Genomic DNA, 72089 nt, shown 5'->3' with positions numbered 1-72089 from the left:
AATCGTGATGGAACGAACACATGCGCAGTGGAAGGAAAAACATATCTAGAAGAAATACAACCTTTGTCGACTCAAGTCTTCTCCAAATCAACTCCAATCTCCTCACGAACAGTTCGTAAACCACCATGAGAGTCTTCCCGACTATTCTTCAGCCTTAGAACGGGATAGTGGGATCCAGTGAGTGATTAATTTGGAGAAGAAAAAGTTAAGGATTTGAGAGAAAATCATTATGAGATTATCAAATAATCTTATAAAAATCCACTTTGGCTAAGAAGATTAAAATTTATTAAACTCTTCTTTTTAAGGACCATTTCATGCAAAACATGCAACTTTGAGTTTGATGAGAATTTGACATTAAAAAATTCACTAACTCAAAGTGGGAGTAATGGGACAAGTGTCTTTGATTGAACACAACACTTACCAATGCAAATGTTGACTTTTCCCACTCACAATTGTTGGAACTTTCCACTAATTTGGTCAAAGGTCAAAATTTGACTCTCAACGTCCAAAATCAACAATTTTGACTTTTTGAATTTCAAAGTCAAAAGTCAACATTGAGATTAACGGGCCACTCCACTAAATTCCAATAGTTGCACTCCTCTCATTTGGATGTGATACCGGCTCATTCATGTACCCCTCTCGAACTCGGGTCATTACATGTCTGATGGTCCTGGCATTCCCCTGCGTCCCCTGTGACCTGGCCATGTCATCCTCACTTGCCTCGAATGCTTTTAGAAGTGAAATTTGTCCCCACAAACCAACGTGGGTCCTTTCAACATGCTTTGTCCTCACTTACATGCATCCTAGGAAAATTTCCAGGAGGTCGCCCTCACATAGGATTGCTCCAAGCTAAGCACGCTTAACTTTGGATTTCTTATGATTGAACCACCGAAAAGGAAGATGCACCTTGTTGGTATAGGTAGTAACTTTCAATTCTTTTAAGCCTTTCTTAACCATACTTTCATGTCCTCAGGATCCATCTCATTCGAATGTGATACCGTTTCATTCATGTACCCCTCTTGAACTCGGGTCGTTACATGAACGAATCAGGATCACTTCGTTTGTAGCACTTTACAATAAATTGTAACAACTACATAGTGGGTTGTATTCAATAGTGTTACTTGAATAAAGTACCCAACCTTATTCGTATACTATAGACCGTTTTGGCTATTTACTAAACTTGATCCACTCTTATGTCTCCACATAAAGTTTAAGTATTCATATAATAGCCATGGATCTTTAGTTTATTGGATTTAGGTTCTTTCTAAAACGAAATGAGCAATTCATACATTCAATAATAATTTTATTGAATGAAGCCTCAATAACATCTTTATTGATAACATAATAAGTTTATTGTTTACAAACTACGCGTTTTATAACATAAAACCCAACAGATCGTGCGTCGTCTAACGCTGTTCTTTTGGGGTTTTTGTTAGAATTTTGGTTTAGGTATGGTTGACTATTTTGGGTGGGTTTCTTTGGTTTTCTTGAAGATCTTGGTTGTCTCTTGTAAGTTTCGGCTTTGTGATTGTTTTATTTTTAATTTAAGAGATTGAATTTGAGATTTGGGACATTCAAGCAGGTTGTCCAACACTTGTAAGGGTGTTTTTGGTAAGATTTGGGTAAGTTATTTGGGATCGTTGGAATGAGTTCTTGTTTGTTTTGAAATTGGCCCCAAAAGTTGAAATTGAATGTTGTGTTTTACATTAGGGACCTTGGTCCCAAATTTCTAAGCCAACAAGGGATTATTCCATCTATTATTTGAGCTTAAGCCTTGAGGTAAGCGACACTATTACTGGTGCCTTCGTGTCAGGCGGCCTAATTTAGACTTATCAAGTTATTTAATGGATTTTAGAAGCATGGTTTGGAATTTGTGATACTCTTTAGGTTGCATTAATGTTACGAGAAGTTTGAGCATGTTTGAATCTTTATGATATATTATGAATTGTATTGTGGGTTTACTCATGAAACTCATGTATGTGATGCATGATTTGACTAGTAGGAATGATTTAACGTCTCGCCTCGACGCATATTTTATTTCATAGGACCGATTGGTCCAATTTTATGTTCCGATAATGGGATCAGTTACTGAGTATTTTATACTCATCATTTATGTTACATATTTTTCAGGTAAGGGCAATGATACTTGAGCAACTGACAAAAGGAATTCGTTATAGCACTAATGGGTTAGAAAACTCTTTCGCATTTGGGTTCATGTCTTCTTTTTTTTTCTTCCATGTTTACAGTTTTCTTTTCATGAACTTGTTTTTAAAAGATTTTAGGTGTTAGGAATTTTCACTTTTGGTTAATTTTTCCTATTTTAAAATTTACGTTTTAGGGGTATCCGAATTAAACGGTATGGAATTTTGGGGTGAAATTTTGTTTAAATACTTTATTTGATAAAATAATCCAATTTTTCTTATTTTCGATGTAAATATTTATGCATGCATGTAATAATGATCCTATAAAATGTCTTAGAAAGTCAGGTCATTATATTATATATGTTAATATTTTAAACTTCTATATTTATGACTACCTCTTAATTTCAACAATAGTTTATTTTATTTTATTTTACTTTTTTAGTAAATTATAATCTAGGTTCGCTCTTCTTTAAGGTTGAAAAATTCATTATTTTCCTTCTTTTACTCAAATTTGAAAATTCTATTCAATATGGTAACATAATGAAACACTTCCAAACAAACTAACTAAAAAGTACCCTACATTTACCCTACATTTATTCTAAAATTACTAGGGAATAAAATATAATGAAATTAAAAGTTTTTTTTAAAAAAAAAAAAAAAAAATTAAAAAGTGTGTGAGAGAGAGGAAGGGCAAAGAAGGAAGAGTTGTTAGCAATGAAAAATGAGGGCATAAAGAGTGTCGACACTCTCGCCCTCATTCTGAAGCAAAAAGTCATAACTGTTTAGTTTATTCCTCTGTTTCTTCCTTTCATTTCCTTCCATTATGTCGACACTCTTCTTCTTCCCTTCCCACTTCCCCACTTTCATCTTCTTCCTTCTCTTTCTCTTTCTCTTTCTCTTTTTCTCTTTTTTTTCTTCTTCCTTCATCCATCCCTCTCTGTTCCAACTCTTTTTTAAAAACCCAAAACAACCCATCTTCTCTCCAAACGCCCCATCAATCTACTCCTTCTCTTCCTCTTTGCCTGATTCCGTTTCTGGCGCTTTCCCTGTTCGAAGATTCCAGATTTGGGTTCTTCGAATTTCTAATCGGGTTTTAATTCCCCACTCTACCTTCCCTCTTCTCTCATGTTTTTCTTTGAGGTTAGTTCCAACCCCTCCTCTCTTCTTTCCCCCAATTTCATTTTGCTCATCGTTCTTCTGGTTCTTTTCTGTTTCAGGATTTGTTGCAGATGATCTGTATTCGAGGTTTCCAGGATAAAACTCGGCTTCTCTCTGGTAATTTCCATCTGTGTCTAAGCTGCTTTGAATTGAACTGGGTCAATGTTGGAATTTTCTGGGTTCTTACTTAATTCTTGTAATTGGTTGATTGATTGATTTGTGATTTCTGGGTTTTAATTTTATTAGGTTTATTTGGGAAATTCTGTGAATGGATGAGATTTCTATTCTGGGGGTTTCTTTTTCATTTTTTTTTTTCAATTCCTGATCGAAACAGAATCTTTCATACGGACCGTATCCGAATCCATGGCCAATTCATCTTGTGGGGTCTCAGAAGTAGAGCTCTGTAGAAACGATACGGCTGCGCTCCGTTACAAATTAATCGCCATCGCTTCGATTCTAACATCGGGAGTCATCGGAATCGCCCTTCCATTGTTGGGTAGACAGTGTCGGTTCCTCAAAACAGACGGCAACCTGTTCGTGGCAGCGAAGGCGTTTGCCGCCGGTGTGATTCTAGCCACCGCCTTCGTCCATATGCTTCCGGATGGATCCGACGCCCTCTCCGATCCGTGCTTGCCGGAATTTCCATGGTCCAAATTCCCATTCTCTGGATTCTTCGCTATGATGGCGTCGCTGTTGACGCTTCTCGTCGATTTCGTTGGAACTCAGTATTACGAGCGGAAACAGGGGATGATTCGGTCGAAAGAGGAGGCGAATAGGGTCGGCTCGGTGGAGGATTCCGGATTAGAATCCGGCATTGTTCCAGCCGGAGATTTGAACGTGAAACTATTTGGGGAAGAAGACGGCGGCGCGATGCACATCGTCGGAATGCATGCCCACGCCGCGCAGCACCGGCACAGTCATCCGCAAGGGAAGGAGGCATGTGATGGGCACGTGACGGTTCATGATCATGGGCATGGGCATGCCCATGGACATGGTCATTCTCATGGGCTGGACGGCGATGATGACGAAAGCGGTGTACGACATGTCGTTGTTTCCCAGGTAACTTTTTTTTTTCTTCGAGTTTTCGCCCTCCACGTGTCAATGTCGCTTAAATTACTGACTAACGTTTTTTCCCTCTTGCCTTCTGGGGAACGTAATTTTGTTTGTCAAAGTCAACCATCCGAATTTGGTTCTTTTTTCATTTTGAAGAAAAAATTGTTTCAGTATATATATATCATTTAAAAAAAAAAAAAATTAAGCTCATGAGTAGTTAAATTATTAATTTTAAGGTTGATAATTATTTTATTTTGATCTCTAAACTTTCAATATCTATTATTTCTAATAGATATTAAATTAGTTAGATGATGAATTTAATATAATTTAAATTTAAATATTTATTAGACATCAAATTGAAAGTAAATTTATTATACACTTTTTTATTGCATTATTTTTTTTACAACCAATTGTTATTGTTCATGGATCTTTTAAAGTTCAGTAATTAGTAATTTATTACATAGTTAATTTTTTTTTTTTTTAAAAAAAAAAAAAGTCATGATCCATTAGAAACAAAATAAAAAAAATTTATGATTTCATCACACACACTAAAGTAAATTTTTTGTCTATAGTTTAATTAGTTTATTAAATTTATTAGACACCTTTAAAAATTAAGTACTTATTGAGTACATTTATTAAACACTTTTTGTAATTTCAATTTTGTTTTGAAAGTTTAAAGATAAAAATATATTAAATAATTATTTCATCTGAACCTATTAGATAATATACTTTAGGCACCTTTTTTCCCCCTTTTTTTAGAATGATACTTTAGGGACCTGTATTAGACATTTTCAAACTTATAAGACCCTTTTTGAGAATGTTTTTCTTTTAATTATTCAATATACTTTTGAAATTTTAAATTAGAAACAATGGCCTATTAGGTACAATCCTCAAACTTAGTGAATTTTTCAGATTACAAAGTTAGTTTACTTGGTGGGTAAGGTTTTAAACACAAAATTCAAGTGAGGTTTTGAAAATTAAATTTAGAATTTTTTTTTTAAAAACAAAATAGGTATCAAATACTATTTTAATGAATTGTTAAAATCTCTCAAAACCACATCTCTTTAGTTGTTGTATACTTTTATTGTTGTTGTTTTAAACTTGATGAAATTGTAAAAGGAAGATGTTGAGAGTTGAATTATGATTTTTTTTTTTTAAATTAGTGATGTTTTCTATATTTGAATAATAATTTTGAAATTCTAGTCAAATCTCAAAAAGATAATAAAAGTAGGGTCCATTTGATGATCTAATATATGATTTACTGAAAAAAGGACAAATTTTGAGAACAAACAACCAGAACATACAACAAGACGACAACAAAACACAATACTTCATATAAATGACAATGTATTATTGTAATATAAAGAATCCAATATTTATCTAAATGTTCAAAAATATATTTTCTTGAGCAGATATTGGAGCTTGGAATAGTGTCACATTCAGTGATAATTGGGCTGTCTCTGGGAGTGTCCCACAGCCCATGCACCATTAGACCTTTAATTGCAGCCCTGTCCTTCCATCAGTTCTTTGAAGGCTTTGCCCTTGGTGGCTGCATTTCTCAGGCTCAGTTCAACACCCTCTCCACCTCCCTCATGGCTGTCTTCTTTGCCATCACCACCCCCCTCGGGATCGCCGTAGGCGCTGCAGTTGCCTCTACCTACAACCCCAACAGCACCGGGGCGTTGGTTGCTGAAGGCATTTTGGACTCTCTATCGGCCGGAATTCTCGTGTACATGGCTCTTGTTGATTTGATTGCGGCCGACTTTCTTAACAAGAGAATGAGCTGCAATTTTAGGCTCCAAATTGTTTCGTATTGTACTCTCTTCCTCGGCGCGGGATTGATGTCTTCGCTCGCGCTTTGGGCTTGACCTCAAATTCAATTACATTACACAACTGTTTTTTTTTTTTTTTCTTTTCTAAAATTGGGATGAAATTGTTTCTTAAAAGCAAGAGGTAGATGATGTTAGGGAATTAATGCTTTTCACTTTTCAGAAGGGTTTGGAAGAACCCAACGCATTAGATTAGATTATGTATACTTATACTTAAAAATCTCTTCTGTAGCTTTACGTACCCCCCAAGAAAAAGAAAACAAGTTTGATGATGATATTGATTTTAGTTTTCCTTTTAATAACAATATTGTTCTGTAATTATATATATATTTATAAGTCACTCAATTTGAATTGCATCATTTTGGTACTAGAGTAATCCCAAAATGGCCCTGACATAGTATGACGAAGAAGTGGACTCTGAAGAGGTAAGTTGTATGCTGGCTGACGTTTATGGAGACGACTTGATGACGTGATATAACTTGCCAAGTTAGAGTAAAAATAAACCATTTTCCCTTAAAAAAATTAAAAATTAAGTCTTACTCTTATCATCAAACGAAAACAAGGTAATATCAACAAAAAAATAAATAATAATAACATTAATTTAGGGTGTGTTTTTGGTAGGTGATTTGAAAGAATTGATTGGTAAAAACAGAAAGTTGTATGTATGGAGTACGTGAATATAACCTCTAATTATTGATCATTTGATGTTTTTTCTCAAATAGTAAATTTTTTTTTTGAGAATTTTACAATTTGTTCTAATGTTGATTTATTTTCGGGACTTTAATGACTTGTTCTTGAATGTTAATTTTTTCCCAATGCTATATAGTTCTTGAGTTTTTGGAAGTTGTCTGATCTTTGAATTGTTTATGGTATTCAATGACGTGTTTGATTCTTAAGAGTTTGAAGAGTGCTCTACTTTCTAAATTCTCTCCATAATTTCAAGAGGTCATTTATGGAGTTTTTTACTTCATGAGCTTTAGATAGTCTTCTAATCTTCTAAGGATCTTTTAAATTCTAGTCTTTAAATCTTTATAGTTATGAGAGTTGTGTTCTTCAAATATTCAATCTGTCTTCAAAGTTTTAGTTTTTTTTTTTTTTCTCTATTTATAGATTTTTGGATAGTTGGACAAATGACCAAAATAAAATGTACAAATTTACATATTATTTAAAATTTAACAATGAACAAAAATAGCTAAAATAGCTCTACTCTCAAATCTTTATAAATATCGAGTATTTCAAACAATTCTAACAACCTAGAGTAACAAGATTTAATAAACTAAACTACCTATATCAAATCTATCTTTAATTCTTAAACAAGAATAACATCACTAAAACAAAAATAGAAAAGTTATAACTTTATGGTTTAAATACCTCAGCCATCAAATGAAGTTCGCAGAGTTTCGCTTGAAGAATTGAAGGAAATGAAACAGTGCCACCACACACACCACTGAACCCACATTGGTCTATCTCCTCACTCCCTCCAAAACATGGGTACTCCTTGTGGTCCAAACTCAAAGCCCAAGGTTGGAGTACAAAAATGAGGCTTCCAATTCAAAATTCTCCAATGTGGGATTCTCCACCCAAAGGTTGATTCCCTCTTATTTTTGAAAAATAAATTTTCACCCAACAATCCTCCACTTAAAAAAATTAAACAAAAGAGAGAGAGAAAAAAAAGTTTTTCATCGAGCAGTTTCAATCTATACAACACTGTGCATAAGCAAAGGTGTCTTACGACTTGAACCTTTACGTAGTGTAGATGATTCAAAATATACTAGAGTAACCCTTGGTTTTGAACTCTATCTCTAACAGCATCTCACACAGAGTGTCATTAGGGTGTAGTTCGAAAGTCCGTGCTTTAAGGCCTAACACGTGTATCCTGGTTTAGTGAACACTCTAAAGAGTTTGCCTAAAAACTCCATAGGAAGCGGCCCTCACTTCCACATTCACACGGGTGAGTCTATTAAGAGTACTCCTATAGTTAGGTACCCTACTTGTCATCAAGTATAGCTCTCATTAAGAACTGAGTTCAACCTTTCTTACGCTTCAAGATATCATGCTCAAACTCTAAGTCATCGGAATGGAACTCCATGTTTGGTTTAACATGATTCACTATATATCACTTGTGATCAGTTATTACCCGTTAAGCCTGTTTCTTGGGATCTCCAGTCTACAGGTTGGATTTTCCTCACCGTGATTCATCTTTCTATAGGCATGAGTCCCATCCTTTCTGAGGTTCTGAAAATCTTCTCTCTGGCCAGTCCTTTCATCAAAGGATATACCAAATTTTCATCAGTCCGTATATGATCCACTCTAACTATACCAGTAGTGAGAAACTCTCTAATGGTATTGTATTTACGACGTATTTATCATCTCTTTCTGTTGTAGTAACGGTTCTTTATTTTTGCGATTGTTGCAGTATTATCGCAATGGATCAATATGGATGGTAACGACTTTTCCCATAAGGGAATCTCTGATAGCAGACTTCTAAGCCAGCCTGCTTCTTCACTAGCTGTCGCTAATGCTATCATTTCTGACTTCATCGTAGATTGCGCTAAAATAGTATGTTTCTTGAACTTCCAAAAGATAGCTCCGCTTGTTATATTAAAGATATAGCCACTTGTAGCCTTTGAATCATCTGAAAGAGAGTTCTAATTAGAATCGTTGAACCCTTTCAAGACAGCGGGAAACTTTTGATAATATAATCCTAGGTTTTGGGTTTTCTTCAAGTACCTTATTACCTTTTCTATAGCATTCCAATGCTCTTTACTAGGTCTGTTTGTAAACCTGTAAAGTAATCCTATAGCATAAGCTATGTCAGACCTAGTGCAGTCAACAGCGTATCTAAGACTACCTATGATGCTGGCATACTCAAATTGATTAACACTGTCACCAGTGTTCTTGAACAACTTAATATTAGGGTCATAAGGAATACAAGCTGGTCTACATTCAAAGTAATTATATTTCTTTAGAATCTTTTCTATATAGTGAGATTGATACAAAGAAATTCCCTTTTCAAACCTATTCACTTTTATACCTAAGATTACACTAGCTTCTTCTAAGTCTTTCATGTCGAAGTTTGCACTTAATATTTATTTCACATCATTTATGACGTGCAAGTTCGACCCAAAGATCAACAAATCATCTACATATAGACACAAGATAGTACATAAATTATTTTCAAACTTATAGTAGATGCATTTGTCACTTTCATTAACCTTGAAACCTTTAGATAGGATAAGGTCATCAAATTTTTCATGTCATTCCTTAGGAGCTTGTTTTAGTCCATAGAGAGATTTGTCTAATTTACACACCTTATTTTCTTGACCATGGACTACAAAACCCTCAGGTTGTTCCATGTAAATCTCTTCTTCAAGTTCACCATTTAGGAAAGCGTTCTTTACATCCATTTGATGTACTACGAGATTATAAAGAGTAGCCAGAGAAAACAGGACATGGATTGAGGTAATTCTAGTGACAAGGGAGAATGTATCAAAGAAATCTACTTTTTCTCTTCGTCTAAAGCCTTTGCCACTGACCTAGCTTTAAATCTGTTAATAGTTCCATCAGGTCTAAGTTTCCTCCTTAAGATCCATTTGCACCTTATTGCCTTGCAACCTGGGGGTAGATCTACTAAGTGCCAAGTCCTACTTGACTCAAGTGAGTCCATCTCATCCTTTATGGCTTCTTGCCATAGGTTGGAATCTACTGAGGACATGACAGCTTTTAGATCTTTAAGATCTTCTTCTACATTATAGGTCATGAAGTCATTCCCGAAATCTTTGGCGGTTCTAGCTCTTTTGCTTCTTCTATGTTCTGGGTCGGTTTCCTCTCTAGGGTTAGGATTTCTAATTGGGGTTAGACCACTTAATCCCAAGCCTCCACTATTCCTTGATTTAAAAGGAAATCTTTCTTCAAAGAAGTCAGTATCATTTAACTCAATGATCACTTGGTTCACTAGATCATAAAACCTACAGGTTTTATTATTTAAGGCATAACCTATAAAGACGTACTCATAAGCTCTACTAGCCAGCTTCCTCCTTTTTAGGTCTGGAATCCTTACAAAGGCTACACAATCCCATGTTCTAAAATAAGACAAGTTCGATTTCTTATTCTTGAGAATTTCGTAAGGTGAAGTTTTGTTTCTAGACTTTGGGATTCTATTTAGGACATAACACACGGTAAGGATGATTTCACCCACCAATAAGACGCGGCTCTTGAACTAAGTATAATAGCAACTACTAGCTCAGCTAAAGTTCTATTTTTTCTTTCGGCTTTTCCGTTCATTTCAGGAGAATAAGGTACGATTTTTTTGTGTATTATTTCATGTGAGTTAAAGAACTCAATAAAACTGTCCGAGTCGTACTCAGTTCCCCTATCACTACGAAGTCTTTTAACCTTTCTATTAAACGATTCTTTACTTCAGAAACAAATAATTCGAATGCATCAAAAACATCACTTTTGTTTTCCAGCAAATATACAAAAGTAAAATTAGAGCAATCGTCAATAAAAATAATGAAATATCTTTTACTGTTCCTAGTCAAGATGCCATCAAATTCACATAAATTAGAATGAATTAAATCTAGAGACTTAGAAATTCTAAGTACAGATTTATGCAAAGTTTTAGTAATTTTAACCTGACTACAATACTTGCATTTATCAAATTCATTCGTGGATAACTTAGGTATCATTTCCAGCCTAATCATGTTACTAATTAAATTCTTATTCACATGATAGAGTCTAGCATACCAAACATTCATAGAACACAACATATACATAGAAGATTTCATTTTATTAAGGTCTAAATTTAATTTGAACATTCCCTCAATTGCATACCCTTTTTCTACGAATACATTATTTTTGGTAAGGGTATATAGGTCTGTCCCTATAGTTTGAGTAAACCCGACTTTGTTGAGGAGATAGCCCGAGACCAGATTCTTTCTTATCTCCAGAGTGTGCAGGACGTCCTTCAACGTAAGGGTCTTCCCAGAGGTAAACTTCAGTTCCACCTCGCCAATTCCAATGACTTTCGTGGGGTAGTGATCCCCCAACAGAATGTTCTTATCCTTAGTTTCAATATAAGTTTTAAAGAGACTAAGGTCGTGACGGACATGCGTAGCACCAATGTCTATCCACCACCCTTCACAACCACCAATCACATTTACTTCTGTGATCATGGCGACTAACAGTTCTTCTGTTAGGTGGACTATCTTCTGGAGTTCATGGGATTGGGCCTCCACGGATTTGTCATCTGGAACTTGATCATTATTTTTGGTAACAATAAAAATAATATTTTTATTAAAATTAATAATCACCCTTGCCGACCAGACGTCCACCAAACCCACATTGGTTTATCTCCTCACTCCCTCCAAAACATGATTATCCCTTAGAACCCAAACCCAAAACTCAAGATTAGAGTACATAAACCAAACTTCCAACACCAAAATTTCTAATGCGGGATTCTCCAACCAAATGGTTGGTTCTCTCTTGTTTTGAAAGTTAAATTTTCACGAACAATATATATTGGTAGAAAACCCATAAACATGAAGAAAGATTCTCAATTGCAACAATATCAAAATTCAAACCGAACCATCATGGTCGTACTACCTGGCCCAGCTCACTTGAGCTCGTGTTTTCTAAGGAGGATTTAGCAAATTTATGTCATTTTGAAAAACAATGTTGATAAAATAATAATAATAATAATAATAACAAAAAGTCTAAATCGCAAAACCTCAAATCCCAAAAAATATTTGCAGAAGAAACAAAAACGAAGAAAGATAAAGATCTAATCTTTTGCTTTTATAATTCTACTTTTAATTTATTTTAAGTAGTTTGAATCTTTAAATTAGACCAAATTTTTTTATATTGAATCAATAATTACAGATTATGTTATTCAGTTGGTGTTCGATTTGATTAAAGCGTAAAGATGGAAAAAAAATAAAGAAAGAAAGAATGAAAGAGAGATCTTTTTAATTGGCAAAACTTTTTTTTTTTTTTTTTTTTTTTGACTCTTTATCAAGATAAAGAAAAATACGACCATTCTATACATTTCCTCTAGATTTTTTAAGTGTTTTAGTTGGGCTTGGGCCTAATTAGTTTTTGAGCCAACAATTGAACTTGAACTTAGGCTAGGCCCAATTTAAATTGGAGTGAGCTATTGACCCGAGCATTAATTACTCAAACTTGATTCAATTTATGATTTGAGGCTCAATCGTGTCACTAGCCAAATTTATTAATCTTGAAATATATGGATCGAATTGAAACAAAACTCAACCCATGAATAAAATTGTTGTTCCTAATGTTTCAAATTATAAGAGTCTAATTTATTTATTTTTTTTTTTTTAAAAAAAGAATACATTTTTAGTCATTGAATTTCGAAGAATATATGCGTTTAGTCTATAATATTTTAAATTGGTCATTTTAGTCCATGAATTTTCAATAATAGGTTAAAAAAAAGGTCCCTCTTCAAATAAAACATTTAAATTTAATATAAAAAAATTGATAGAGGCTGATGTGGCCAAATGACATGGAAAAAATATATTTTTTAATATTTCTCTTTCTTTCTCCATCATCTCTCATATTCTCTCTCCTCCCCTTCATCTTCTCTCTCGTTGTACTCTCCTTGATCTCCATTACCGCAACAATATAACAAGTTGCAGAAAATTAAACAAATATGATCAGATCTAATCCTTAATACTAAATTCCAGAGAAGAATAAAAAGAAAGAAGAACCCACAAATTCTATTATACTGCAAACTTATCTTCATCCAATCGAACGGATTATGAACATTATAAATTTTCCATACCCAAGTTCTTTGTATTGGCTCATCAAATCCCCATTTATTCCAACAAGATTCACCGGCAAAGCATCACACAAAATTTTCTCAATAAATTCAGAGTCTCTATTACGATTCATTCGATCCTCACTCAGTTTTTTGAGAAATTGTCGGATTTAACACATTTAAGTTTTCAACATCATTTTAAAAAAAATCGTTCAAATAGTTTTTTTTACATCTCGGACTAGATCGACCATTTAATTTTTTAAAAAATATCCTTTTATAATTTATCTGTTTTTTTGGCCCTTTTAGTACATATATGTAGATTTAATATCGGGATTCTCCTCATTTTTTCAAATATTATGGATCTACCTAAAACTTATACCAAATCTTGTATATTTCCAATTTTATCCAAATTCGTTTATCTTTACTAAATATTATATTCAATTTTTACATATTTTTTAGCCAATTTATATCTCCACAATTATAAAAATTTATATTTTCCAAGTGAATTTATCAATTAAATTTTCTTCGGATGGATTATTTCCTTTTGATTTTAAAATTTTGGGAAGATCAAATTTTACAAAAAAATATTAGGTAACATGTCGAAAATATATAAAATTTTAGTATTAATCTGTCGATATTAATATCAAAATTTTATATATTTTCCAAAGCTTTTTTTTAAAAAAATTAATATTTCCTAAAATTTAAAAATAAAAATCAATCACTTGAGATCCATTTAAAAAAATTCATTTGGAATAATTGGTAAATTGATTTGGAAATTATAAATTAGGTTAAAGATTTAAATAATTATTTAATATTTTGATATAATATTAAGTAAAGATAACAAAATTTCGAAAAAAAAATGAAAATATATTAGATTTGATATAAGATTTGGGTATATTATATAATATTTAGAAAAATTATTAGAATCTATATCTTTAGTCTACGAGATGTATCGAGAAAGGCCCAAAAGGACCAAACGTTACAAAAAAGATTTTGATCTCGACCGAGATGGACCCAAAAAAACTATTTGAACAAGTTTTAAAAAAAGTGATAGTTTTGTAAGATGAAAAGTAAAAGATGTTATTTCCGACAAGAAAAAAAAGGGAAAGATTAAAAAATATATTTTTTTCCCATGTCATCTAGCCACATCGGCTTCTATCAATTTATTTAATATTAAATTTGAAGGTTTTATTTAGAGGGAGATCTTTTAAACCATTCTTCAAAACTTAGGACAAAAAATTATTGGAAATGACTTTTTGGGCTTAAGCCCATAGGAAAAGTAAAAGAGAGTGTGAAGTTTTGTCCCACATGAATAGTTTTAGAATTGCCTAGAGGATATAAATACCAAGACATTCTACATAAGAATCCAAAGTAAGTTGATGGTGGAAGTATAGCCTTTTCACCATATGTGCATTGCCATTGTCCATCTAGTCAAATGGGTGGGTTTGAGTAATTGTGTTTGCATAAAAAAGAATTAAATTTTTATTACTTATCTTTTTATTTTTGTTTAATATTGTTGACTTTTGACCGTTGGAATTCTATCCGTTATTGGTCCGTTGATTTATGTCCATTAACTGACTATTGAGGATTTTGTCTGTTATCAAACCTTTGAGGTTCTAACCGTTGGTTTTCATCCGTTAACGGACCTTTTCGTTTCCACCCATTCCGTTCCATCTGCTGGTGTCCTCACCTCCTCCCCTATATAATCTTGTTCAGATTTGTGAAGAAGACACACAACACTTTTATTCTTCCTTCTCCACTTTGTTTCTATTGTTCTGTGCAACCTTCTTTCCAATTCTAGTCCTTTTTCCGGTGAGTGCACGCCTGAATTTGGAGGATGCGTTAACCTTAGAGAGCAACTGACTTAAGCTATTAACACCAAGGTTGCATCGTATTTGCTTTCAGGACAGTAGTTCTTCCACAGTGCAACAACATTCGTGCCATCTGATTTAACAATCTGAAAGCAAATATCACATATGTAAATCAAGAATGGTAAGGTTCTCCTTAATCTGTCCAAGCTTGAACCACTTGACGGAGCAAATTATCACCGATGGTCTCAGAAATTATTGATCTTCTTTGAGCAGCTGGAGATTGATTACATCATCATTACAGAAGTGCCTACTGAAAAAGTGAGCACTGTCTCTAATCCAGAATCCTCCGTTCAACCTATTGATGTTTCTGATCAATCAAAGCAGTCGCAATTGATCTTGATAAGTATCAGAAAGACGACAAAACAGTTCGCGGCCATCTACTAAATCATATGACAGATTCAATGTTCGATTTGTTTGTAGTCTAAAAATCAGCAAAGGTAATTTGGAGTACATTGGAGTCCCGATATAGAGAAGATGGTGTTGGTCGTAAAAAGTACGTTGTTGGTAAATGGCTTCAATTTCAAATGATGGACAAGAAACCAGTAGTGGAGCAGATACATATGTATGAAAATTTAGTGCCAAACGTTCTGGCCGAGAGCATGAAAATGTGTGAGATTCTACAAGCTAATGTGCTGCTTGAGAAATTTTCCCTCATCTTGGAGCGACTACAAAAGCCATCTAAAACACAAAAAGAAGGATTTGACACTCCAGGAGCTAATCAGTCACATGCGCACAGAAGAAGCCAACAGGCTAAAAGGTAAGCTAATCTCTGGAAATCTAAATTCAGTTAATGCTACCTTGGTTGAATCTTCTATTGTTAATAAAGACAGGTTCAAAAATCATAAGAGGCAATCTGAAAAAAAATAATTCTTTCTAGAAGAATGGACATCGCAAAACTATTGGTGGGAAGATTGAAAAGAAAAAACTGATCTGCTATGTTTATGAGAAACCTGACACAAATCCTACCAATGCAGTCAAAGGAAAGGAAGACCAAATCAACAACCCACACCACAAGCTAATCTTGCTAAACAAGGTGACGTAATTACGGTTGTTGTGGAAGTAGATTGGTGGAAAACAAAATTGATTGGGTACTTGACACCAGAGCTTCATGACATTTTTGTTCAAACCGAGAGCTCTTCCATGATTACGAGAACACTGCCGACAGAGAATGTGTGTTCATGAGTAACTCGGCCACAATAGAAGTACTTGGAAAAGAGAAGGTTCTTTTAAAATTAACCTCTGGAAAAAAATTATCCTTAAGTAATGTATTGTATGTACCTTCCTTACGTAGGAACTTGGTATCTTGGAGTCTGTTGAATCGGGTTGGGCTTAAGATTGTCCTAGAAGCTGACAAAGTTGTCCTCACAAAAAATGGAGACTTTGTTGGTAAGGGATATCTTGTCGATGATCTTTTTGTACTGAATACTGTCTCTGTTTCAAATATGATGAATGCAAGTACTTCTAATTCTATTTACATAATTGAGTCTCTTGATATGTGGCATGGTAGACTAGGTCATGTGAATATTGCATCAGTTAAGAAACTTAAGGATTTGAAATTGATTAATGCATCTGAAACACATGAAACTAGTAAATGTCCTGTTTGTGTAGAATCAAAGTTTATCAAGAAACCTTTTAAGCCTGTCATCTAGAAGTACAGAATTACTAGAATTGATTCACTCTGATTTAGCTGATTTAAAAACCACCACAAGTAGAGGTGAAAAAAATTCTTCATTTCTTTTGTTGATGATTTTTCTAGATATACTAGAATTTATCTTTTAACGATGAAAGATGAAGTTGGTAGTATGTTTCTGAAATACAAAACAGAAGTAGAGAATCAATTAGATAAAAGGAATAAAAGGTTAAGATCAGATAGAGGTGGTGAATATAGTGATAATACACTGAAAGAATTTTGTGAATCAAATGATATTATTCATGAATTTACTGCTCCTTATTTACCACAACAAAAATGGTATAGCAGAACGTAAAAACAAAACTTTTAAGGAAATGATGAATGTTATGTTGTTAAGTTTTAGATTGTTTGATGTAGGGGGAAGTTGTGCTTTCTGCCTGTTTTATTCTTAACAGAGTACCTCACAAAAAACTGGGTAAGACGCTTTATGAACTCTGGAAGGGATATGCACCTAATCTCTCTTATCTAAGGGTATGGGGATGTTTGGCTTGTTCGAGTTGATGTCCTAAATCTCGTTCGGTCCTATGGTTTGTAAACACATGTATGAACAAACTCTTTGTGATTTATAATATGAGATATTTTATTCACTTCAGTCTATGAAATATGAGATATAATTGATTTTTCTCTTGTTAATTTAAACACTTCAAACTAACCCAAAATTTGATTCTCAACTTGAACCCATTGAACTACCAAGGGTTATGGACCTGTAGCTTGAAGTTCCAACCGTACGTGAATAACTGACTAAATTCTTTAGTCACGAGATCCATCATCCGTTAACTGTAGGGCACTCCACTAAAGACCGACAGCTGCACTCTTCTCACTATGATATATTTCTGTGTCCATACAACCAATCAATAGTGTGATAACCCTTCACAAATCGCTCGTAAGTACAAGGGGCCAATTTATCGTTTTGTCCCTATAGTTACATCTAACTTCTTAAGTACCACTAATTCCTCTAATGAATAATAAGTTATATTCTTACTATGACTAAGTCCTCTCTTCCAAAGAGAGGGTGTGGCCACTATGTTCAAGACCCAGAATCAACCCTTAAGGGAGCAATTTATCTACTTACCCCTGCTTCAGGAAAGAAGTGAATTCCGTTTTGTGTAACTGAGTTCCCAGCTCCCCAATCAAACGAATCCTCAAAAAGGTAGGCTTGTTGAGTTGGCAATTTGGCCACTCTCACCCATACTAATCAAAAGACCGCCCTCATAGGCAAGAGTTCCCAAAACACTCAGGATTAAGGTCATGTCACCTATGATCATTTTAGTGAAATGTAAGTCTTAATTATCAATGACGTTATATAAAGAGACAAATATTTTCGTGGTCCGGTCTTATACAAACTCTTTATATAAGACACCCCCGCTCGCATGTCTCTACATGAATGGTCAGAATCAGACCATCTGTAGTAGTTTACAACACTTGTAAACATCTACAAAGCGGGTCGTATCCGTAGTGTCACTAGGATAAGGTATCCCTCCTTTATCCTTATACTACAGACTATTTAGGTTATTACTTAAGTCATGATCCATTTGTATGTCTCACATACATGCTTAAGTTTACATGAAATAACCACGGATCTTAGTTTATTGGATATAAGTAGATGCAAATAAAATATCATTTATTTTATTAATAACAATGACTACAAACTGTTTACAAAATATGAGACTCCGGGAGAATTAGGAAACCAATCCCAACATCTCTTGGCCCAAGAAGGGTTTAGTCATAGTGGGACTATGATCTATTATTCATTAGAGGAATCAGTGGTACCTAAGAAGTAAGATGTAACAATAGGGGTAAAGTGGTAAATTGGCCTAGTTGTACTTACGAGCGATTTGTGAAGGGTCATCGTACTGTTGATTGGTTATATCCGATGGACACATAAATACTGTAGTGTGAAGAGTGCAGTTGTCAGTCTTTAGTGGAGTGACCAACAGTTAGCAGATGGTGGATCTCATGACTAAAGATTTTAATCAGTTATTCACATACCGTTGGAGCTTCAAGCTACAGGTCCATGAGGTCCCCTTGGTTGCTCAATGGGTTCAAGTTGAGAATTAGATTTTGGGTTAGTTTGAAGGTTCAAATTAACAAGAGGAAGTTTAATTATATATGATATAATTAAATTAATTCAATTATATATGATATAATTGATATGATGTATTAGATACATTAATTGGAAGAATTAATATAATATGATTTATATTAAATGCTATAAAGGAGAAAAAGAACTACGGTTTATATGTTGCATATGATGTAATGTTAAAACTATAGTTATATATATAATATGATAAATTAGTTATTATATTTATTTATAATATATTAATTATGAGATAATTAATAATTCATTTTATCCAATAACCAACTTAGTGAGTGGTTTTAGACAGTGTATGGCTAACTGGTTGGATAAAAGATGAAAATAGTTTTCATTTTCAAATCTCACACAAAAAGGATCAAGTAATCAGATTACTTGTTGAGAGAGTAAACGATAAGAGTGTCGAGTTTTCTATGCGATAGTTACTCGCTTACTACACAATCGAGTACCAAGTCTATTCGATAGACTTCTTCCTTCTGTTGCATACTTGATCATCTAGTTCCTCCATCCCCCTACCCAATTTCATACAGAGCCCACACCTCTTAGATTCTCACCCCGAGAATACCAAGACAATCGAGTGGTTGTGTCTAGTTCTGATCGAGGATCGAGTTATACTTGATGGTGATCGAGGATCTTCCTGTTCATGTTATTTGCTGAGTTTGCTAGTTTCGTTCGTGTTGATCAATGCGTTCGAGTTTGATCGAGGGAATACGTGAAGAAAAGGGTTCTTCAAAGGCACTGTACTCGATCCTTTGTGTTTATTCTTTAAAGCATGTTGTAATTTAGTCTTTGATGTATAACTGTTCTGTTTGATTGTAAATGTGTATGTTCTTTCACAATGGAGTTTGGAACGATTTGCTTTCGCTCACTGGTTCTCTAGATTTAGAGTTCCTTCAGTTCGACCTTTAGAACAAAGTCCACACCTTCTTCCTTTGGCACCAAAAAGTAAAAAAGAAGAAGGGAGGTCAGGCGAAAGCTAACTTCGCTACTAGGGCAAGAAGGCCAAGGCTGCAAAGGGAATCTGTTTCTATTGCAACCATGAAGGACACTAAAAGAGGAATTATCTCGAACATTTGGCAGAAAAGAAGAAGGTCAGACAAGGTAAATGTTATTTACTTGTGTTGGACACTTGTTTAGTGGAGAATGGTATTTTTCCTGGATAATTGATTCAGATGCTACTAACCATGTTTGTTCTTCATTTCAGGGAATTAGTTCCTGGCAGTAGCTGAAGACTGGTGAGATGACGATTCGGGTGGAACTGGGCATGTCGTCTCAGCTGTGACAGTGGAAAGACTCATTCTTTGTTTACATAAATCTTTTCTTTTATTAGAAAATATTTATGTAGTTTCTTATTTAAAAAGGAACTTGATTTCTGTAAAGTGCTTATTAAAATAATTGTACACTTTGAGTTTTAATGTGAATAAAACATTTATTTATAAAAATGGTGTCGAGATTTGTTCTACAAAGTTAGAGAGTAACCTTTATGTGCTAAAGTCGTTATCTATCATGAGAAGGCGGGGCCCCGATTGTTCAAGACCTGGAATCAGTACTTACGAGAAAAACCTATCTGCTAACCCTAAATAGTGTATGAGTGAATTCTATCTTGTAAGACTATGTCCCCAGCTATTCATTTGGTCTTATCCCCAAAATGGTAAGCTTATTGAGCAGTGCTGTTGGACTACTCTCACCGTTTGCATATCAAAGGATAATCCCGAACAAACAAGAATTCATAGATAGCTCAGGATTAAGATCAAGTTAACCTAGGTTACATATTAAATGAAATAGTCAGTTTTAACAGTAAACAGTCGTTATAAAGAAAAGTGACTATTTTCGTGGTCTAATCTATATGCAAACTCATTGCATAGGATGCCCACACTCTCATGTCTCAACATGAACGATTTGTAGATCACATCGTTTGTAGCACCTTACAACATCTTGTAACAACTACAGAGTGGGTTGCATCCAATAGTGTTACCAGGATGAGATATCCAATATCATCCATATACTTATTAGACCATTTAGGTTATATACTATCAACTTGATCCTGTTTATGCCATTACATAAAGTTACAGCATTCAGACTATAGCCAAGGATGCGTTTATTGGATTTTCATAATAAGATGTAAAATCAACAAGTCATTGCTATTGATAAAATAGAATGTTTAACACGAACTGCGATTTCTAGGACATTCTCAATAATCTCCCACTTGGACTAAAACTTCAGTGAGAACAAATATATACAATATAATGTTGAGATACATAATAGAAAAATACAATAAACTAGGGCATCTATAATACCATAGACATTCTCCTACTTACCCTAGATTACACTACTCATAGTCCTAGTCCAACTAGGTGGCCCTTAAAAACTTTAGCCGAAAGGGCCTTGGTGAATGGATCAGCAAGGTTGTCTTCAGAGGCTATCTTTGTGATGAGCACATCTCCTCTGTGTACGATCTCCCAGATGAGATGGTAATTTCTTTCAATGTGTTTTCCATGCTTGTGACTCCTGGGTTCCTTTGAGTTAGCAACTGCACCATTGTTGTCATAATACAGTGTGATAGGTAGATGCATATTTGGTACGACTTCCGAATCAGCTAAGAATCTGCGTAGCCATACTGCTTCCTTAGCAGCTTCGCATGCAACCACGTATTCCGCTTCTATGGTGGAGTCAGCGATACAACATTACTTGACGCTTCTCTAAACTATAGCTCCTTCGTTAAGAGTGAAAACTGATCCTGAGGTGGATTTCCTGGAATCTACGTCAGTCTGAAAACCAGAATCAGTGTATCCCGTAAGGATCAAATCCTTAGGTTCATACACAAGCATATAGTCCCTCGTTATCCTTAGATACTTGAGAATATTTTTGACAGTGGTCCAATGACCGTGTCCAATATTAGATTGGAACCTGCTGATGATTCTAATTGCAAAACATATGTCAGGACGTGTACACAACATAACATATATCAAACTCCCAACTGCAGAAACATATGGAATTCTATTCATCTCCTCAACCTCTTGAGGTGTCTTAGGACATTGTTCCTTCGATAAATGAATTCCATGCCTAAAAGGTAATAAACCTTTCTTGGAATTTTGCATATTATACCTTGACAACATCTTGTCAATATAAGATGCCTGAGAAAGTGCTAATATTTTATTCTTTCGGTCTCGAAAGATCTGTATTCCTAGAACATACTGAGCATCACCCAATCTTTCATTTGGGACTGTGATGCTAACCATCTCTTTACGTCAGTAAGAAAACTTGTCTCATTCCCAATGAGCAAGATATCATCAACGTATAGAACTAAGAATGCTACAGTTTTGTTGACTATCTTCTTGTATACACAAGGTTCGTCAACATTCTGTTTAAAGCCATAAGATTTGATCGCAGTGTCAAATCTTATATTCCAGGATCTGAATGCATGTTTCAATCCATAAATGGATCAATTAAGCTTACAGATTTTCTGTTCCTGTCCTTGTTCGACAAACCCCTCTGGTTGAGATATAAAAATATTTTCATCAAGATAGCCATTCAGAAAAGCTGTCTTGGCATCCATTTGCCATATTTCATAGTCATAATATGTGGCAATGATAAGAATTATTCTTATTGATTTAATCATGACAACAGGAGAAAAAGTTTCTTTATAATCAACTCTTTCTCTTTGGGTAAAATCCTTTGCCACGAGTATGGCTTTATAGGTCTGTACCTTGCCAGTTTGGTCTCGTTTTCTCTTGTAGATCCACTTACAACCTATAGGTGTAACACCTTGTGGTTTATCTACAAGTTCCCAGACTGAGTTGAAGTACATGGATTCCATTTCATTGTCCATGGCTTTTATCCATTGTTCTCTGTCAACATCTTCCATTGCCTTCTTAAAGGTTAATGGATCCTCTAAACCATCATCTTGTATGATGTTTTGAGTTTCTGTTAAACTCATGTAGTGTTCAAGTTGTTGAATAACCCTCCCACTACGACGAGGCATTCCCAACTCTTGGGAAGGATGTGACGGGACAACAACCGTTGTTGATGGACCAGCTTGATCAACAACTTTTATTGATCTTTCTATAGTATCTTTAGACAGTTCTTTCAATATTAGTTTACTGCAAGGTAGATGATTTTGAATATGATCCTCTTCCAAGAATGTTGCATTTGTCGATACAAACACTTTATCTTCTTGAGGATCATAAAAGTATCCTCATTTTGTTTCCATGGGATATCCTATAAATAGGCATAATTTTGAACGTGTTTCCTATTTCTTAGGATTCTATACCAACACGTGAGTTGGACAACCCCAGATACGGAAATGACGTAAGCTCGCTTTGCGTCCTTTCCACAATTGATATGGTGTTTCCGAAACACTTTTGGACGGAACAATGTTCAGAATATAGACTGTAGTCTGTACTGCATGTCCTCAAAAGGATTGAGGTAATTGAGCATAACTCATCATAGACCGAACCATGTTTAACAAAGTTCGATTTCTCCTTTCTGCAACACCGTTTTGTTGTGGTGTTCCAGGTGCTGTGAGTTGGGATTGAATTCCATGATCTACTAGATAGTTCTGAAATTGCAAATCCATATACTCACCACCTCGATCAGATCGAAGTGTTTTAATTGTTTTACTTAACTGATTTTTAGTCTCAGCCTTAAATTCTTTGAACTTTTCAAGAGTTTCAAAGCTATGGATCTCAAAATGAAGTCTATGTACTTTAATTCAGTCTAGGATCTTGTAGATCCACCTGATGGGGGAACACCTATAGGTTGCAAATGGATCTAGTAGAGAAAAAAGGGTGCAAATAGTAAGGTGTAAACCTTTAAGACTACACTAGTGGTAAATGATTATTCCCAGGTTGAGGGAGTTGACTATGAGGAGACTTTCTAATTGTTGCCATGTTAAAGTCTATCCGAATACTTCTGTCCATTACCACATTTTATGACTATGAAATTTAACAAATGAACGTCAAAACTGCCTTTTTGAATGGCAATGTTGAGAAGGCATCAACCTGTATGGGACCCTACGAGATTTAAGGCAACAACCCCAACAGAATCTACCTCTATGGTCATCGGGTTCTGGTCATTCATCGAGTCAACGTGATTCACATAACCAGCATTAACATCCGCCTCAGATATCCATATCCTCCACATTAATGTTGACATCAGAATCCGTTGACATGTCCACATTATATACAAACTCATCGTTAACAGCAGCCTCATATATATCCATAAGCCTTCGGCATTGTCTCCAATTCTAACGAACATGCATTGTTGTTCAATAGGCTTAATGATCGCACCTCATTTGAACCCATATTGTATTTGGGAATAAACTCAAGGTGAGATGTGAATGAGGGAACATTTTGGGTCATTTGAATATGAAATAACATTACCGTACTCCCAGATTTATGGACTGCTACTAGTAACTTCTATAGCAGAAAAGCCATTTGAGATACATCGTCACCGGTTAAGAAAAAAATGAAGATCTTCTTGATTACTGATAAAAAAGGTAAATACATTTGGCTTGTATAGACACTTTATAACCAAATCAAACTACCACTATATATATTTATCGTAAAAACTCATACTTTATTCTGACGTCGACAATCAACCCTTTCACCTGTCCTCCTATATATTCTTTCTCATTCTTCTTCCATTCACCCTGAAACAAACAAATATACGAGGCATCTTGAAAAAATTCATACACATGTACCAAAAGAATTAATAAAATCATTCAAAATCTCGAGGAGAATACGTAATCTTGGTGCAAAAATATCAACATATTGCTCGAAATTTCAAACCACACCAAACCTCAGTGTAAATATAATCAAACTCGGTTAAGATATTGAATTTCCACAAAGATTAAGTAAATGATCACATAAACATAAATTATTGGGTTCAACAACATGTAAATAACAACAAAAATACATTTACAAAAGACAAAAGCGATATATATATATACCTTGTTTTTCTTGATTTTTTTTGCAAAAAGATGGGATGTGAGGGTTCTAGGACTTCCAAACACTTGGAAAAATTTTTGGGAACTTGTTTTAGAATCTTGTTGAGCAAATCAATTGTTAGGTTTCTCAAAAATGATATTCTAATAATATAATATTTTTATTATTGGGGGCATATTTGTAAAATTCTTTTTCTATCAATGATTACGTATACGTGGACGAATTGTTTACCATCAAAATACTAACTCAATCTTGGTGACGATCTAGGTCGAAAAGATCCGAGAAAAACCATTCGAATGAATTTTCCAAAAGAGTACTACTTTTGTAATGTGAAAACTTAATGGGTTATTTTGAAGAATTTTCCATCATACTACCCACATCTAATCATTACCCTTATATAAATTATTATAAAATCTCCCTAGTGTATAAAATTTTTAGTTTCTTTTTGTTTCTTGATGTAGGGCACGTGATGTCCAGTGATGCTATTTTAATGGCTCATGATTGATTCTCTTTTAATTTATTTTTTATGTTCTTTCAACTCCTACTTTTAGTATATAAATATTATAAATAAAAATTAGAGCTACCTAACACAGATGGAATCTCTAAATATTTAATTTTTTTAGACACTTTAAATATTTAATTCGTTTGTATATATATATACCGATAATTTTAATGGAATAAAGAAGTAAATATATCAGATGAATCTTCAACAATTTCTCTCCTTACCAAATAAAGGATTATATAGATACTTTTAAAATTGTTTGGCTGATATGTGGATTTGAATCTTACGTCTTTAAATAATTTTATTGGATTCATTTCTCAAATTATTTTTTTTTAAAAAATTAATTATTTTTAATACAACAATTATAGAGAAGGTCGAGATCAGAAATAACTTCCGTAAAAAAAGAAAGAAAAATATTATATTAATCTTAACTATACATGGATGAAAATGAAAAGATGGATACTTTACTTACAACCTGATTAAAAAAACGTTTTAATCATTTTTAGGTAAAGGAATTTGAATTCTAACCTAAAAATTTTTAACTCATTGAAAAAGTAATTCTTATTAAGAATACATGGTTTGAACGGATTGTTTTTAAATAAAAAAAATAAACTAATTTATTTATAAATATAACAAAATATGACTATCTATTAATGATAAATCACGACTAATAGATGCCTATCGCAGTCTATCACTAATAGACAATAATATTTTTGCTATATTTTAAAATATTTTCAGCAATTTTACTAACTAAAACAATTATCCTTGTTTGAACTCCAAGGTGGATATACTAAAAAAATAGATCCTATAAGATGGAATAAATGTTTAATGGTGTGTTTGGAATACATTTTCGAGTGTTTCATTTAAAAAAAAAAAGTCATTTTGAAAGAAATTTGAATATTTGGCAATCACTCAAAATAACTTTTCAAGTGTATTTTTATCCGTTTTTATCAAGTGTATAGATAATTGAGTCTTTTGCAAAACATTTTTTTTTCTCAAGTCAATTCAAATGGGTCATAAATTTATGAGTTTAGTACTTGAACGTTTAGATTTGTGTTTATTTGATCTCTAAACTTCAAAAAATTGTTTAAGATGACTTTTAAATTTTCAATTTTTTATTCAATAGATCCCTACATCTCAAATTTTGTTTCTAATAAGTAATTGATTTATCTGACATTTTTATATGAATTAATTTTTAAAGTTTTGTATATGTTAGAAATTTATTAGACATAAATTTTATTAAACATACAATTGGAAGTTTTTGTAATTTATTAGATATTTTTAAATTTTAGATTCATATTTAACACAAAATTAAAACTGGGAGAACTGAATTGGTAATTTTACCAAGATTTTATTACATAATTTATCACAACAAATGATATTTTCTTTTAAAAAAATCTAGAATATAAGAATCTATATTTTGATAATTACATAAATGAGTAATAAATAATAGTTCCAAGGATTTTTATTTGCTTTGTCTCCTTTGTTTAACTCCTTAAAAGAAATACAAGGCTTGTTATTGAGGTGTTCGTGGGTTGGATTGGGTCGAGTCCATTTGAAACATTTTTTTAAATCCAACCCAATTGCTTAGGTTGTAAATTTATTAACCTAACCCAATCCAACCATGAAACATTTAGGTTGAGTTGGTTCGGGTTAGTCAGGACTTTTATTTAAATATTTGTTTTAAAAATAAGCAATATATTAATATGTAAAAATTCCATTTAATTATTTTCATATATATTGAATTAAAATTAATAACTCAGTTTCAATTTATATTATAAAAAAAAATCTAAAATATTTAAAAGCTTATTTTTAGGAGTAATTGGAGAATAAATTAACCACAATCATAAGATAAAATAAATAAAATAAGCATAGGTAAAGATAATTGTATCATATATAAAAATAATATACTTGATTGGTTTTGGTTATTTTAGGTGAACTGTGAACCGATCCAATTCATAAAATTTTTATTTATTTAAATACACCCAACCCAAATGAATTGATAAACTAACCAAAACCGTCTAGATTGGATTGGATTGATCCAATTTTTCGAACTATCAGATTTTTTTTAACATCTCTAGCTTGTTCATACATATGATCTCATGGAAGATAAGGTTTTGCAAATAGTGGCTAAAAAGGAATATCTCATCTTATTTTGGACTCATACAATATTTTTACTTTTTTTTTTTTTGTTTTAAAAAAATGGTACTATTTTCAAACCCAAACTTTCCCACCATTTATTATTTTTTTTTTTCTAAAAAAAAATCACAACTTGAAGATAAAGTCCCCATACCCTCTTGCTTCAATCCTACATTCACTTCAAACCATTCAAAGTTATTATCTTCTTCCTTCAATTAATAAACCTTTGATTTTTCATGTATCGATGACAATGAAATTGTAGGGTGAGATTTAGTTCAACCATACTTTATTGTTTTGGAGAAATAATAACATTTTAAAACCAACGGAAGAACAAATAAATTATAAAAAACGAGTCTAATTTGTATATATAATGTATGTCTCAACGATCAAGAGATATGAGAGATTTGAATCTCTTTAACCTATTTGAGAAGAAATTTTGTTACTTTAAGACCTACTTAAAATGAACGATTATCAGTGATCATAGGATTTGTAACTAAAAGATGTATTTTATAAAGATTATTTAGAGATATTTTAAATATTATTATTTGAAAGAAGGAAGAAAATCATGATTTAATGGTTCCCACATCTGAGCAAAGATTATTGGTATGAAGAAGAACCAAAAACATCTGAGTCAGCTCCTTCATGGATTTGCACACAATATTTTGTTTGTATTTCCATGAGGTGGGATTTGTAGATGAGCCAATTGAGAAGGAGATTCTGCCAACATTATGAAGCTTTTATTTTATTTTTTTTTAAAAAAAGAAAAAAAAAACATTTTTTTACATCCACTTTGAGAAACATTTGAGGTCATCTTTTAATTATTTATCTTTTGAATTTCATTTTTGAAAATTAAGTCTAATAAATATTATTTTTATTTATTTATTTTTATATTTCGTTTGATATGTTATATAAATATATTTAAAATTAAAGTCAAATTTACCAAAGGTTCAAATGTCTATATAGAAAATATGAAAACTATGGATAAAAAACGGTGAGAAAACAAATCTAATTTTCAAAGACTAAAAATTAAAAATAAAATAGTGTCTTGGATTTTAGGTTTTAGATTTTTAAAATTTATGTTTTTTCACTATATTTGTACAACGATTTCAAAAAAAGAAAAAAAAAGGACAAGTTTTTAAGTCTGTTCAATAATCATTAAATTTTTTGTTTTATTACTATTTTTTGGGAATGTTTTTAGAATTTAAGTTAAAAAAAGAGTAGTTTTTATAAACTTATTTTTTATTTAAATTTGCTATAAATTCAAATGTTTATTAATGAAGAAAGTTAAAACCATAATAGGTTAGCAATTGATGCCTAAATAACTTTAATTGTCTTGGTTTTTAACATTAAATTTATAAACACTACCTCCAAACCTATCCACTAGCTACCAACATTTTTAAAAATTGGGTCAAGTCAGGAAAATTTTAAAAAAAAATCTTTTAAAACATAGTTTTATATTTGAAATTTGACTAAAAGTTCAAACATTTCTTAATAAGTAAATTGATAAAATAAACAAATATAACTCTAAAAAAACATAAAATTAAAAGTGAAATCCCACCCAAACGATACTTTAGTTTTCAAAATCCAACGTATTCGACATAGACATTAAAAACATAATTAAAGATAACCAGAAGAGAAACCGAGATAGTATTTATCAACTTAACTTTTATAATCGATCTTAATTAATTTTCTCCATCTGAAATTATTAAAAAAAAAGAAAATATTTGTTAGCATTTTTATGTTGTTCCATTAAAAAATGTGGATCCATTGAAACATGATCTCTTCTTCAAATCATTTGCTTCCATTCATTCATGAGCAAGATCTTGTTTGGGAGTTGGTTGGCTGTGGTTCCTTCTAATAAAAAATGGCCTTGTCCTTTTCAAACCTAGGTGCGCCGTCACCAACCACTTACCATCTCCACCATATCTCATCCTCTCATATTTTCCTCTGTTTTTTATTCTTTTTTCTTCACTTTGTTTTTTCCCCTTTTTTTTTTATTTAATTAAAATAAAATAACCATAAAAAATAGCTTCCTCTTGCAACAAAAGGACCCAATTTTGTATTAATATCAATATATATATATATATATATATATATATTTTTTTTTTTTTCTTTTTTCTTGTTTCTGGAAAAGAGTGAACTTTCGCTATATTATCCTCCCATGGTGTAATCCTACAGCCACAGCCATTAAAAATTTAAGCTTTTAAGCAAAAGGGCAATCCCCCATTTTCATTTTCAACAAATCCCCATTTGGGTTCTCTCTTTCTCTTCCTTTTTTTCTCATTATGGAACGGGCACGGCGGTTGGCGGCGAACAAGGCGGCGTTGAGGCGCCTTGTTTCTGCGTCGAGCCACCACCGTCAAATCGATCCTCCGTTCTTCAATTCCTCCCCTGTTTCCTTTACGCCTTCCAGGTACGTCTCTTCATGTTCTTCTAATTCCTTCTTGTCTAGAGGCGCAAGATCGGATTCATTTCTTCATCGGAATGGAATCGGAATCGGGTCTCGTTCGATTTCCGTCGAGGCTTTGAAACCTAGCGACACTTTCCCCCGTCGCCATAACTCTGCTACCCCCGAGGAACAGAGCAAAATGGCAGAGGTTTGTGGATTTGATAGCCTCGATTCGCTTGTCGATGCCACTGTTCCTAAATCGATTAGGCTTCAATCGATGAAATTCTCTAAGTTTGATGAAGGGTTAACGGAGAGCCAAATGATTGAACATATGCAGAATTTGGCTGCTAAGAACAAGATTTTTAAGTCTTATATTGGGATGGGGTATTATAACACCTTTGTTCCTCCTGTAATTTTGAGGAATATAATGGAGAATCCTGCTTGGTATACTCAATACACGCCATATCAAGCTGAGATTTCACAAGGTCGTCTTGAATCTTTGCTTAATTATCAAACTTTAATCACAGATCTCACTGGTCTTCCCATGTCCAATGCTTCATTGCTTGATGAAGGGACTGCTGCTGCTGAAGCTATGGCAATGTGTAATAATATCCTCAAGGGGAAGAAGAAAACGTTTGTTATTTCGAATAATTGCCACCCGCAAACGATTGATATTTGCATTACTCGTGCAGCGGGTTTTGATCTTAAAGTAGTGACTGCTGATCTTAAGGATATTGATTATAAATCAGGTGATGTTTGTGGTGTTCTTGTTCAATATCCTGGCACTGAAGGGGAGGTGTTGGACTATGGGGAATTTATTAAGAACGCCCATGCTAATGGAGTTAAGGTTGTGATGGCGACTGATCTTTTGGCATTGACGGTGTTAAAGCCACCAGGTGAATTGGGGGCTGATATTGTGGTTGGATCTGCACAAAGGTTTGGTGTTCCAATGGGGTACGGAGGTCCTCATGCTGCTTTTTTGGCCACCTCTCAAGAATATAAGAGGATGATGCCAGGAAGAATCATCGGTGTTAGTGTCGATTCATCGGGTAAACCTGCCTTGCGTATGGCGATGCAGACGAGAGAACAACATATCAGGAGGGACAAGGCTACAAGCAACATTTGTACTGCTCAGGTATGAAGATTATAATTCATAGGACGATTTTCTGATGCATAGTTTAGTAAATATTTATATTATATTGAGTTGGCTTTGCTTCGAATATGTGTTCCTTTATTTAGGCATTGCTGGCGAACATGGCTGCGATGTATGCCGTGTACCATGGACCGAAAGGCCTCAAGGCGATTGCGGATAGAGTTCATGGCCTTGCTGGTGCCTTTGCTGTTGGATTGAAGAAACTAGGCACAGCAGAAGTGCAAGGTCTTCCCTTTTTTGACACTGTAAAGGTTAAGGTTGGTGATGCAAATGTAATTGCAGATGCTGCTTACAAGAGCAGTATTAATCTGCGAATCGTCGACAAGAACACGGTAACCAAAATTCTATGGTTTGCAATGAATATTTAACGAAAATATTCTACATCGTGTGATTAGCTGTCAATGGATTGCAGATCACTGTTGCTTTCGATGAAACCACAACCTTGGAAGATGTTGATGATCTTTTTTCAGTTTTCTCTGGTGGAAAGCCAGTAAGTATTCGAATTGTATATAGATATGTTGATATCATTTTTCATGTGTGACAATATTTTCTTGTTGTATAGGTTCCATTTACCGCCGCATCTCTTGCTCCCGAGGTCGAGAGTGTGATTCCTTCGGGGCTAGTGAGGGAGAGCCCGTACCTAACTCACCCGATCTTCAACACGTATGCATCATAAACTCCTGTAGTAAAAGAAAGCAATAGGAAGTTTAAGTCCATGACTAAAATTTTCTGCTTTGCATCAGGTACCATACAGAGCATGAATTGCTGAGGTACCTCCAGAGGCTGCAATCGAAGGACCTTTCACTTTGCCACAGTATGATTCCGTTGGGGTCTTGCACGATGAAGCTGAATGCAACGACAGAAATGATGCCCGTAACATGGCCCGGTTTCACCAACCTTCACCCTTTTGCTCCTATTGAGCAGTCTCAGGGGTACCAGGTAAGTTGGCCCTTATGTTTTTGTTCGGGTGTGAGTACATGATTGCTCGAAAGGGACGAAAGGAACACCTTGTTCGTGTCGAAAAACAAATTGATGTGTTGTTTGGAATTGGATTGTGCAGGAAATGTTCAATGATTTGGGAGACTTATTATGTTCAATAACTGGGTTTGATTCATTCTCATTGCAACCAAATGCTGGTGCGGCTGGAGAATATGCTGGCCTCATGGTTATCCGTGCTTACCATATGGTACCTTCTTTGCTACTTATTTTTGGATTTTTTTTTATTTACAAAAAATTTATAAATATATATATAATCTTCAAGTTTTTTTTTTTACTCCACTTTTAATCTTAATATAGGCAGCTAACGTAACTAATCTAATTGAAAACTTAAAGTCATAAATTTTTTTAATTATGTTTTAGTAAGAAATATGTGCATTATATTATTAACCATAAAGTTAAACTTTGTATAACTTAATTAATAAAAAAATGGATGGATGATGGGATGTTAAGAAAATTTTAAAGATATTCGTTGTAAAAAATAAAAATAAAGGAAGGTAAAGAAAGTAAGAGAACTTTAAAGTCCCATTAATATATTATAGGTTTTTTTTTCGAGAAAAGCTACCGTAATGATTAATTTATATTATAATTTAGAAAATATGTCCGAAAATAAATTAATTTAAGCCAAGTTTCTGTTGCTATTACAAAATTCAAGAATTAATTAAATATTTGATTAAAGTATAATTATAATCTAAAAGAAATAGATAATATCGGCTTTTCTCAAAAAAAAAAAAAAAAGAAAAAAGAAAAAAGAAAAAGAAAAAAAGAGATAATATTGGCTACTAAAGAAACAGGGAAAAAATATCGGTATAAATATTCTATAAAATAAGCAAGGCCTTCGAAAACTGTGGGTCTCTTGCCCATATCGTAAGTCAACCTTGGGTCAACTAACAGTCTGATGAGCTCAAATACTGTTTTTGCAATATTTTCCTAAAGGCCATGCACTAAAATTGATCATTAACGAAATTCATCTCTCTAAAAATAAAATAAATCTAATCATAGTATACGAAGTTAATCATACAATTCAATAATTAATTTTCTTTCGATGTTGGATGTTCAACTTCATCCCCACATTTGTAGTACTCAAAAGTGAAAAAATTAATGTTTTATTTGGTAACAATTTCATTTTTTTTTAATTAAGTTTATTTTCTTCTTATTTCTTACAATAATTTACATCTTTTCTTAAGCATAATGGTTTAATTTTTAGTCAAAATTTTAAAATAAAAACAACTTTTTAAAAGTTACTTTTTTTCCTTCAAAATTTGTCTTGATTTTTTAAACTATTAAATAAAAAGAGATATCAAATGAAGAAATTTGGAGGTGTAAGTAGTGTTTATAAGTTTAATTTTAAAAACAAAAGACAAAATGATTACTAAACGAGATTTAGTAAATTTGGAGAGAAATTTTGTGATTTTGAGAAGATAAAAGGTTGAGAATTACAGGAAAGTTGGAGATGAGGGTGTAAACATGAGTGGCCTACGTGGGGGTGAATGTAAGGGAGAATTTTCTAATTTGTATTTTTTTCAATATATATATAATATAGATATATCTTTTCCGAAAATTAAAAACAAAAAATCTAATTAGTTAAGATAACCATCATGTTAAGTATTGAAAAAATAAATATAGTTTTCAAAAATTTGTTTTTGTTTGTAAAATTTGATTTTCTTGAAAATAGGTAAAACTATAATAAAGTAATTGAGGGGAAACAAAATTAAATCATTACCAAACATAAAAAGTGATTCCTAAATTCCCTTAAAATTCACTCTAGCATATTTTACAAAGGTTATTGGCAAATGATCAACTAACTCAAAATTTTGCAGGCAAGGGGAGACCACCACCGCAACGTGTGCATCATTCCGCTCTCAGCACACGGGACGAACCCTGCAAGTGCAGCCATGTGTGGAATGAAGATCGTATCTGTTGGAACCGATTCAAAGGGAAACATCAACATTGCAGAGCTGAAGAAGGCTGCAGAAGCCAACAAGGACAATCTCTCTGCACTCATGGTTAGACCGGATATAGCCTTATTTGATACTTGGAGAGAACTAGAACTAGAGGAGCTAAAAGTTGACTGTAATGTGAATTTATTTGCTTGAAATGATGCTAGGTTACATATCCTTCCACTCATGGAGTGTATGAAGAAGGCATTGATGAGATTTGTAAGATCATTCATGAGAATGGAGGTCAAGTCTACATGGACGGAGCCAACATGAATGCCCAGGTATGTATGATGTCTTTTCTCAATCTTTAAAACTCAAAGATGCAGTTGTACAATCTATAAAACAAATCATGTTTGAGTAAAGTTGTACGCACGTTCATTTTGGTAGTATATGAACTCAACATTCACAGTAGATTTTTGATGTCTTCAGGTGGGTTTAACAAGCCCAGGTTGGATTGGAGCTGATGTTTGCCATCTCAATCTCCACAAAACATTTTGCATTCCACATGGAGGAGGTGGCCCTGGCATGGGCCCTATTGGTGTCAAGAAGCACTTAGCACCATTTTTGCCTTCACATCCTGTGGTAAAAATAGATCTTACTTGAATAGGATTGCTATATTTATTCCAAAAGACAACTATGGCATTAGTTTTAATCCGGTATTTGTCAATTTGAATTCTTAAGGTACCTACGGGAGGAATTCCTGCTCCTGACAAAGCACAGCCTCTTGGTACCATTGCTGCTGCACCATGGGGGTCTGCTCTTATTCTGCCAATATCATACACTTACATAGCCATGATGGGGTCCGAGGGTCTAACCAATGCATCTAAAATCGCCATTCTGAACGCGAACTACATGGCCAAACGTTTAGAGGTTCCTGATTCTTATGCTTGCTCCTTTCACCCCTTGGATATTCGTTGTATACGGTTCAGAATAGATGCCTGATTCTGCACTTTTCTTCTTTCTAGCTCTCATTCTCGTGGATCTTTATATTTGCTTTGAAAACTGCAGAACCATTACCCTGTTCTCTTCCGTGGTGTCAATGGAACGGTTGCCCATGAATTCATCATTGACTTGAGAGGCTTCAAGGTAATTTCTTGCTTTAAAAGTTTATGATGTTATTTCCAACTGTTGGTGCTCATTTTTGTACATCGTGGCAGCAAACTGCTGGAATAGAACCTGAAGATGTTGCTAAACGTCTAATGGATTATGGTTTCCATGCACCCACCATGTCATGGCCTGTCCCGGGCACACTCATGATCGAACCCACAGAAAGTGAAAGCAAGGTACCCCTCCTTTTCACATATGCTCTAGCTCGACCCTAACATCTTTTTTCTTCACACTTCCTGCCAAGTAAATACAAACACATTTTGCAGGCGGAGTTGGATAGGTTCTGTGACGCCCTTATTTCAATCAGAGAAGAAATCGCCCAGATTGAGAAAGGAAAAGCTGATATCAACAACAATGTCCTAAAGGTGAGGTCCTCTTCACCAGAGTTTAATAACTTCACCATTTTTCATCTAATAGACCTTCACAAGGATTATCTTTGCCTACACACTAATGCAGGGTGCACCTCATCCACCATCTTTGCTGATGGGAGACGCATGGACAAAGCCATACACTAGGGAATATGCAGCTTTTCCAGCTTCCTGGCTCAGGGCTTCCAAGTTCTGGCCATCGACAGGTACATACGAGCAAGTTCTAATTTCACTGCCTGATTTATGTTGACATTAACTCTCCTAATGAAATTTTGGGGTGGTTTCAGGACGTGTTGACAATGTGTATGGTGATCGCAACCTGATTTGCACCCTACAGCCAGTGAACCAGGTTGTCGAGGAAGCAGAAGCAGCCACTGCTTAGTTTCCTATTCACTTCACCTTCCTGCAAAATTCTCAATGATATTATCTTCTCTCTGTTTCACCCCTCTAGTTTCACTGTACATACATTACCAATATTCATATTTGTCATTTTCACTTTCCTGATATGTTGAAAATTACAAGTTGCTGCAATATAACACTTGTTGCTGATTGCAACTTCATTGTAGTAATTGTTGTCTTAGCTCCCTCTTTTTTTTCTCTTCCTGTTCCCCTTTCTTTAATAGATGAATCTTTCATCTTGAAAAGCAAAATGCATTTGCAATAATTTCCAAATTGAAACTGAAGTTCATTACAATGCAATTCTTATAAACAGAAGCCGATCTACAAAAATTGCAGCGCTCAAAGATTTGCTTTTCTCAAGCATCAAATTATAAGCTCGAGTATTTAGAATACTTAAAAGTTACTTAAAAGTGCTTCTGGCAATGTACTCCCCCAAGCAACACTTGTGCTTATAGTCTTGAGGGGTTGTCCATCTCAAGCTCCATACTTGGGGGCCTTCCAAAGCTTAAATGCCACCTCATGTATAAATCTGTCGGCTGGTATTACTAGGTTGCAACCTTGCTGAAAAAGAAAGGATTCACTAATAAATGTCTGAAACCGTCATATCAAAGATTCACCCACTCAAGCACAGGCCAGGAAAGCCAGATTTGAAGAGTACAAGCTTTACAATAACATCATGACATGAAGAACTCGGGGAAAGGAAAAAAAAAAAAGAAATACAGGACATGAGCAATCATAAAAGTTCTTATTAATTAAGAGAATAAACATATGCAAGCAACATAATAGCGATGTAAGATGATTGAATCTCCATGTAATTCCAGCATTTAGGATGATAATACAACATAAACATTTGTAATCATGTTAGAAGTAGAACTTATCAAGAATAAGACCATCCTATTTGCCTACGGGAGCAAAGCTTCAGTATTTTGAAGACCAACCAAAATGACACAAATTTCCACGGATGGATGCATGAGACAATGGAAGGCGTGGAAGCAATAGGATAAAAAAATTGAACTTTACCTCTTTAAACTCCTTGAAAGAAAATGATTCTGCTTTATCTTTGCGGGTTACTCCGTATTGCCACTGAGCAGCTAACATGGGTGAATGGTGCCTTGTCCATGACAAGATATTAGATAATACAAGGGATATCAGACAGTGAAATTTTGAAAAAACATCAATCCAAAGAAAAACCATAGATTTTGGCTCACCGAACATCAGTCCGCAGGACCTCCCCCATCATCGTGTAACTTTGACGAGGAAAGAGCACTGACAAATCAGAATTTTGCACACCTTTGGAAGTCAAAACAGACAAGCTGCTTTCATCATCCTTAAAGACATTTCCATAGCTCATCAGAAGGGACAAGTGCAAACGGGAACCAATTTCTGAACCAGGCCGAGTCTTTTCCAATATATCACCAACCAAAGCATCAATAAATTTCATTTCATCCGAAGCTGTTTTGTCTTCGTCACCAACTCCTATATGCACAAACAATAAATCAAACTCACTTGTATCCTGTATTTTCCCATCTTGAAAGCCAAGCTTCTTCAGCAATTCAGAGGCCAGAAAGTCAACCGGTGGCAACCCAAGATGGTTCATTTGCATCAACTCATCCAGTCGCAACGAAGAGATGCCAAGTTCAGAGCCCAAATATTGCACACTTGAATTATTTGTCAGTAATGCAGCTCTCATTCCCATGAACCTAAAGTAGCAAGCAACACAAAACCACCAGCCAATTTGTTCATAAACCAACCACAGAAATTTATCCTACTCATGACATCAACTAAACAGATAACAGAAAGATAAACTACCTTTCAGGTATGGACTTTCTCTGACTAATTCCTTCGCAACCGTCCCCAATCTGAGAAACCAAATATTATCTTTCGTTTTAAAATTAGTCCTTGACACTCGGAGCAAAAATATCATACCTTGTTGACGTCAAATAGAAGTGCAAGCTCTCGAATCATCCGCTTTTCCTCTCTGCAATCTAAAACATCAAATAAACCCCAATTCCAGGTAGGTTATAAGGGAAGGCCAACAAGTTCCTTTCAGTACCCCGTAAAACGAGTTTCGATATTAATGATCTATTGAGTTTACTCAAGTTTAATGTTTTGATCAATAACACAAAGCTTTAACAATACAGGAAGGGAAAAAAAGGCCTAATAACAAGGTTTCTTAACAAAATTACCCTCCAACCATCATTTCCCTTACTTCATATTCACTGAAATGACAGCATAAGCTTGAGAAAAACATGGAAGACATGAACAAAAGAAGAAAATATCATATTCAACCCAGAATTGGCATCATTTAACTAGAGTTGGGTCATGAAACATATAGCCCCAATCTTCAAAAACGAAATCTCCTCCATAATGGGTCGAAAATTAACCAATGGCGATCAAAATCTAGCATCGAATTCAATGAAAATGGCTTCCCAAGTAACATTTTCTTTGGCACAAGGTAACGAAGGACGATTAATTATCTTGGTTGCTAAGGAACTACAGAAAATTAAAATAATAAGAGACGGTAGGACGAAAAGAAAGAAGAAAAGCATAAGGAAGCGAGAGGCTGTGATAGAACCTGAAGGAGGAGCATTGGGAAGCGACAAAAACCCACAAGAAGATAGGGATGCGAGGGCATGTAGATGGATGTGAGATTGATCGACAGAGCGAGCCAACCCATCACCGAAAATAACCAGAGCTCGACTGGGTTTATCTGCCATTGCTGCAAAAGAAACCCGACTGGAAAGGGCGCAGAAGAGATGAGAAGCTTAGAGAGAACGCGGAGGCAGTACACTTGGAAATTTGGAATTGGAACGTGACGCCAAATAAAGGGGAAAAAATTTATATAGGTATAACATTATTTATTTATTTTAAGGAATGGCAGGTGGCAGCTCTCAAATAAATTTCTTTTAATACAATTTTGATTCTTGAATTTGAAAATATTTTTTGATTTGGTCCATCAATTTCAAAAATTGGTAGATGAGTCTCTTAACTTAAAATTAATTCCCCAATATAAGGATTATTCGATAATTTCCTCTCTTTTCTTCTCCTATATTTCTCCTTTATTCCCTTTGTTAGTAACTCTAATGAAAGGATTAAAGACATGAAAGTGTTGAACTTGGTGAGAGAATTCGAGAGGATCCAGATGAAGGATTCTTAGTCTATTAAAGAGTACTCACACAAGTTAATTGAAATTGCCAATAAGGCAATAGCATTGGGAACTGATGTATCTGACAATAGATTGGTTTAAAAGATTATGGTCTCAGTGGCTGAGAAGTATGAAACAACTATCGCTTCCTTAGAAAATACCAAGGACCTTTCTCAACTCAAAGTGATCGAACTAGTTAGTGCTTTGCAAACATAGGAGCAAAGGTGGTTGATGAAGCAGGAAGGAAGTATTGAGGAAGCACTGATAGTCAGAATGCAAAAGGGAGAAGGTGGAAGAGAGAAGTATATAAGAAGCTCATTCACACTTTAGATGCTGGAGAAGACCATATGTAAAGTGTAGTTTCTAGGAAAGTTATTAGTGCCCATATTTAGAATTAAATGCTATTTTCCTTGAGTTAAGTTGGGAGAATTTGTTATCAACTAAGTTATTATTAGCATGTAGCATTAGTATTTATATCGAGAAGTGATCTTCCTCAATTCTCTTCTTTCTCTCAAATAAGAACAACACCCTTTAATGCAATGTCAAAACTTTTTCTCTAGTGGAAATGGAATGAATTTGTTTCTCTAGAATTTCTTGCTCCCTTTTGGCCTCCTTTCTCACTCTATAACATCCCCTTGAATGAAATTTCGGGTTAGAATATGAATTAGATGTCTATTTTCTTCACCTTTCTGGGAAAAGAGACAAAACTTGCTGTGCTTTTATGGGCCAAACCATTTTTGTCTATAACTTAGATATTGTGATGAATTAGTGGAAACACAAACATTAAAATTGATGTGCCGCCACATAATCTTTTCAAACGATTTTTTTTTTTGGTAATTGACTAAATTGTCATTTTTTTAAATAGGGACCAAATAATAATCTGATCTCAAGTTCAGAGACCAAAAACGTACTTTATCCTTTTGAAAATACACTAAAAAAATCTAGGCCCAAGGAGGACCAAAATTTTGTTAGAACTAGTAATTAATCAACAGTATTAAAATGTTTCTCTTTGGTCAAAAAAGAGAAAAAAGAGATGTAAATGTCAAATTCAGAAAGACATTCAAAGTGCAGATTCAACCACATCTATTTTAGGGGGCATCAACAAACTTGGTGCGGACCAAGAATCGAAGCTTGGTATTCCTGTTCAAGAAAATTAACCACCCCTCATGAAAAGGAATAATAATGGTAGAATGCTGGCAATAACAAATACACAAAACCAGGAAAAATGTAACTCTTAACTAACGTACAATTTACAATGCACTCTTCCAATAATCTGGATCATGCATAGATGGAATAACCGAAGTGTTTTAGCCCGAGCTACACCTCCACGTTGATCTTTCTTCAACTCGAAGAATGGATGCTTCCTCATTTCAAACTGGTCATTCTTTCAACATCAGCCAGCCACAATTCGAACCTTCTCATAAAGGAAATTCCAGCAATTTCCATTCGATGTAGCAAAAGCGGATCTCTTGACATCAATGTGGTGAAATTTCCTAATCTTCAACCTCAGTGTTGAAAACGAAACTCGGAAACACTGTCGTTATGTCTCTGTATGATTGAACGGCAATAAACAAAACATGATTAGGTTCTCTTTCTTTTTACCATAAAAAGAGCTGATAACTTGAGGATAATATGTTTTAGAGGCAGAGTCATATTGCTTACTTTAAATAAGGAAGAGTCATATTCTTCAAGAGAGATGGATGTTTCCTCACAAAAACCTTCCATTCTTCCTTGCTGATTCTTCCATCCTTATCGGCATCGGCATCGGCAAATGTCTGCCAGAACTACAGGCATCAGAAACTTCAAAAAGCTCGTAAAGAAATAAAGCAGCGCGTTGCAACCCACACCTTGTCAAGGATTGCTTCGAGAAGATTGTCTGGTAACCTCATGTCAGATTCCATTAAGATTGCAATAACCATTTGCTTAACCTGAATCCAGCAAAATTCCTAGTTAGCAAGAAGCCCAGATGATATCTCCAACATAACAACTATCTTCTACCCCTCGAAACCTGCCTTACCAATCAGTTTGACCAACAATAATAAAGCAAAACTATGCAAATAATACTCACTTCTTCGCGTTCGATGAACCCAGTTTGCGTCAAATCATATAGCTTAAACACAACTACAAGAAATCATACATAAGCAAAGATCAATATATATACAAGATGGTAAAACCAGACCAGACAGACATTTTCTTCTACACTTACAATCACTTTTCTCCTCCATAGGTGCATGGGGATGGAAGATGCTAAGAGCATGGACAAATTCATCAAACTCAATCACTCCATTTCTCTTTTCATCAAAAAGATCAAAAACCTAAGAACAAAGTAGTGAAATGTCAAGTGATTAAGTAAAAACGCAGAGACTTAGAGATCAAGAAAATGACATGGTCAATCCAATTGGCCATTAAAAACCCTTTTGACCCATAAAACTTCCCCCCCCTTTAATTTGGCGGATAGAAGAGAAACTATAAATTGTTTAAATATGTTTAGAAACTCTGATCCAAGACATGGTAATTTTATATGTTCAATTTACTCTTTAGAGAGAGAAATGTAGAGAGTTTGAACCTAATCAAATAAGAAATGGAAAGATTTCATTGAAATTACCTGAGTTTAAGAATTTTGAAATTTTTTTGAAAGTGTTAGCATCATAAATTACATAGAAGTATCAATACTGCCACTATACTTTCTGTCAAATTATCATACAGCTGTTCTTCAAACAGTAAAGGAAAAAAGATAAGGCATCAGTTACTAAGAACATTAAAGACACCTTTTCTGGGGTCATATTAACTAAATGATACTTGGTCACTATAACATAAAGTTGTCATATTCATAAATTAATTTAATAAGAAGCATTGTTTCTCATAATGGACTTTTTCATTTTTTAATTTTTTTTCAAAAAAATGTTTTGAAGCTTCCTAACACTTACAAGAAATGCTGCAAGCTTCAAACTAGTTAGCAACTTCTGTAAATAGCTTTTGCTCAATTTGTTTTTTTCCTATGCCTCTCTAATGCCATATGAATACAACTGAACCTCACATAAAAGAGCAGTAGGTCACATATAAGAAATAATCGAATATATTTACATTCTCTAGTAAAAATTTGTCATGAAATATGAAGATTGAAAACCTTAACGGAAATGGTGACAAACATCAAACAAAATAAATATGTTGATGATGACAGTGACTTGTATTCAGCTATGAACATCCCCTCGGACGGTCAACATATTTCTATATTCACTCATGCTCATGAAGCATTGAATCTAACAAATCAGGCAAGTTAGGATTTGATTTTCATTCGGTATTTTACCCTTTAATATGTGTCTCGTGCCCATGCCATTGTGCAAATAAAATTAATGAGGAAAAGTGGCTTTCATAAATTGATTTTATTGCATTACCCGGTCCAGAAAGAGGTTCTCGCCGTACGGACTTCTGAGAAGTGCCAATTGAAGCTCCTCCTACAGCATGAAGCCAGACGTAGTCAGAATCCAAGATGGTTATCATTCTAATTGGCAACAAGTTCCCTATCCAGTGAACATGAGATAGAAACAAAATACAAACGTTTGTACATACATAAATGTTGGTCATGACCCTCCATAGGAAAAAATCCAAGGACTTCACAATCTTAATAATACTCCTCTCATTGCCAATTAGTTTTAAGATAGACCTTGCACATCCATTGCACTTATATGATATGTTCAACAACTTTAGGGGGGTGTTTGGTCCACCAACTTCAAAAGTTGGTATTAAATAACTCGACTTCAATAGTGTTACTGTTGCGCATTAACCAATGAACTCTATCTTCTACTTTTTCTTTATATTACATATTTATCGCGCATTAACCAATGAACCCCATCTTCTACTTTTTCTTTATATTACACATTTATCGAAAAACTTCATCCAACAACTCTGCAACCTAAACATGGTTTTCAAAACTCCAACATATTAACCTAAGACGTGATAACTAATTCAGAGCCCTAAACACCCCAAGTGGGGCGGATGGAAGAATACTGCAGGTATATGCATTGAAATAAGCCCAGATAGAGCAGGAAGCTTCTCAAATAAGTCAAAAGAAACTACAGAATATAAGAGGAAATCAGGAGAAGAAGCCACCTCATACCCCTACCTTGTGAATCAATCCATCATCAATAATCGAACTACTCAACTTCTTGAAAAGCTCATACAACGCTTCCACTTCATTGATAGAAACTGCATCACGCACACCATAGCTAAAATTTAAAACCCCTTGCAGAGTCCAAACAAGAAATCAAATAATTCCAGCAAATCTGAGAATTAAAAAGAAAGCCCAAATGAACATCGAGAGAAACTCTTACATCTGGTTTCACTAGCAAGCCGGGAAAGTTCACCGTAGCGGCGGAGACCCTTCTGACTCTCAGGGGAACAATCGAAGCACCTGGTTATCGCTAAAATCAAGGCCTCTACGACCGCAATGAGTGGTATGAATGCCGCACAGATCCGTTCACTCGCCGTGAAAAAACTTGAGCCCTGTTGAACAACAAAAATAGAAGCAACCCAAAACTCAATTTCATGTTAAATTTGAGTGAAATGCAAGCTTCAAATCTGTCGATGAAATAGCTGAAAGCATGGAGGATTTACCGATAAATCCATGGCCGTGGGTACTCAATCTCCAAAACAATTTACGAAAGCTTAACCACCATCATCTCCTTCCTCCATGTCCTCCTTCTGAAAACAGAGATCGGAGCGTAATTTTCCCCATCTCTCTCAAATTAAGTGCCATATAGGTAGGGAATCAATCTGGATATGAATGCTCCACTTCTTTTACAAACGCACAAGGACGATTCTCATCATACAAACTTGTGGGTCCGTCCTCGTAGATGTGATGTGAATGCCAATGCAGATGCCACAGCTAATTCTGTCCCGGAAAAACTAGGTACGTATACGTTTTGTTTGGAAAATGCTATTTTTTCAGAATTTTGCTAGTTTTGACTTAATAAAATTTGTGGTTATAGAAAAAGTGACTTTTTTTTAACATGATTAATATTTTATAGCTTTAAACTAGTTCTTTCTTTGTCTCTTTTCCCCTTTTTTTTTTTTTTAAGAAAGGAACTTCATAAACCCACTCTCCTCACTAAGAGAAGAGCAGAAGAGATCCAGTTTGGCACGTCAATGCCCAAAAAACAATAAGTAGTTCTTCGTTCTTACCATGGTTTTTCATAAAAAAAAATAAAAAAAAAATTATGAATCAAAAGACACATATTCGAATCAACATGAACCAAGAAAGAAGTGGCATGGCGAAGAAAATAGTAAATTTTGGGTTGAAATAGCACCGTAAGACTAAAATAGGTTTAGAAGAATGTGGTCGGGATCAAACCTAGCAAAATGTCCAATGGGACATGCCTCTCGCTTGTCTTAACCCAATAAACTGAAAGGTTATCAAGTTATCTACTTCTATAAATACATCACTGTAACCCTGGGATAAATAAGTTCATTCTTGTGCTTGAATTCTATAACTTTTACACTATTCCATTCTTTGACTTAGGCACCAAAATATGTAACAATCATCACATCGATGTGCACATTTCCATTATTTTGCCAGTCACATTCTTCAAACAAATCTATCGTTGTTGTCATAAGAAGATCGAATTTTCTTTCCTACATAAATATTGACATCAACGGTATGTATAAAAGATGACAACTTAAACAAAATTGAATTAATTAAAATAAATATCATTAACTAGTGTTTTTTTTTCAAATACAATTAAAAGTAGGAGACTCAAATTACATATCTCATAGTTACTAATGCATTCATATGTCAATTCTATTAGGGACAACAACCCTCTAACTATCTTCACAATGGTATGATATTATTCATTTTGGATATAAACTCCATGACTTTGCTTTTGGAACCACCCAAAAGGCCTCATACCACTAGTGATAGTTGTCTTTACTCATATACCCATGATCACTTCCTTCTCTAACTAATATAGGATTTAGCTTGCTCTAATCCCAAGGCACCTCCTGTTCATCTCGGGTCAACTTCAAATAGAGCATACGAGCATGAGTACATATCACACTTGCTCTTATCAATCCAGATAGAGCACAAACAAGGCTCATTAAATTTCTTTGTTCATTATATGAGGATTTCACCCACATAACTAGGTTTAGATCAAGGCTCTGATACCACTTGTTATGGACAACGACTATTTACTATTTTCACAATTGTATGATATTGTCCACTTTGAATATAAATCCTCATGGTTTTACTTTTGGAATCACTCCGAAAGACTTCATACTACTGGAGATAGTTGTCCACACTTATATATCAATAATCACTTCTTTCTCTAATCAATGTTGGATTTTCCAAATATTTTTGAAAAAAAAAAAACAAACATAAACAGTAACAAAAAAACAAAATATTTGAGAGGCGCAGGTTACAATTATTGATACTTTTTAAAAATAAAACTATATTCGAGAGGTGCACATTACAATGATTGATACTTTTTTAAAATAAAACTAGTTGGGTTGGTTTCAGATGTCTAATGCCTAGATTGTTTCATTTTTCTCTCTCTTTTTTTTTTTTTTTTTTTAAAAAAACTTTTTTAAATTGATGTTTACTAGATTATAATCTAATAATGTATGTTGTTTTGTGTTAGTCTAATGCCTAGATTGTTTGAATTTTTTTTTAAGCAAAAGAGATATTATTAATGAAAAATATTATTATTAAAATGCTTGAATTATCATAATACTAAAAATATTATAATAAAAAATCATACTCTAATAGGCCTGTTTGAATTATTCAGAATAAAAAACACGTTCTTAAAGAACGTTTTATAACTAAAACACTCGTTTTCAAAGGTGTTATTATTAATAATCTTGTGGCCGTAAGGTTTCTTGGTCCCCCGCATTTAATTACTTTATTCTTATCACTAGGTTAGAGTATGGTTTAATTGTTATTATTATTATTATTTCATTTATTATAATAAAACATTATCCTATTAAATGTGAAGCAGTTTTAACCAGAAAAAAAACATGGAAAGTCTTATTTCAAGATTGATAATAAAAATTTATGTCAGTTGAGTTAGACCCACATCAACTTCGTTAAAACAATTTTGATTTTGTAAATTCTTAGAGGGTGTTTGACTCACCAACATGAGTTGAATTGAGTTGGTATAATATACTAACTCATTGTTTGACCCACCAACTTTAAATGTTTGTAAAGTTGAGTTGGTATATTTTACCAACTCACGCCAACTCTCCATTCTTCAAATGTTTTCAATGCTCCACCCATCGACCACTGTCACACTTCGAGCTCCGAAAATCACCTCCGACTACAAACTTCGATGAAAATCGATGACACCTTTGAATAAGCAACTTTGCTGACCAACTCGGGACTTCGACAACCACCTCCAACGAAAAACTCCAACAACCAACTCTGATATCTTTATGCGACTAACTTGAGGCTCCGATAGCCACTTCCAACTACAAACTCTGGTGAAAATCATCTTTGATGATCAAATTCAACGACCACCTTCGTTCGACCAACTCAGGGCTTCGAAAATCACGTTCGATGACAAACTTCAAAAATTAAATCCAATACCACCTTCATGTGACCAACTACATGCACCGATAACCACCTCCAATACATGCTCTAGTGAAAATCATCTTCAATAATCAATTTCGACAATCACTTCCGACTACTATAAGACTGATGACTGTTAAAGTATGTTGTAGGGTTGTTAATTATATAAAAATAGTATTTTGTCTACATTATACTACAAGAAAATTGACCTTTTGTGACTTAAAATATTTGTTACTAAAAATAAAAATTCGTTGTAAAAACTTTTTAGTGACTAAATATAATCGTCGCATGCATTAGTCGCTAAAGGCCAGTTGTTGAATGTCTTTTGCAACTATTTGTTAGAAAACGTCGCAAGATGCGATGACGCTACAAAAACCGTCGCATAATGTGACATTTTTTTTCTCAATAACAAAACATAAATATGCTTCCCTTCCTTCCCACATCCTCCCTCATTCACAACAAAAACAAACATATAACATCAAATACAAACATATTCTTCTATCCATGGCAACAAACACAAACATATTCTTCTATTCCCTTCCCCCTTTCCTCAAATCATTTTTTCCTAATAACAAAACATAGATATTCTTCCCTCGTACTAATTTAAGTAATATGAACATAAGTTACCTTACTAATAGAAAAACTTCCTCCAGTGAGTCTTTCTAGAAATTCATTCATTTGACTGAATCTTCTCTCGTATTCTTGTCGTTGACTTTCTAATGCTTCTTCCACAACAACTCTATTTCTCTCATTCTCTCGATGTTCACTCTCCATACATTCTTCTATCTTTGTAAGGTGTGCCTCTAGTGATTGGACGTAATCTTGTGAGTATGTTTCTTTTCTACTTTGAGGTAGTTTTGGTTCATATCCCCTCATATCTACGTCAGGAGAATTAGTAATGTGTCAGAGGAAATTGAACATATGTATTTTTTTTTCCCTAAAATGGTTTCCATAATTTCTTCATCACCCATTGGCATACTTGAGTCTTCTTGCTCTAGTTTTAAAGCAACCATTTTCTCCTATATGATTCAAAACAAATAAATAAATGTCATAAACATCAAATATTTGAAATTCATATTATTTGTTAAAATATTTTAAATAATACTTACATATGCTTCACATGCTGCATCGTCAGTCTAGCTTTTTACAACAAACCAATGAGTTTGGTACTTAAATAAGTTCCATCATCCTTTATCTTCAAAAACAATACTCAATATTTGTAAGCAATACAATATAGGTAACCATGGATAAAGTATAATATCATACTTTTTAGCTCGATGAGATAGAAATGATTTGTTCTAGTACAATGATTGAAAGGGGGTTCGTTTCTACTATTTTTTGTTTTTTCAGATTTTTCCTGCATTAGAATGTATAATTAAAAATTTTGTTTACTTATGTATTAAAAATTAATTAATATTTACATTCCATGCAGGGGACTCCCATTTATCACACAAAAATTTCCATTCCTCAGTTGTAACACCTTTATACGATTGTTGACGAGCTTGTTTTGGATCACCTAATTTTTTTTAAAATACTGGTATAATCTCGATCTGTAGTCCTTAAATCAATTACCAATCTCGTATTCAATATAGCTTCTGATATGTGGTTAAGAGCAGTCCATGTCAAACTTATTCTAAAAAAAATCATTAATTAATATTGCATCGTAATTCAATAATAAATTATATATTTTTTAAAAAAAATGAACTTACCAATAGTCGTTCTATAGTGGTGTAAATGTCCTTGGGGATATGTTTTTTTCCTTCATAAGTCAAGGGAATAATCTGCCTCACTAATGTACTGATCTCACTACTAAACATATTTGCAATTTTTTCAACTGGTTTCCAGAGTTTGGATCCCATGAGATACGAAGTCTTCCTCCACTGGTCTCAATCGCAGATGCAATCTAACTCCTCGTGTAACACCACGGACTTGGTTATTAGTGGGTGTATTACTCATGTCTAAGATGTTTTCTTCATTATTTAATGACATCTTTTCCTGTGGAACAGAAAATTATATTAGACATAAAATTGCGTTATAAAAATAAAGATACAAATATTCAATAGTAATTATGTGCACACATCAAATCTATTGTCGTTCTTCCTCATCATATTCCTCATCTTCTTCATCTTCATCTTCCTCGTCTTCATTAACTTATTCATCTTACTCGTCATCTTCATTCTCATCATCTTTTAATACGTCTTCGACTTGTTTGCCAAAATCTAAAACTATCTCAATCAAATCACTACTTTCACAAAGTGCAGTTGAATTTACATCACTTCCATGCGGTGTTTGCATTTCAAAATCTCCAACTTCATCTATTCATTGATGCACATCTACTTCACATTCATTAACTTGTATTTCAGACAGATCCCATAAATGTCTATGTTGAATTCTTTGTACTATTTTTCAACCATTTCCTAACTGAATATCGTTAAAATAAAATACTTATTGCCCTTGGGATGCAAGAATAAATGGTTTATTTTTATACCAAAAGTATCGAGTATCTATGCTTGTAAAATGGTGATCTTCACGGATTCGTTTTTTCTTTGGATTTATATTATGCTAATCACATCGAAATAGAATAACTTGTCTCCTATCAACATAATTTAATTGATTACTTTAGTCAGAATACCATAGTAGTTGGCTCCTTCACTATCATGTCCTCCAAAAACACAAACTGCACTATTTTGAGTGGTGTAACAATCATCTCGAACTTTTGAATTGAATCTCACACCATTGGCAATACACCCAGTATATGAACTAATTCGAATATCAGGGCCACGTGAAAGTGAATACAATTCATGCAAAACTTCATTAGACGTTGTCTGACTTTGTGTTTGCATCTAAGCACGATTAAAAAACTCGATCACTATGAAATTATGGTTGTTATTAAAAGAAAAAATAAAACAAAATGTTACATAAAAAATAAAACAAAATGTTACATACTTTATCTTTAAACCAATCTGCAAAGTGTGCTTCATGCATCTCAACAACATTAGGAACATTTCTGTTCTCTAGCTCAATCTCGTGTTCTCTATGATATATAATATCATTAGTCAATAAAACAGAAGGTAATGAAATTTAGAGTACTCATAAGTACATACCTCATGTATGGATCTACTGCTTCACAATTGCTTAAGATATACTAATGAGCCTTTTGTAATTCATGTGATCTACCGATTGGACGTGCTTTTTGTGAAAATATAGGTAGATGTCCGATAGTTTCCGATGCATTATAGTCTATTGTGTCATCATTCTAAACCGTCTTACCAAATTTTGTTTCAATACCATGTATGTACATTAAACAAAATGTTAATGATTCATTCCCTATAAACGCTTATGCAATTGAACCTTCAGGACGAGCTTTATTTCTTACATATTGTTTCAATGTTCTTAAACTCCTGCACATGTGTGTATATTATGAAGTGGTTTGATAAAATAACATACTTTAATAATCACTTAAAAATATAAAAAGAATCATACCTCTCAATTAGATACATCCAACTATAACCAACATGTCCAACAAGTTTGGCTTCCTTCAGTAAATGAACAACTAGATGAACCAATATCAAAGAATGCCGAAGGAAATATTCTCTCAAGATTGCAAAGAATTATCACAATCGAGTCTTGTAATTTATTCAAAGTCTCAACTTTTAATTTCTTTGCAGTCAATTCTTTGAAAAAGTTCGCCAATTCAGCAATTGCACCATTGACATTTGCTGGTAAAAATGGATAAACTCCTGCTGATAAAAGTCTTTACAATAACATATGTGAGTCATGGATTTTTAGTCCATATAATCTTCCATCTTTGACACTAACACATTTTGAGATGTTGGATACAAAACTACCAGGAAACTTAACTGTTTTTAAGAAACTAAAAAACTTTTTTTTTTCATCAATTGTCAATGTGTAACTAGCAAGTGGCTTCACCAGTTTGTTTCCAACACGTTGAAGATGCAATTCTTTACGAATATTCATATTCATTAAATCTTTACGTCTTTATCGATGTCCTTCATTTTCCCTTCAATATTTTGATAATGTACCCAATACATTATCACAAATATTCTTCTCAGTATGCATTACATCGAGTTTGTGTCAAATCTTAAGACTTGACCAGTATGCTAGCTTAAAGAAAATGCTCTTTTTCACCCAATTCAAATCATTATGAACACGTTTCCTTTTCCATTATAATATATTTATAATTTTCCCCAGTGGCGAAAAATCTATAGCATATAGCTGGTGAAGAACAGTACAATTCTATATTTTGTTTTTCCATTAAATTGTTTGTTCTGACGCCAAGAATGATTCATTGGTAAGTAACGACGATGTCCTATGTAACATATTTTATTATGCAATGACTCAGATAAGACATCTTGATTACAAATTGGACATGCTTTATATCCCTTAGTACTCCATCCTGACAATTTGCCATATGCTGGAAAATCATTTATTGTCCACATTAAAGTTGCATGAAACTGAAAGTTTTGACCACTATAAGCATTGTAAGTCTCAATGCCATTACTCCATATATCTTTCAATTCATCTATTAGTGGCTGTAAATAAATATCTATCTCTTTTCTTGGAGATTTGGCCCCGGTATAAGCAATGACATAAAGAAAAATGCTTCTTTCATGCATTTTCATGGTGACAAATTATACGGAATTAAAATTATTGGCCATGTACTATACGATGTACTCATGTTGTCAAATGGGTTGAAGCCATCAGTAGCTGAAGCTAACCTTACATTCCTTTGATCTTTTTCAAACCAATCAAATTATCTATCAAAATCTTTCCACGCTTCACCATTTGTCTGATGTCTTAAAACTCCATCTACATTCAATCTTTCTTCCTTTTACCATCTCATATCACTAGCAGTGTGCTTGAAATGATATAATCTTTGTAATCTTGGTTTCAAGGGAAAATGCCTTCAAATCTTGTGTGGAACTTTTTTTTCCTTTCTTGTTACTTACTTTGTAACGAGGTTCATTGCATTGAGAATAAATTTCTATTTTCTCATTTTCTTTCCAAAATAGCATTCTTACAAGCATGTATGCATGTATAATCTAAACCCAAATCACGCAACATCTTTTTTGTTTCATAATAAGATTTTGGCATTTTGGTACCCTCAGGTAAAACTTCTTTGAGTAATTCTAATAACATATCAAATGACTTATTGCTCCAATGATTAAGTACTTTGATATGAATTAATTTCACCAGAAAAAGTAAGGTAGAAATCTTAGTACAACCAGGGTATAATTCTTCATTAACTTCATCAAACATTGTTTGAAACTTACTACTTCTATCTCCCATATTCTCACTTGTTTCAACTTTGGTGGAATTTTCATCACCACGATGTTCACTTCAATGTTTTCCCCACTTGTCAAATCATTCAACAGTTCAAGCATTTCATTTGCATTATCTAAATTTTAATGAAAAGGCTCTACATATTCATTATGTGTTTCATCCATTCCTGTAGGTTTTAGAAAGAACAAATTTGGGTTTCACCATGATATATCCATCTACTATAGGTGACAACCATTTCATATGTGTATAAATCACATTCAACATCATGGGGTAGTTTCATTATGACATTTTGGCACTTTTTACATGGACAATGTGTAAACCCTCTTGCATCAACATGCTTCTCTGCCAAACTAATAAATGATCTTATTCCATCAGTATATTCTTTGCATAATCTATTTCGTAGTTTTATCCAATTTTTATCCATAATTTATCCTATACAAAATGCACGATATGAATTGCTAAAGAGTGTTAAAACAGTAGCCGAAAAAATAAAAAATATTACATGGCCAATTCACACATAAAATATATTAGTAACGAAAAGATCTACCGTTCGAATCTCTTACTTCTTATTATACTAAAAAAAAAAAAAAAAAAAATCAAAATGAGAGATTCAAAATAATAAGATCTTTGTCAAGAACATTTTACGCATTTAAATATCAAGAAGTAAAAGAAATGAAATTAAAATTTTGAAGCTTTTGGCGAATCAGAAAATTTGTGCCAAGGGAAAAGGGTCTAAAGTTGGGCTGTGAATTGGAACTAAGATTTGGGCTGGGTTGGAACCACTTGGTTCAATCCAAATAGTCTTTCTAGTTTCTGTAGACTCTGTTTTTGTGAATTTATATTTTTCATAATTAGACTTTGGGGAAATAAAGAATTACCCTCCATTAATATTCTCTCTGCATATATATTGTGTTGATTTGTTCTCTATGAGAGACTTGACCCATTTAAGCTAATTTATGTCGACATTTTCTATCTTAAATTGGTCGACATTTAAGGTAATTCAACACACATGTAAATATATTATGATGCAAACTAAATTGGGTTTTGATTATCACTAAAAATATATATCAATGATAGTTATATCTTGGTGATGAAGAGTATTTTAATAAAACAATAATTAGATACAGTCTAGATTGCACATCTAATTCCATGCATCTCATTACTATATATAGTTATGTAAAATATACTAGTATATGTCTATAAGAAGAAAGAGGAACTACATGGCCAAGAAGGGAATTGGCTTTTTAGTATCTATGATAGTTATATCGCGGTGTTCAGCGATGCAATAGGCGCTAGATGATGCGAAGAGTCACGTTAAACGATAGCGCTGTGCGATGGACGATAGCGTTAAGCGATAGGGCGTTGACACTACACGATCGACATCAACGCTAGACAATGACATTGAGTGATGATGCTACGCGATAGGCGTGGGCGCTAGACGATAGTCGTGTTGCGCTAGACAATGGGCGTCAACGCTACACAATGGGCATCAGCGAGATCTGCATGACGGGTGATAGCTGTGCGGCAGGCTGTGTACTATGCGTTGGGCTAGAGCGAGATTGTTGGGTGACAAGCATCAGCGTGCGGTCACTAAGCGATGGGGTGGTGAGCTAAATGAATGGACTTGTGTTGATTAGTATTAATCACAGATTAAAAGCACCAGATGCCCTTAACACCAGATTTAACTCCATGAAAAATGAAGTTTCATGCTATGCTTTAATGAGAAGTAGTGGAAAGCAGTATAAAAAGGGGAGGATGAACTTCAAACGATCAGTTTAATCAATTCCTCCGTGCAAATTTAGAATTCTTGGTGTCGTTGGAAAGCTCTAAGAGTGTACTTTCAGAGGTGACATTCCAAAAGAATTCCTCATCAGATTAAGGCTAGAAAAGAGAAAAAGGACCAAAGGTTCTGTTCTTGGGTGAATCCGTGCCTTTGTTAAAGAATTGAGTCTCTAGGTCAGACCACGAGAAGTCTGAAGCTAAAATTTTGAGATAAGCTTCCTGAGACAATTATTACCAAGTTTGTATAAGAAAATTGCTTGAGATGAGCTCTAGAATTTGAATTATTAATTTCGTAAGATGAATCTAGAATTTCATGAACAAGCAGACAACTGCTTGAGTTGAATAAGCTGACAGCTCGAAGGAAACGCTTGAACAGACCAAGGGCTGAGCTTTTCCATGCGTTGGACCTGCTGTGTAGATGAGGAGAGATTGGAGTCTTGGATTCATAAGCAACCTTGGGGACGACCATATGCAGCTGTAAGAACACTTAGAGAGAAAAGTGTGGTTGCATAAGTGGTGTTGCGTTCGTGAAGAGCGGTTGGAAGCTTTGCATGAGCCAAATCTCAAAGGAATTCATAAGTGTCTAAACCTACAACAAGGTGCATTGTTGTGAAAGTCTTCAAGAGGAAGGCTAGACACAAAACTTACTTAAGGGTTAGTCTCAAAAGGGAGACTTAGGCTAGTAGCTAATATATGCTTTTGTGTCTACAAGATTAACACCTGTGATAGAAGCATATTGACCCTTGAGAAATAGTTCTAAATGTTGTGAGTGACTAAATGTTTACAATGTTTTAAAAAAAACCATATTTTAAAGAAAGATTATTCTCATGCTAGCTAGTCTTACAAAGTAATCTCCAAGCAAACCATGAGTTATGTTTTAAACGCATGTCATGTATGAAATTTTATTGAAAAACTATTTATGTGTGTTTAATTACACAAAGCATGTGTTAGCATCTTTAAAGACATGTTTTCTATGCATTACGCTTTACATGCTTAAAAGAGAAAGTCATTGTATGACTAGTTTTACTTGAAACTCAATACTGAGGGACATTTGAGAAGGTATCCGAATAGCTCAATACTAAGGGACATTTTGAGAAGGTATCTGAGCAAAAGTACCTAAGGCATGACGGTACTTAGTTATGGCCACGTGCACGTAGGTAGTTAAAGTCAGAGATTGAGAAAAAGGGTTCTCTCTTGACTGAGTAGTTGACGTTGGGATTTAACCACAGTAGGGTTATTCTCAACTAAGGAACAGTTTAATGTTTTACGATGAAAACAACTTTATATGTTTTATGCTTGGAAAATGTTTATATTGCAGTATAAGGTTACTGTAGAGATTTATATTTCAATTTAATCTCTTTATTTAGACTTTTGTATGAGAATCAATTTTCTTTCTTAAGTCACTCACTGGGCTAGCAAGCTCACCCCGTTTTCAAATGTTTTTCTTTCCCCCAAGTAGCGGTCAAATCCTCAGGAGGTAGCCCTGCATTTTCTCTGTCACTCAAGGAAAAAAGTTATTGTAACCCGTCTGTTAGATGGTTACTGTAAATATTGTACACATATTATAGTTATTCATATAGGGACTAAGGTTTTGAGCTTCGAGACTTATGAAACTAGTAATGTAATCTCTCTAAATATGTTGTGTGTTTAAACTTAATGTTTTTAGCCATAGAGGCATCCATTGTGTATGAGATTTCATGTTGGTATCAGAGTTATTAGGCAGTAAGTGTCAGCAAAAGGGTTGATAACTACTGCAGTCATGTTCTTTCCTAGGCTCAAAGAGTAGTCTAGGAGGGGGTGTGATAGTTTGGTATCAGATCAAAGGTTTACGTAAAATCTAGGGAAGTGTGAAGATTAAGTTGATACCAATTGGTATCAAGGCATGAGATTTTGGGTGAAAGAGAGAGTTCATGCATTAGATAAGCCCCATAAGTAAGTCCCTAACATGTGTACTTGTTAATTAGGCAAAGATGCCGAGGAAAAGTGGCAGGTTGAGCAGGTAGACAAAGGAGAGGAATGTTGACCCTATCAGCGGAGCCCCTGAAGTTAGGCAGGACCCATATCCGAAGGGGAAGAGAGTTAGAAACCCAGTAGGGTAAGAGACGACTTCTGCAAATGAGTCGAGTACCCCACGGGTAGATGTGGATCCCTAGATGGAGGACCGAGTATTTGATAGAATCACCCAGAGATTCGTGGTGAGTGTAGGATAGATTCAAACTAACCTAGAGAAAAAATTCAACGTTGAAAGGCTGAAAGCTTTAGGTACCACGACGTTTGATGGTGCCATAGATCTAGTAGATGCTGAGGTCTGGTTGGACTTGATTGAGAAATGTTTTAATGTTATGAGATGCCCTAAGGACTGTAAGGTCGGGTTAGTGGAATTCTTGCTGCAGAAAGGGGCTGAGAAATGGTGGAAAGTGGTAGAGGCTAGGAGAAACAGTTCAGAAGCTATGACTTGGCCTGAGTTTAGACAAGTATTTGAGGATAAATACTACCCTAGTGATTTTATAAAAGCAAAGAGGGATGAGTTTCTTAGGCTGACTTAGGAATCGATGACGATTGCTGAGCACGAGCAAAAATTTACAGAGTTATCTAAGTATGCCCTTCCGATTATTGCGGAGGAGAAAGAAAGATGCAAGAGATTTGAGAATGGCCTAAGAAGAAATATACGTACACCCGTTACCTCTACAACTAATTGGATGAACTTCATTCAGTTAGTTGAGACCGCTATCAGGGTTGAGCAGCGTGTAGTAAAGGTAGATATACTCCAGCCAGGTGCGGAGCAGTTCACGACTCCATGAGAGATGAGAGGTAAGAGTTTTAGACCCTCGTTCTCTGGACAGTTAGGTATCAAGAGTTTTGGAGGTGCGAGCCAGCAGGGTTCGAGTCGAAAGAGACCAAGTCCTATAGCTGGACCGAGTGGTAGATCGATAATAGGTCATGCTAGCGAGTCAGTAGCTAGTACATGAAGGAAACCACTGTGTGCAAACTATGGAAAGCGTCATACAAGAGTATGTTATAACGATAGGAATGTTTGTTTTTAATGTGAACAAGCGGGGGACTTTAAGAAAGATTGCTCCTAGCTAGATCATAGAGCACAGGGTGGACAAAGAGAAGTTACCCAGGTTGTAGACCAATCTAGAGCGACCGGAGCCTGAGGTGAGGGATCCGACGTAGCTAAGCGAAAGGGGTAACTGGACGACCCGAACAACAACCGCAGTAACAACAGGGTAGAGTATACGCTGTTACACACCAGGAAGCAGAAGAGGCTCCAGATGTCGTAACTGGTACGATAGCTTTATGTAATCAGTCTGCTTATTTGTTATTTGTTCATGGTGCTATGCACTCATTCATATCTAGCATGTTTTCATTGCATATAGATAGAGTGCTTGAGCATATGAATGAAGATTTGTTTATCTCTACTCATGTAGGAGATATTCTAGTTGTACATGAGTATTACAGGAATTGTGAAGTAATTCTTGGGAATCAGAGTTTATGGGTTGACTTGATTCCACTAGAGTTACTAGAGTTTGATGTTATCTTAGGCATGGATTTTCTAAGTAAACACTATGCCACTGTAGATTATTTTAAGAAAGAAATAATGTTTAGAAAACCAGGTGAAAAAGATATAACCCTGGTAGGAAGTAAAAGAATACTTCCAGGAAGTCTAATATCAACAGTGAAGGCTAAAAAGCTGCTGAGTAGAGGATGTGAAGCTTATTTAGCCTATGTGGCGGTTTCACAAAATAGGAAGCTGAGACCTGAGGATGTATCTATGGTACAAGAATTTTTAGATGTGTTCCCTGAAGAGTTACCAGGCTTACCACCTAATAGGGAAGTTGAGTTTACTATTGAGTTAGTTCCAGGTACATCACCTATATCCCAGGCACCATATAGAATGGCACCAGCAGAATTGAAGGAGTTAAAAGTTTAGTTACAGGAACTTGTGGGTAAGGGGTACGTTAGACCCAGTGTGTCGCCTTGGGGAGTGCCAATTTTGTTTGTCAAAAGGAAAGACAGTACTCTTAGATTATGTATAGACTATAGACAGTTGAATAAGGTGACCATTAAGAACAAGTACTCGTTGCCTCGTATAGATGACCTCTTCGATCAGTTAAGGAGAGCCATGGTGTTCTTTAAGATAGATTTGAGATCAGATTACCACCAGTTGAAGGTGAAGGAAATAGATGTTCCAAAGACTACTTTCAGGACTAGGTATGGACATTATGAGTTCCTAGTAATGTCGTTTGGGTTGACGAATGCTCCTGCGGTATTTATGGACTTGATGAATAGGATATTTCATCCTTACCTAGATCAGTTTGTGATAGTTTTCATAGATGATATACTAGTATATTCTAGTAGTGTAGAAAAGCACAAGGAACATCTGAGGTTAGTGTTGCAAATGCTAAGGAAAAAGAAGTTATATGCCAAATTTAGTAAGTGTGATTTTTGGTTAAATTATGTCGTATTTTTTGGGCATATAATTTCAGCTAATGGAGTCAGTGTAGATTCCCAAAAGACAGAAGCGATAGTTAACTGGGAACGACCCATGACTGTAATAGAAGTACGTAGTTTTCTGGGTTTAGCAGGTTATTATAGGAGATTCGTGGAAGGCTTTTCTAAGATAGCTCTACCATTGACAAACCTAACCAGATGCGAAGTTTGAGTGATCGCCAAAATGTGAGCACAGTTTCGAAGACTTGAAGCAGAGGTTGGTGTCAACACCAGTGTTAACTTTACTTACACCAGGTAAAGAGTTTGGGTTTATTGTGATGCATCTCGACAAGGATTAGGATGTGTGTTGATGCAGGAAGGAAAGGTAATGCCCTATGCTTCTCGTCAATTAAAAAAGCATGAATGTAACTACCCTACGCACGATTTAACTCCATATCCTGGTTGGCCTAGCTTGCAGAAAGCTATGGGTACCAAGCTATATTTCAGTAAAGCTTTTCATCCACAGACGGATGGTTAGTCTAAGCGAACGATTCAGACACTGTAGGACATACTGAGGCATATGTATTGCAGTTCAAGGGCAGTTGGGATACACATCTATCATTGATCAAATTTGCATATAACAACAGTTACCATTCGAGTATCGGAATGGCATCGTATGAGGCTTTGTACGGAAGACCATGTAGAACTCCGATATGTTAGAATGAAGTTGGTGAAAGGAAATTATCAGGCCTAGAACTTGTTCAGCAGACATCAGACAGTGTTAAGATTATAAGAGAAAAACCTTAAAACAGTTGGAGACAGACAAAAGAGTTATGTTGATAAGCAGATAAGAGATTTGGAATTCGAAGTTGGTGATAAAGTATTTCTTAAGTTGTTGATAACTTGTAAAAATACAAGTTATCTTTGCTCTTAAGTTAGAACAATTAGGGTTTTTAGTGATAAACTTTCCTTATTTTTAATAGAAACGCATGGATTTACTTAAACAATAGCAATTTCATGTAAAAGAAGTTTATCACTAAAAATCGCGGTGCTAATGCATTACTTTGTAGGATTTCACTCAAAAACTGACAATAACGCATTAGACAAGTGCCGCAAGAAACGCGCTAACGCATGAGCCATGCGTCGGAGGGAATTCAACACATAGAAGATTCGTTGCTCTGGGCTGATTGTGTCACATCACCACTTGCAAGAATGGGCACCTGCAACAAGCGGCGTCTGAAAGACTTCCAGCAGCAGGCGGCATCTGAAAAGCTTCAAGAGGTCAGGCGGCCAACCAGGATATGGAGTTTAATGCTGACCAGGGCATGGACTTAAATGCAGCCCATCCTCCAAGTGGACGAGACCAAAGCCCATAAATACTTGAAGACCCTTTAGAATTAAGAGTTCAGAGAATGAGAAGCTCCATACTCTCTATAAATTTGTAGACTTAATTTTAGTTTGTACAAGCCGTGCCGAGGTGTTAGACGATCGAAGGAGCTGAGAACCACCACCACCGCCGGCTAGGGAGTGGAGAAAGTTACTCTTGAGAAAGATACTCTATCCTCGGCTCTTTAAAGTGGTACACAACAAGATTGAGCCAAAGAACTACAAGAGATTGTATTCTTCGGCTTGACTCAGTTTCTCTCTTAATATCATTTCCATTTCATTTTGATTGAATATAGTTTTTTGTAAAGACTCAGTGATCCTTTATAAAATTCATATATTTGATCATCAATTTTGCTATTGTTTTTCTTTTGTTTATGTTGAAAGCATTAGTACTTCATACATAATTCTGTTCCAACGCCTAAACCAACTTGACAACTTGGTGAAAGATTTTGTTGTTCGAAAGAATAGCTAAGTTGCATTAAGTAGAATGCCTAATACAGCTAGAGATAGACTTACTGGTGTTTCTTGCATTCTAAGTTAGACGTATGCACCCTAGAGATAGGCTTATATGTTATTCGCATTGAGAAGTGTTGAATGATGTCTAACGCATGAACAGAAAGATAAGCAACCTATCCCATTTCATCCACATTACATCAATTGTGTGCAATTATCTTTAATCGGCGCGTCCACCTACTTAAATTCCATTTTCACATGATCCTTCATTTTCCATCAACTCTTTTGTATTGTCTTGCACAGGCATAGCATGTTAGTATAAATAATACATCTTTCACATTTATTTAGGAAAAACCTCCTACTGCAAGTACAATGCATAATCTGTACCAGTGAAATTGAATCCTTGTGATCGACATTGGACTTGCCAGGAACCTAGATTAGATTTATACTTGGGTTTAATCTAGGAAAACTTGAACGTTATTATAAGGAGTTGTGTGCCTTCTATGCAAAATACTAACGCCCCAACGCGTTGCATTCATTTAAACGCATCAAGGTAGAATGCATCACTTAGACTTTATTCTTCCAATCTGTTTTACTTTATACACTCCTAAAGCATCTCACAATAGCAAGCGAACAAGTTTTTGGCGCTGTTGCCGGGGATTCAGCAACAAGAACTAGCCAGAAATTCCGTTTGTATTTGTTGTAAGGACACTTCAATTAAGGGAAGTATTACAAGCTATGCCTAGGCTTGTGAACGTGTATAAACAGAGAGAACACTCCTGAGTTCAGATATGACCCCGAGATTGAACGAACCTTTCGGCATAGGAATCGATCCAACTGTTGTCGAAGGTTGAGGCAACAGTTACTCAAACAACAAGAAAGGGAAAGAGCAATGGCAGAAAAACAACAAAATCAGCAGCTAAGTCAGCAACTTGCTCACTCTGCACAGAACCCAATCCTGATGGCAAACAACGTCACGCGTCCTGTGAGAGAATACGCGTCCCCTGTGCTATATGATTTCTCTCCAGGAATCATATATCCGACACCTGATGGAACCAGGTTTGAAATGACATCTGTTATGCTTCAAATGCTCCAGACTGCTGGGCAATTTGGGGGTAGCCGTGGTGAAGATCCTCATGCCCATATGAAGCATTTCCTGGAAATGTGCAATTCCTTTATGATTCCTGGAATCACACCAGAGGCAATCAGGCTCTCCTTGTTTCCCTATTCTTTACGAGATGACACAAAGCAATGGGTGAGTTCATTAGAGCCTGGGGAAATCATCACATGGGAAAAGTTGGTGGAAAATTTTATGCAGAAATACTTCCCACCTACCACAACCGCTAGGAGGCATCGGGAAATCATGAACTTTGAACAGAAAGACACTGAGACCTTGAGTGCTGCATGGGAGCGTTTCAAGGGCTTAGTTAAGAACTGCTCGAACCACGGGCTACCTTTGACTATTCAGATGGAGACGTTTTATGGCAGACTAAACAGGGCGTCACAGATGGCAGCAGATGCAGTAACAGCTGGAGGACTTATGGAAAAATCCTATAATGAAGCTAAAGAAATATTAGACCGTATTGCCAAACATAACATGGAATGGGTAGATGACACATACGATGGAAGAAATGACAGGAGAAAAAGATCTCAAAACATTAACTTTGTTGATGCCAACGCGATAGCCACGCTCTTCGCTCAAGTGGATATCATGACCAGCCTTCTACAGAACATGACACTAGGTAACGCACCAAACCAGTAGAAGGTGAGTCAAGTGGAGGCGTTTAGGCAACCCATGGTAACCTGTGTGGGATGCGGAGATTTTCACTCATATGCTGAGTGTCCTCAAAACCCTCAGTCAGTATTTTCATCAAGAATAACCCATTCTCTAATATTTATAACCTTGGATGGAGAAACCATCCGATTTTTTCTTGGACAGGAGGAAATCAGCAAGAGTACCACCCAGGCGTGAGCCATCAGCAAAGGAATGGACCGCCGCCTGTCTTTCAACAAACGCATCAACAACATCAACAACCCTTCAATAGAGGAGGCCACGCATCAAGTTTTGAAACTCCGCTGGAAAACCTATTGAAGGAATACATAGCCCAGAACGACACAATGCTGAAGAGCCAGGCATCATCAATCAGAAACCTGGAAATCTAGGTGGGGCAGATTGCAAGCGAGTTGAAAAGCAAGCAGCCAGGCGTTCTACCTAGCAATACAGAGACACTTGGGAATAATAATGGGAAAGAGCAATGTCATGCAGTGACGTTGCGGAGTGGAAGAGCCCTTGCAGAAAGAAGGATGAATCATCCAAGAAACAATAGTCCTTCGAAAGAACACATTACATGTTCAACGAATCAGGAAGAGAGAACGCCAGAAAATACAAGCCATTCGAAAACCAGCACATCTAACATGGGAAAGCAGGAGGTGCCTCTAAACGCACCATTCCCTAGGCGTCTGATGAAGAAGAATGATGAACATCTGTTCAAGCGCTTTCTCGAGCTCCTAAAGCAGCTGCACATCAACATTCCACTCATAGAAGCTTTAGAGCAGATGCCAACATACGTGAAGTTTTTGAAGGAAATTTTGACAAAAAAGAGAAAAGTCAGTGAGAAAAAAGTAATAGCACTAACGTAGGAATGCAACGCGTTAGTAAGCAACAAGCTACCACAGAAGCAGAAGGACTCAGGAAGCTACACAAATCCTTGTTCAATTGGAGGATTAGATGTGAGTCATGCGTTGTGTGACCTAGGAGCGAGCATCAGTCTCATGCCCCTTTCAGTTTTTAAGAAATTGAGGATTGGCGAGGCACAACCTACTTCTGTCACCCTTCAACTCATTGACAGGACAATTAAGTACCCGGAAGGGAAGATTGAAGATGTTTTGGTGAAGGTTGACAATCTCATATTCCCAGCAGACTTCATTATTCTAGATTATGAAGTAGATAGGGAGATTCCAATCATCCTTGGATGCCCTTTCTTGGCTACTGGAAAAGTTCTGATTGACGTGCATAAAGGTGAGCTAACCATGCGCGTGGATAATGAAGAGGTGAAATTTAATGTGCTCAATGCATTAAAATTCCCAGACAGTGATGATTGTCAGCTAAACAATATTGAATTGACTGAAGAAGAGACTCGAGTATGTGAAGTTCTCGCGTTGGAGGGAACCCTGAAGGAATTCGAGCCGCCAAGTCTGAGTGAGCGGCAGACAAAACCAATGCATCCTTCACTCGAACAACCACCTGAACTAGAATTAAAAAATTTACCCGGGCATTTGAAATACGCTTTTCTCGGAACTAATAATACATTGCCTGTTATCATTTCTGCTAATCTCACAAAGCCTAATGAAGATTCACTCTTGCAGATGTTGAAGAAATATAAACGCACAATAGGGTGGACGCTTGCAGATATTCGTGGTAATAAGTCCATCCTATTGTATGCACAAAATTAGGTTGGAGGAAGGGAAGATGGGGTCAATCGAGCCTCAAAGAAGGCTTAACCCCATTATGAAAGAAGTGGTAAAAAAGGAGATTCTGAAATGGCTAGACGCGGGAGTTATTTATCCGATATCCAACAGAAGTTGGGTTAGTCCAGTTCAATGCGTTCCCAAGAAAGTGGGAACGACCGTGATAGTAAACAACAACAATGAACTCATTCCTTCAAGAACTGTCACAGGTTGGTGAATTTGTATGGATTATCGGAAACTCAACGCAGCAACTTAAAATGACCACTTTCCTCTTCCTTTCATCGATCAGATGCTTAATAGACTTACAGGTAAAAAGTTTTATTGTTTTCTCGATGGTTATTCTGGTTACAACCAAATTTTAATAGATCCGGAAGATCAAGAGAAGACCACGTTCACTTGTCCCTTTGGCATTTTCGCATTCAGATGCATGCCCTTTGGGCTATGCAACGCACCAGGGACATTTCAACGCTGTATAATGGCCATTTTCTCTGACTTCCTGGAGAAGACCGTGGAAGTCTTCATGGACAACTTTTCAGTCTTTGGAGACTCATTCCAGTCATGGCTGGATAACTTAGAACCCGTCCTCGCTTGGTGCGAGGAAACAAACTTAGTACTGAATTGGGAAAAATCTCACTTCATGGTGACAAAAGGAATTGTTTTGAGGCATAAAGTATCCAAGGGTGGCTTGGAAGTGGATAGAGCCAAGATTGATGTAATAGCAAAACTTCCACACTAGTAAATGTCAAAACGCCAAGAAGTTTTCTAGGACATGCCGACTTCTATAGACGGTTCGTTATAAGCTTTTCTCAGATTGCGCGACCTCTGAGCGCATTATTGGAGGCAAACTGACCCTATGTTTTTAACAAAGACTGCACTGACATGTTCGAAACCTTAAAGTATGCGTTGACAACAGCCTCAGCGTTAATAGCACCGGATTGGATGCAGCGTTTCATTCTTATGTGTGACGCGAGTAATGTCATAGTGGGAACTATGTTAGGGCAGAAGAGGGGAAACTTGATACATCCCATTTCCTACGCGTCCAAAACATTAAACGACTCTCAGGAACACTATACAACCACTGAGAAAGAGATGTTGGTTGTAGTATTCGGTATTGAAAATTTTCGTTCTTACCTAGTTGGTGCATCAGCCACCATATATACCGACCACTCAGCCATCAAGTTCCTGATGAGCAAGAAGGACGCAAAGCCGAGACTGATAAGATGGGTTCTACTGCTACAGGAATTTGACATTGACATCCAAGACGGAAAGGGAACAGAAAATCAGGTGGCTGACCACCTGTCCAGGCTTGAAAAATCAAGAAATGCAAGTCCAGGAAAACGACATCAAGGATGTATTCTCTGATGAGAGCCTGTTTAGAATTGAAGGTAGGGAACCTTGGTATGCTGATATAGTTAATTACTTGACCACCAAGCAGTTTCCTGAAAACTTCAATTCCCAGCATAAGAAATGGCTAGTCCATGATAGTAAGTTTTATTTCTGGGATGAACCGTTTCTATACAAACAAGGCCCAGAATCTATACTGCGTCGATGCGTCCCTGAGGAGGAGACACAACGCATCCTGGCCGAGTGTCATAATTCTCCTTATGGTGGGCAAAGAACCACGGCGAAAGTCCTTCAATGCGGTTACTTTTGGTCCACCCTTTTTAAGGACGCACGAGAGTTTGTTCAAAATTGTGACTCCTGCCAACGCACAAGGGATATTTCTTCAAGGAACGCAATGCCCTTGAATAATATTCTTGAAGTGGAGTTGTTTGATGTCTGGGGCATAGATTTTATGGGCCCGTTCCCTCTGTCTTGTGGTCAGCAATATATCCTGTTGGCTGTAGACTATGTATCTAAGTGGGTAGAGGCAGTAGCCTGTGCCAGAAATGACGCATCTACTGTATCTAAATTTCTTATTAGGAATATTTTCACACGCTATGGAATGCCGGGAGCTCTGATAAGCGATGAAGGTATGCATTTTATCAATCGCATCGTTTCAAAATTACTTGCAAAATATAATGTCAGGCACAAAATTGTTACTGCCTACCACCCTCAGACAAATGGTCAGGCAGAAATTTCAAATCGAGAAATGAAATCAATTTTGGAAAAATTCATTAGCACAACACGAAAAGATTGAGGTAAAGGCCGCATGAAGCACTTTGGGCCTACAGGACTACATATAAAACATCTATAGGTATGTCTCCTTACTCATTTGTATTTGGTAAAGCATGTCATCTTCCTGTAGAGTTGGAACATAAGGCATTTTGGGCAGTAAAGAAGTTGAATATGAATCTGGATGGGTCGGGCGTTCAATGCAAGATTCAACTCAACGAGCTCGAAGAATGGCGAATGAACGTATATAAAAACAACAAAATCTACAAGGAAAAGACAAAGCGTTGGCACGACCAACGCATCAACAAGAAGGTACTTATTGTTGGTCAAAAAGTTTTATTGTTCAACTCACGCTTACGTCTGTTTCCAGGAAAATTGAAATCTAGATGGTCCAGGCCCTTCATAATTAAAACGATCTTTCCCTACGGTACTGTAGTATTAATGCGAGAAGATGGCATGATGCGTTTAAAGTAAACGACCAAAGGGTTAAGCCGTACTTTGAAGACAAAGTGGAACGCCAAAAGTCATCTCTTGCACTACGCGAGACAAGTTGAAGCTCGCATCGAGGCATTTTCTGTGGTTGTAATACCACATCTTCTAGGGACGCCTCTTTCAACCTTATTCTTTTGCATTCTTTATTTTAAGTTATGTTTGAATTTGTTAGTTTAGTTATTTGAAGGTTTTAAGTTGATTGTTTTGCCTTTACAAAATTTGGAAATTTGATTGTTTTTCTTTTAGAAAAGTTGTGTATAATTAAACTGAAACATTGGACGCATTAGACACAAGTCTAACACAGGGGGCACTTGAAAGGACGCATCTCGAAAACACAAAACACTCGAGTATTTTGGCTAAACGAGGCAACCCTTCAACTTTGCATTAATTGCAGACATCAGGCGCCGCCTGACGTTAGCCACGATCATCCTCTCCCCCAACAAAAATCTCACTTGAACCAAACCGTTTCTTCTTCTCCTTCACTGTGCCTACGAACCTTCATTTCTTTTAGAAACTCTACACCTCCTTCCACCTCCATGAAAGCTTTGACCAAGAGCTCCAAGAAACCTGTAAACCCCCTGGCCAAAACTTCTCTGCCTAGAGCTAAAACCCCACAAAAACTCAAGTCTGCCCTAGGCCAAGAGTAAAGACACCAGCCAAGACCAGGACACGTCCGTCATCTATGGCCGCGTCCAAACCTTATACCAAGCCTGCCCCACCACCATTATCCCGATCATAACCTTGGTGGGTGCAACGCATGAACCCCTTCCAACCTATGCCCATACCGCACCATATCCAGCGGTGCGTCCACCTCCCCCTTTATCCATCGAACCTTTAGCCACAATTTACCCAGTGGAATCAGACACGTCTAACCAGCCATCACTTTTACCCATCCTAATATCTTCTCCGGGGACGCCTCACATCCCTGTGGGCACCCCGCCATTTACTCCACCTATCTCAGCCTCTAATAGTCCTGCGTCAGAGCATAACCTTGAAGACTGGTAGAGTTAGCAAGACGTGATGAAGAGGAAGTATTTGGAGCTATTCTAGCATCGCTCAACCAAAAGAAAGAAGTAACTCAAGTGATGCGTTCAGATCCACCAAACGCATCACTCGAGTTGGATGAAACAGAAAGATATATAGCGATGCTAGAAGAAGAGATGGAAAATAAAGAAGAGATGGAAAATGAAGAAAGGGAAAAGAATGAAGGAAAAGAAGAAGAAAGTAGAGAAAGGAGAGTTGGCCCCGACGCGTCGCAGCCACGCCCATCTGACGCAGATGAAGAGCCTATAAAATCAAAGAGAGTATCAAGGAAGAGAAGGTTGATATTGGAGGAAGAAGAAGAAGAAGAAGAAGAAGAAGAAGTTGTACTCAGACCTGAGGGTGCAACGCGTAAAAAAAGGCATAACGCGTTGGAAAATGAATTGGAAGAATATGCGCCCACGAGACAAGGGCGAAGGAAACCAATCTCCAAAAGGAGTTGGAGAATGAGTTAAAAGAGTTGGCTAAAGAGGCAAGAGAACATGCAACAGGTAAACGCAAGGTAACGAAGGTGTTACCTAAGAGAACCACGGGAAGGAAACGTCAGTTTAGTGACATATTAGTAGAGAAAGGCTTCTTCCCTGAACCCACCCATTGCCAGTCTATATCACGAAAACCATCAACGCACTAGGGTGGAATCAATTCTGCGTTAGGCACGATCGCATCTGACCCAACCTTGTCCGTGCGTTCTACAACAGCGAATTCGACATAGAAAAGAACACCGCCTTCGTGGAAGGGGTGTTAGTGCGCTTCTTCGCAGATAAGATAAATGAAGTTTTCAACTTGAATAGTAATCCTGACGCAGAAGGAAACCACATCTTAGAGCAACCAACGGCTGATCAATTGGAAGATGCATTGAAGATAGTGGCCAAACCTGTAAGTAAGTGGCAGACATCAAGTAATGGATCAAAGATGCTTGCTTCCAGGAATCTAAACCCGGACGCTAACATGTGGTATTATTTAATCAAACGCAGCATCATGCCTACAACGCATGATGAAACGTTATCCAGAGAATGCGTCATGGCCACTTACTGCATAATGCAATGCATCCCGATGGATATTGGGAGGATTATATGGGACCAGATCTAGGCCATCAAGAACAAGCCTCGAGGGCAACTATATTTTCCATGGCTGATTTACGCGTTATGCGAACGCGGGGGCATCCCTCTGGGGGATGAATATGAAGAAGTCGATGGTCTGATACACATAAAGGCAGTAAGGCGTCTCCTTTGAAGATCACAACATCAACCAAACTTACCTGCCAAAGAAGTGGCATGTAGACCTTGACCAACAAAACGCACCCCCAAGAAAAGACGCGTCATGGTAGTTGAACACAACGATGAAGCTTCAGAGAATGAAGAATGTGAAGTTGAGCCAGAAGCTTTGACTGAAGAAGCGTAGCCTGCACTTGAATTTTTCCATGACTCACCAATAGCCCAGCCAGAAGGGAGTCCTGAGCAAACGCATCAAGAACCCATATTCATAGATTAGGACCTCCCTTACTCCATTCCTTCGCCCCAACAAAGTCCAATCCAAATTTTTGTGCCACCTCTAGTGATCTTTGAGCCAACTGGGTTAGGGTTCAATAACACAGTAGCATTGGAAGACCCAGTTGGACGAGAAGAACCAGTACCCCAACACAACATAAACTTGGAGGAGTTGAAAACATTCATCAGTGATCAACTCCGACCGTTGGCCGCACTAATTGAAAATCTTCAACAACAAAACTGGTTACTTGAGGCAACAGACAAGACGCATGTGAGAACAATTTGTCTACACAACAAAGTATATCAATCAGGTCTTGGTAGGTATGTTTGCCTTGCCTCCGTTACCAGCCCATCTCAGAATCCCTTGCACTTCATGGACGAGAACCCCGAAGAAGAATGCAGAGGTGATGCACCAGTATAGTAGAATCTTGGGGTGTTGAGTTAAAATTATTTTCTAATTTTGGTTTAATTGTTCTTTTGCATCTTTTTGCTGTGTTTATGCAATCTATGTTAAAATATGAAAAATGAATGAAAAGTTATCACTTTTATCCTTGCGTTTGTCCTTAGCATACTTTATTTTTGTTCTTTGATTGATTTCTAAGTCTTGTGCTTAACTTAACCTCAATGATATCAACTATATGAGCTCATAAGCATAAGATAGGCGTTAGGAAAATAGACAAGGCTTGAACTTCTCTTAAAAAGATTAAGTTTACTTTGTAACGCATACAAGCTTGAAGTCTTAAACTCCTTTCAATTTCTCAAAGCCTTTTAAAACTTTGTTTCTATTTTAGCAATGAGGATACAACTCATTTCCAAATTTGGGGATGAAGGAAATCCGAGCTTAGATGCGTCAATGTATACATCATAAAGAAAAAGGGAAATAACATAAGAAGAAATTTGAACGCAGCTCCTCTGTCATTACTTCAAAAGAAAGTAATTTCAAATGACATGAGCTTAATTGGAACAGGCACTTAGCCAAAGTTGGATGCCCACATGACACCCGTGGGGGTAAGCCAAAACGAAGTTAAGTATCCTAGACCAACGCGTCCCATAAAACTACTCTATCTAGTCTGAAGAAAAAAAAACTATGCTTTGAAAAAGGAATGAATATTAGATATGAGTTTAGTTGTAAAGGGTTCTCACTCGTAGTTGGATGCTTGTATGACACCCGTGGGGGCAAGCCAAAACGAAAGTGAGATACCTGGAGCAACGCGTGGGTAAACAAGTACACAATAATTTTCTTTTTATCCAACATTTTTTTTCCAAAAGAAATAGCATCTGACACATTACTGGTTTAGAAAATATTGAAATGTTATGAGAAATGAAAGGAGTTGCGATGAGAAGCCTGCCGCATCGAAAACTAAATATTAGTCCTTTTAAGAAAAGCATCAATCTAAGTTATATTTTCCCAACTCTTATTTCAGCTTTGAGACTAATATGATGAGAGGTGAAATTTGCACCTCTAAGGCAGATGAGATAGCAAAGAATTATTTTTGATAACTTGTAAAAATACAAGTTATCTTTGCTCTTAAGTTAGAATAATTAGGGTTTTTAATGATAAACTCTCCTCATTTTAATGATAAACGTATGGATTTACTTAAACAATAGGAATTTCATGTAAAAGAAGTTTATCACTAAAAATCGTGGCGCTAACGCACTACTTTGTAGGATTCCAGCGCAAGAACTGATAATAACGCATTAGACAAGTGCCACAGGAAACGCGCTAACGCATGAGCCATGCGTCGGAGGGAATTCAACGCATAGAAGATTCGTTGCTTCAGGCTGATTGTGTCACATCACCACTTGCAAGCATGGGCACCTGCAACAGGCAACGTCTGAAAAGCTTCCAGCAGCAGGCGGCGTCTGAAAAGCTTCCAGAGGTCAGGCGGCGAACCAGAACATGAAGTTTAATGCTGACCAGGACATGGACTTAAATGCAGCCCATCCTCCAAGTGGACGAGACCAACGCCTATAAATACTTGAAGACCCTCCAGAATTAAGAGTTCAGAGAATGAGAAGCTCCATATTCTCTATAAATTTGTAGACTTAGTTTTAGTTTGTACAAGCCGTGCCGAGGCGTAAGACGATCGAAGGAGATGAGAACCACCACCACCGCCGGGTAGGGAGTGGAGAAAGTTACTCTTGAGAAAGATACTCTATCCTCGGCTCTTTAAAGTGGTACACAACAAGATTGAGCCAAAGAACTACAAGAGATTTTATTCTTCGGCTTGACTCAGTTTCTCTCTTAATATCATTTCCATTTCATTTTGATTGAATATAGTTTTTTGTAAAGACTCAGTGATCCTTTATAAAATTCATATATTTGATCATCAATTTTGCTATTGTTTTTCTTTTGTTTATGTTGAAAGCATTAGTACTTCATACATAATTCGGTTCCAACGCCTAAACCAACTTGACAACTTGGTGAAAGATTTTGTTGTTCGAAAGAATAGCTAAGTTGCATTAAGTAGAATGCCTAATACAGCTAGAGATAGACTTACTGGTGTTTCTTGCATTCTAAGTTAGACGTATGCACCCTAGAGATAGGCTTATATGTTATTCGCATTGAGAAGTGTTGAATGATGTCTAACGCATGAACAGAAAGATAAGCAACCTATCCCATTTCATCCACATTACATCAATTGTGTGCAATTATCTTTAATCGGCGCGTCCACCTACTTAAATTCCATTTTCACATGATCCTTCATTTTCCATCAACTCTTTTGTATTGTCTTGCACAGGCATAGCATGTTAGTATAAATAATACATCTTTCACATTTATTTAGGAAAAACCTCCTACTGCAAGTACAATGCATAATCTGTATTAGTGAAATTGAATCCTTGTGATCGACATTGGACTTGCCAGGAACCTAGATTAGATTTATACTTGGGTTTAATCTAGGAAAACTTGAACGTTATTATAAGGAGTTGTGTGCCTTCTATGCATAATACTAACGCCCCAACGCGTTGCATTCATTTAAACGCATCAAGGCAGAACGCAACACTTAGACTTTATTCTTCCAATCTGTTTTACTTTATACACTCCAAAAGCATCTCACAATAGCAAGCGAACAATTCTCCGTGGAAAGGAATACTCAGGTTTGGTAGGAAAGGGAAGTTAAGTCCGAGGTATATTGGACCCTACGAGATAATAGAAAAGGTTGGCCCAATGGCCTACAGGTTAGAATTACCTCCAGAGTTATCTCGTATCCATGATGTGTTTCATGTGGCAATGCTAAGAAAGTATGTGTCAGATCCTACCCATATGTTGCCTGAGCAACCAATGCAGTGTAAAGAGAATTTGTCTTACAAAGAGGAACCAGTGAAGATTCTTGACAGAAAATAGTAAGTCTTAAGGAATAAGACAATACCATTGGTAAAAGTACTATGGAGAAACCATAGCACTAAAGAGGCTACATGGGACGCTGAAGAGAAAATGAGAAACAAGTATCCACAGTTGTTTAATTGACGGACTTGTAGCGAAATTTCGAGGACGAAATTTTCTTAAGGGGGAAATAAATGTGAACCCTGAGCCCTAATTTCTCTACTTGAGTATGTTCCCTACTGAGACCAGTGTGGTGAGTAGGTGGATGTGAGAATTAATGTACAATTGTAGAGAAAAGGGTAAAACGTTAGAAGAAAAGCTTGAGTTTGAAAGCTTGACTCTTGGGTAAAGCTTGAAAAATTGGCTAAGTGTAACCCATGCATTAGAGGCTAGAAAATTGGCTAAGTGTTGTGCCATGCGTTGGCTTTGCTCATTTTTTAGGTTATTTGGGCGTTGAAGGAAGCCAAAGTATGACCGAGAGGAAAAGCTATGCATGGGAAAGCATGAGGTAGCCAAAACCTTGAGAGGTTAGCAAGCATGCGACAGCCT

General features: G+C 35.7%; 4 protein-coding genes and 1 non-coding gene across 6 annotated transcripts; 2 read left to right on the top strand and 3 right to left on the bottom strand.

Moving 5' to 3' along the window:
* The first annotated feature begins 2882 nt into the window (after positions 1-2882).
* LOC120076672 (zinc transporter 4, chloroplastic-like) lies at positions 2883-6456 on the top strand. The gene is made up of 4 exons (XM_039030567.2): positions 2883-3281; positions 3359-3416; positions 3634-4358; positions 5765-6456. The coding sequence occupies exons 1-4, from the start codon at positions 3267-3269 to the stop codon at positions 6218-6220; spliced, it is 1254 nt and encodes a 417-aa protein (XP_038886495.1). The 5' UTR covers positions 2883-3266; the 3' UTR covers positions 6221-6456.
* Positions 6457-29024: 22568 nt separating this feature from the next.
* On the top strand, positions 29025-35720 carry GLDP1 (glycine decarboxylase P-protein 1). The gene is made up of 15 exons (XM_039030624.2): positions 29025-30722; positions 30827-31072; positions 31153-31230; positions 31303-31403; positions 31484-31679; positions 31801-31926; positions 33557-33742; positions 33844-33957; positions 34106-34258; positions 34358-34546; positions 34685-34762; positions 34834-34959; positions 35050-35148; positions 35240-35357; positions 35439-35720. Exons 1-15 carry the CDS (start codon positions 29484-29486, stop codon positions 35531-35533), a joined length of 3144 nt encoding a protein of 1047 aa, XP_038886552.1. The 5' UTR covers positions 29025-29483; the 3' UTR covers positions 35534-35720.
* A 61-nt stretch (positions 35721-35781) lies between these two features.
* Positions 35782-38376, bottom strand: LOC120076729 (rhomboid family protein). 2 transcript variants are annotated; one of them, XM_039030625.2, is made up of 6 exons: positions 38126-38376; positions 37477-37535; positions 37360-37409; positions 36759-37250; positions 36571-36661; positions 35782-36111 (listed from the first exon to the last, which is right to left on the bottom strand). In XM_039030625.2, the coding sequence occupies exons 1-6, from the start codon at positions 38265-38267 to the stop codon at positions 36025-36027; spliced, it is 921 nt and encodes a 306-aa protein (XP_038886553.2). In that variant the 5' UTR covers positions 38268-38376; the 3' UTR covers positions 35782-36024. The 2 variants fall into 2 exon arrangements, with proteins under 2 accessions (XP_038886553.2, XP_038886554.2); XM_039030626.2 differs by having other exon boundaries at positions 37477-37528; positions 38126-38364.
* A 1385-nt stretch (positions 38377-39761) lies between these two features.
* CBL10 (calcineurin B-like protein 10) lies at positions 39762-43690 on the bottom strand. Its single transcript, XM_039028138.2, has 9 exons — positions 43310-43690; positions 43027-43198; positions 42819-42901; positions 42091-42150; positions 40902-41010; positions 40764-40816; positions 40543-40623; positions 40358-40470; positions 39762-40243 (listed from the first exon to the last, which is right to left on the bottom strand). The coding sequence occupies exons 1-9, from the start codon at positions 43319-43321 to the stop codon at positions 40189-40191; spliced, it is 738 nt and encodes a 245-aa protein (XP_038884066.2). The 5' UTR covers positions 43322-43690; the 3' UTR covers positions 39762-40188.
* Positions 43691-60961: 17271 nt separating this feature from the next.
* LOC150036491 (small nucleolar RNA R71) lies at positions 60962-61064 on the bottom strand. Its single transcript, XR_016529455.1, has one exon. It is a non-coding gene; the product is annotated as a small nucleolar RNA R71 (small nucleolar RNA).
* Positions 61065-72089: the final 11025 nt, after the last annotated feature.

Source organism: Benincasa hispida, chromosome 4 (assembly GCF_027475165.1).
Source record: "Benincasa hispida cultivar pf3 chromosome 4, pf3_genome.v1.1, whole genome shotgun sequence".
NCBI lineage: Eukaryota > Viridiplantae > Streptophyta > Magnoliopsida > Cucurbitales > Cucurbitaceae > Benincasa > Benincasa hispida.
Note: the sequence above shows the minus strand (reverse complement) of the source record. Positions and strands in the feature narration are given on the sequence as shown.

Bases quoted from the DNA above. Each gene is read 5' to 3' on its own strand.
- LOC120076672 (XM_039030567.2), top strand. The intron at 3,417-3,633 runs GTAATTTCCATC...TGATCGAAACAG, and splicing joins TAAAACTCGGCTTCTCTCTG to AATCTTTCATACGGACCGTA. The intron at 4,359-5,764 runs GTAACTTTTTTT...TTTCTTGAGCAG, and splicing joins GACATGTCGTTGTTTCCCAG to ATATTGGAGCTTGGAATAGT.
- GLDP1 (XM_039030624.2), top strand. From the start codon at position 29,484: ATGGAACGGGCACGGCGGTTGGCGGCGAACAAGGCGGCGTTGAGGCGC. The intron at 31,404-31,483 runs GTATGCATCATA...GCTTTGCATCAG, and splicing joins ACTCACCCGATCTTCAACAC to GTACCATACAGAGCATGAAT. The intron at 34,763-34,833 runs GTAATTTCTTGC...ACATCGTGGCAG, and splicing joins TTGACTTGAGAGGCTTCAAG to CAAACTGCTGGAATAGAACC.
- LOC120076729 (XM_039030625.2), bottom strand. From the start codon at position 38,267: ATGGCAGATAAACCCAGTCGAGCTCTGGTTATTTTCGGTGATGGGTTG. The intron at 37,251-37,359 runs GTAGTTTATCTT...TTGCTACTTTAG, and splicing joins AGAAAGTCCATACCTGAAAG to GTTCATGGGAATGAGAGCTG. The intron at 36,662-36,758 runs GTGAGCCAAAAT...GTCATGGACAAG, and splicing joins GTCCTGCGGACTGATGTTCG to GCACCATTCACCCATGTTAG.
- CBL10 (XM_039028138.2), bottom strand. The intron at 41,011-42,090 runs GTAATGCAATAA...CTTTGTTCTTAG, and splicing joins AGAACCTCTTTCTGGACCGG to GTTTTTGATCTTTTTGATGA. The intron at 40,471-40,542 runs GTGTGGGTTGCA...TAGTTCTGGCAG, and splicing joins TCGAAGCAATCCTTGACAAG to ACATTTGCCGATGCCGATGC.